Source organism: Cupressus sempervirens, chromosome 2 (genome assembly GCF_028749045.1).
Source record: "Cupressus sempervirens isolate cs-2001-9-10 chromosome 2, ASM2874904v1, whole genome shotgun sequence".
NCBI lineage: Eukaryota > Viridiplantae > Streptophyta > Pinopsida > Cupressales > Cupressaceae > Cupressus > Cupressus sempervirens.
Genome location: NC_143119.1, coordinates 727,920,596 through 727,992,684, shown reverse-complemented (window position 1 = coordinate 727,992,684; position 72,089 = coordinate 727,920,596). Strand labels below are relative to the sequence as shown.

Here is a 72,089-nt window from a genome sequence, read left to right as displayed (position 1 = left end):
TTGATGGAGTGGCAAGCACCCTTTATTGATATATATTCTATGAGTGCATAATGTAGGACTTAACCCTTTCATGTCCCCGTAGTCCCATGAAAAAGCCTTTTCATGTTTTTGAAGAAGCTCTATTAACTATTTCATCTATTTGGGAGGTAGTTTGTTATTGACATGGAGATTATGACCTTTTGACAACTCAACCATAGTTGTGAGATCAACCATAGAAGCTTCAGAGATTGGGCTTGTATCTAGTTTACATGATAAAAGCTGATGGATAATGTCTAGCTCCTTGGGCTGGAAAACAATTCTCTTTAAATTCCTCATATGTAGTTAGTTCTAACATAGAACTGTTAGATACATCCTTTTCTACCACACAAGTATTATTAAGATTACTCTAAAGTACTGAATCCTCCTCCTACATTTTTAGAAAAGATTGTCTATGTAACATCATAAGCTATGCTATAGAGTTTAACTCTTCTTCTCCATCCCAAAAATTTGGCCATACAGGTGTGCCTAAATATGGTTGGGGTTGTGCTAGAGGATATAGGACAAATTTCTTTGTTTCCTATCGATCTGATATGGTCATACTCCTTAACCTACAACTTACATTTGCATTGGTTGTAGCTAACCATGGTTGTCCTAAAATGATAGGGTAACTAGCTAAGTTGATTGCTAGGGACATAATCATGAAATCTACAGGGTACTTTACAGAGTCTAGGGTTACTACTATGTCTTCTATCATCCCATGAAGAGTGATAATAGAACTATCTACAAGTTACATAATTGTTGGGGTAGCCCTTAATCCTTCTATAATCAACTTATTTATAGTATCGTTGGTCATAATATTTATAGCAGCACTAAGATCAATCAAGGCATTTTTAATAGACTGACCATTTATAATCAAATTCAAAACTTGACTTCTTGGATTAGAATATTTAGGAATAACCAATTTTCCTAATATAGTATTAGCCAATTGTCCTATAACATGGACTATGGTTGGGTTCTTTTTCTTTCTACTAGGATTTTTCAGATAGGCTTCTCTGATGGCTTTTCCATAAATAGGAACATCTTTAATAGCTTGGAACAAAGGATTCTAGAAATGCATGTTCTTTAGCTAATCAATGATGTCAAAGGATTATTCCTCTATTTGTGCAGGTTTACTTTATATGAGATTTTGTAGAAAAGTAGGTTCAACTTCTGTTCAAGTTTGAGCTAAGCTAGTTACATTGGTTGAGTCAACCATTTGTGGTAGAGAAGTTACTAGTACTAATGCTAGAGGAATATCTAGTATTTTAGTTATGTGAGGTAGTTTAGGCATTGGTAGGGTTGTACGAGATCTCAAATGTATATCTGTGACATTTAGAGCATAAGTAGGATATTGCTGAGCATCAAAAAAATACATTGGTTGTTGTGGTTGTTGGTTATTTGGATTTGGCTAAGGTTGTGTAGGCAACTGAGTCTACTTTTGAGGTCCAAAACTTTTAGGTGGTAGCATTAGTATAGGTTTTAGGATTGGAGGCAGTAGTTGTGGGTTACCAAGATTTTTGTTAGGCCATTGCTCAGGTCCTCTCCATTGGTTTATAGACTACCAATTCCCTTGAGGTGGTTGTCATTAGTTCTACTAAAATTTCCAATCGTTATTTTGTTGGCTATGCCATTGGTTGTTTTGCTGGTTTTGCCAAGAAGGTTGCAAGTAGTGAGGCCATTGAGGCTGTAGTGGATTAGTTTTCCAAGCACTATTCCAATTAGGTTGACTATATTATGGAGGACTTTGGACACTATAGTTTTTCCATTGATTACCATATGGATTTAAATTTTGTAAAGGGTCTTGAGGCATACTTTAACATGGGGCCCATGGCTGGCATTGAGCAACAAAGAATACTTGCTCATCCTCTCCTTCTATATTGAGGTACTCAGTTGGAAGATGTTGGTTCTCCACACTAGCGACCAATTTGCATTGACAATCTTTCTCTGCTTTTGACAATGTGGATAGTACTCAACTAACTACACCTCAGCCTCTACATGTTTGTTCTTTGCAATCATTGTGTTGAGATATGTAGTGACATCATTTATGATGTCCTTCTTGAAATATAAGAGTGGATTAGATATCTTGAGCTTTGAAATACCCTGATTGATCCCTTTGGTGACCATAGATCGGTGTCCTCTACCTTTCTTTATAGTTGACTTTGAGTAGTGAAGACATATTTTCTTGAGGTCATCCCTAAAGGATTGATATATCATCACCAATCATTAGGTCTAGTGCTACTAGACAATTATCATTTACCCCTCTCAGGAAGACTAGTTTCTATGGATCCTCCACCAGTACATGTTGGGGATTATTCTGCTGTGTATACAAGAAATGTGAAACATGGTCTTCCAATGTTTCATCCTCCTTTTGTCATATTCCAAAGATATCATTTCCTCTAGGATCATTCCCCTTGCAATACTCTTTGTATTTCTCCAAAAATAGAGTTTGCATTTTATCCTAGGTAGTTGCTACATTGGCTCCTAAGCCCATGAACCATTGTAAGGTTGATTCTTTCAGTATTGTTGGAAACAACTTCAGCTTATGGGTACCAATGTTATAGTCAAAGCTATGATAGAGTATGTCAAATTCAAACAAGAAAGTATAAGGATCCTATGTTACAAGGCCATAAAACATTGGAAGAGTAGCTGTGAGTATATTTTTGAGATTAGCGTTGGTTATGAGGCTTAGGAGAGGAAATGGAAAAGTAGGTTTTGCCATTATTGGAGGTATTTGATTATAGGCTTGTTGCTGAAAAGGAGCATTGGCTATAAGATTGTTAACAACAGGTGAATTTGGACCAAAACTATCAAGAAAGATGGGCAAAATTTCAGCAAAAGGCTGAAGACCACTTATGTCCAAGGTTTTTTCTCTAGAGGAAGATCCTGTAGGAAAATCAGGGCTTGTGTCCTCAAAAGGAAACTCAACTTCTTCTTCAATTTCTTCTTTCAATTTAATAGATTCCCATGGAAGAAATCTTCCATATTCATCTTGTTGTCTTCCTCTTCGATGCATGCGATTGAATTGGTGACTTGCTAATCAAGCACACAACTTTACAATTTTTAGCTTACAAACTAATTTGAAAATAAAGGACTCATGAAGGTTCCTAGTTTGACACCATCCCTGGAAATGACACCAAAAATGTATGGTTACATAATAGATGAAGATAATCACAACATTGTCTTTCTCAAGGATACTATATCTATTTTAAAGACTACCTATTCCATCATGAAATACACTTGAATTGTCAACCTAGAGACATAAAACTTGAAATGGGTTAACATGGTATGTGCACTAAGTTCCTTTTAGAGTCTTAACACCTATGCTATAAGATAGTAAAATTCATGAAAACAATATATACTACTATTAAAAAATAGTAAACACACTTAGACTAACAATAGATAATTGTGGAAAGCTTTGGAGAATGAACCTAAACTAGTTTAACAACTCAAAACATCCACCATGATCATTTTTTGTAAGTGCTACAGGAACTTTCATAGTAACAATGCTGCAGGACTAATATAGTAAATCTATCTTGAAAACAAACAATTGCAAAGAACGAATCTATTCTACCTAAATCTATTCCACCTCCCAAGTGGCCCCCTTGGTTGGTTTCAAATAACTATGAACACAAAAAGTATTCCAAAATCAGTGTTTCATTAAAATCATTCTTGGATTACATCAACTAAATAATTCATGAAGAACAGAAAAAGAGTAACTTTTAAATTTTAAACCAAATTTTTGTATATTCTCATTAGTTTACTAAGATGATCCATATCATTTATATAAGGGATTGGATACTAATTAAAAACATGACATAAAAGTCTTAAACAAAGATCACCAAAAAAGAAGGTGGAAGATCAACCATGACATAGTACCTTTATTACTAAGCAACAAAATAACAACTTGCAAGAAATATAGCAAGTTGTGTCTCCTAGATTTTTTGGAACAATAACTCCTCTGTAGGCACAACTTATCCATAGGTATTGAATTGCACTTTCCTTGCCACAATCGATCTCTATCATTATCTTTCTTTAATGCAATAATCACCACCCTTTGTATCACTCTTCATCTTCCTAAAAGTTAGAAACATCCAGAACATATATGCAAGATAAAATTCCTACTCATAATCAGATATTAGAACATAGCTTAAGATATTTATATGAAATACTACATTCTATGTATAATATTAAGAAAAGTATTTCATACACACTACCCATAGGTTTAGTAAGTTCTAGCTGTCTCTGGCATAAGTTCACGAGATATTTACACAAATGTTTTGGAAATGTTTTTGACAAAGTAGAAAGAGTAAGTCCAAACTAAGAAAACTATATCAAAATTAAGACATTAATATGCTTCATCACCCCCTATCCTTCATCTCCACCACAATGCCCTTTATCTCATTGAATTCCTATTTGGTCATGCCAAATTCCTTGAGTATGGAATCTATCTGCTTCTCTACTTTCATTTTTCTCTCCTTATTGTGGAGCTCAGACTCTATAATCCTTAACCTTTCATCATATATCCCCCATCTAGGACATTATGTATCGTATTCAGAATTGAGTATGATCTATGCATACCCTTCAATAAGTTTAGTGCTCATCTCATAGCCCATAGGCTCAATGAACTTCACTCTAGGTATCATTGCTTCCATGCAAGTATTTTCCATTTCAACCATGAAGCAACAATTATCCTTATACTTCTCTATCATAGAGGGAGGTATCCTATACCTCAATTTCCCCTCAGACTCAAAATTCTTCATCATTTTATCTATATTAATGTCTTTAACATTCTTAGGTTTAGATCTATAGATTTGAGTTACAATATTCATTGTGCACTCACTGATATCCCAATTAATTAATCTAGGAAACTTCTTAGTAACATAAAAGAGTAAATGAGTCAATAAGGACTCAAATCTAAATATTGCGCTCTTTGTTTTCTTTATCTTTGCAATATTCCAAAAGTTGCACTCTAATAATGTCGCAAAAAAAAACTTTTCCCCTATCAACAGCCATCACATATGCTATATGAAGGAATGTAGTTGGTACAGAGTTTACCCTTGATCCATAGTTCAATTTGTACCCTAATATTTTAGTCAACAATTTGACTACTTTATCTTGAATATGATAAGCCCTCATATGTCATCTGTCGAACTTGATTTTCAGGTTTGTATCCACTAATTTCCTGATGCTTTTCTCATTAACAGGATTACAACCTTCATTGCTAAATCCTGTGAGCTTGTGGATTAGGTCATTGTCAATGAAAATTTTCACATCACCTAGCCAAAACATATTGTCATTAACTCTACCCAGTATAAGTCAGGTCCACTCATGATTTTCAAATTATGTGTAGAACATATACTTCACCAAATTCAAATCTTCAAGGTGCACATATTCAAACTTAAAAAATAAGTCATTATTATACATGATTCTTAAGTCCTTGTGAATCTCCTCATCACCTATACTCTCAATTTCACAATGTGTATAATTCCTTATATCCTTTACATGTAACACATTTTCTGGAACTTGTGAAAATCTGCCTACATGATCATCTAGTACAGAAACACATGGGTGCTTCTTGAACTCATACCTTGGTCTATTACTAACATCATGCACTCTTTGAATAGTAATTCCTAAATAACTATAAATACTTCAAGAAACTAGATTCAATATTTCTTAAAATAACTCAAATTCACAATTTAGGGCTTCTGCAAATTTCATCTTCACAAAATTGCTTTGCAGTTCAATTGCTATCAAATCACTCTTCAATTCTCTCAAGAAACTTCACATGAACAAATGGTACATCAAATATTGTTTGTGATCCTTAAATCATTTCAAATCACACTATGCAATAAATGTGTATCTACCACAAACTCAGAATAATATCATTGTTTACCAGTGACCTTGATCTTACAATTCTCACTTATTTCAATCACATCAAGATTTGCACACCAAACCATAGCTTTCTCTCTATCTGTTCTACCTTCTATTTGTAATACCCCAAAATTGGCTCATTGCCATGATACCAATTCTGGTCTATTTTGATCATTGCTAAAGTCCTATTTCATTAGACACATTCTTAATCTAACTCACTACTTGACTTAATTGTTAGATGCAGAAGACCCTAATCTGCATTCATCACATTTCTTATTTAATTCCTATAGTACATACTCATAATAGTTTCATTAAACCTACTTGATTTAATTAGAATTTAATTTAATAATATTTATACTTTATTAAATTAAATTATCTCCTAAGGCTAATGTACTATGGGATTAAATTTATTTAATTTAATAAATGCACCTATCTTGATTAATTAAATGTAATTATTTAATTAAATGAAAGGCTATTCTTTAATTAATTAAACAAAGTTATTTAATTAAATAGGAGTAATTCCTAATTAATTAAATATAGTTATTTAATTAAAAAAGAAAGTGTCTCTAATTAATTAAATGAAATTATTTAATTAAATAGGAAATATATTTATGAGAGCATATCTAATTTTATTAAATTAAATATCTCTCCAAAAATCCTTCTTTAGTTCAAAAAGGGAAATTCCTAGTTCACTGTTGATCAAAAAGGAATTAAATCAGTTAACTCCTTTTTCTACTCAAATTAAATCAGTTAACTCCTTATTCTACTCAAATTAAATCAGTTAACTCCCTTTAATTTGGGAATCTTCCTTTATGACTGAACTTCACCTTTAATCCTGACTGTTGATTGAAATCGATCTCAACTATTGATAGATTTCAGGAAAGTGTATTTAAGAGACCCTCATCTCTTCATTTTGGGGGAGGTTGAATGAGAATTTGCATTGAATTTCTATTGGATTGTGCATTTATTTGAGCTCATTATTTTCATAAGATATTCATTTTCTAGTTTAATCTCATTTAGCATAACATGCATATATTTTAGCATAGCTTTCTTTTACATGTTCTTAGATTAAAGGTGCATATTCCATTCTAGATTAATCTGCATTCTCATATAGATTAGTCACATTTTCTTTTAAATCCTTCATTCTTAGAGGGTCTGGTTGCTTAACACCTCAAATCTGAGGATATCTAACAAGCAATTCCCTTTAGATAGAAGGCAACAGGTCACCTTGCCAGCTGATTTTTGGATGAACAATCCAATGTTCATTTCGGGATGAACAATCCAATGTTCATTCCGGGATGAATCCACAAATAAGGACCGTGTTGAAGTATGTGTGTTAGCATAGGCTGCATATTCACTCATAGATTTTTGGCACCCACCGTGGGGCAGGGAAAATCAAATTTTCTGGCCTCTTTCTACATTTTTTTAATGATTTTTTTTGTTCTCTATCTGTACTGTTCTGTACAAATTTGAGAATCTTCGCGCGAGACTGTTCATTTTTGCATGAGGATCCACATGAAGATTCTTTCCTTATTGCACGAGAAAAAGCCTGAGCATGTGAAACTTCATGCGGGCCATAATATAATTTTGCATGGGTTGAAAAACTTCTTCGCACACTCTATCAAGAATTTCACATGAGACTCTGCTGACAGAAGCTATTTTTTTGCATTAATTTTTGTGTTTTCTAGTTTTTCTGCTAACTGCTCACCGTTTCTAGTTTTTATGTGTTTTCTAATATTTTGGAACAAAATAACAACAATTTTGCGAGACAATTGGAAAAGCATGATAAAGTTGCTAAAAATAGGTAAAACATCTACTAAGCGCATTGCGAGAATTATCAGGTAATTCTCATTGACTAATAACACTTCATTTGGAGCTAAAATGAACATCTCTCGTGTTAAGCTTGTGTGTATTTCCTTCCATGTTCTCATTTTACAACATATGCATAATTTGATACTAGTTTGTGATCTCCATTAGTTTTCATCTAGTAGGCTTAGTTACTAATGATAGATCTAATTAGCTATCTTGGGTTATTGGACTCGCTAATCCGTCGGCCCCTCTTTTCACCTTGTGGTTGCAATATTAGCACCACGTTAAAGGGCAAGGGTCTATAGGAAAGAACCATTAAATGCTCCACTAGGCAACCCTTTTGTGCTTTTTAAAACTCACTTGTTTCTGAGTTGTGGACTCGTGTTGGCTTGTGTGAGGGGTTAAATGTTCCACATCTTTGGACTCACCTCGCATTAGTTAAAGTGTTAAGTGTACCACCTTGTGCTCTTTGATTTCTTTTGGATAGATTTGGTTTTGGGAATCAACATCTATACACACATAGTAATTAGGCCCCATGAACACTATTCGTGGATCTTGAGGGAGTGGGTTCCTAATGAAACTCCTCTCTACGATGGATTCCTTGTAGGTGGGGAGGATACTTTGAGCATATCACAAATAGATGAATCTTCAACTTGTTGATTGAGGCATCCTTTCTCCGGAGAGGTTGATAGATCACTAGGAGTTAATATCATAGATCTTTAAGAGATAATCTTAGTTTAGCGTGTCGAATTAATTTGTCTGCTTTGATTGGGCTAAAAGTGAAAAGGTGTCAAGACCTTGAATCTGGAAGCTAAGTCCCATTGTGGTACACTATTGTGAGTCGGTCACCTTTAGAGAGGGTTAACCGTAACAGACAATCCCTCTATAGGGAAAACTGTGTTGATAGAACCTCGAGCAGTAACAACCATTTTTGACGTGGTAGTGACAACTGCTATATAAATGTCCTTGTGGAAGAAATCTCCATGGGTGTGGTTCACTGTGGGTTATTAGATCCCCCCCAGTAGCTCTTGAAGATTAAGGTCTTGGGCTGTGTTGAAACCTTAGTGTGCCGAGATTGGAGGTCACCTCTGTGAGTCATAAAAGTTGCAGAATCAAAACATTACTAAAAACTTTAGAGAGGCCAAAATTTTCACTTTCTAGGAATGTGTACAATGATTGCAAAACTCTTTGAAAACATACACAAATAGCTCTCCTAGGGATTAGCACAAACTAAGTCAATTGATTTTTCATGTGTAAGGTTTCTTTTGCCCTTGCTCATTATTTTTAGACGTGCTTAAAATCACTTGCTTGCTATTCTATGTGCTTGTTTATCTACCTGGTTACTGAAATGATCAAAATTTGTCAAAATCAATTGTTGTTGTAAAACTCATTTGCCTTCTCATGCAGAATCATTTTGGTCTCGAGCGGAATCATCTAGTCATCGTGTGAAATCATTTTGTTCTCATGCAAAATTAAATTGTTGTTATGAGTCTTTGCACAGTCTAGTGAACTTATTCACGAGAAATTAAAATTACTGTCACTGACCTTTGCGTGAGCTAGAAAACTTCTTCGCACAGTCTTTGAAACTTCTTCATGCAGCCTATAAAGGTTTTTCGCGCGAGATCTTGTGTCAACATTACCAATTTGGGTCTATTTTAGCTATCTAGAGCCTGCACGCTATCTTTTTCTGCATCCATTTATCGCTCTCTATCTGCACACAGTCCTAAAACAATGACACTTCACTTAGCCAAAGACTTGTGTCTTGCACTTTGACTAGTCTCCTCTCATAAGTAATTTTTTGGTCCTTGTCTTAATGCTTGTCATACTTTGTGTCACATTGGTCATAATTTGTGGTTGTTCTAGCCTTTAAATTAGACCATTTGTGCCTTAGTGAACAACATTCTTACTATTATCTTGTCATTTTTGAGACTTAGTCTTAGTGTAGTCCTTGTCCAGGTTCTAGCTTCTTGTCCTTGTCTATGACTGTCACAACCAAAAGCGTAATGTGTTTTATCCCTATAACCTTAAACATGGTCATGCTAGGGGTCGTAATCACGGCAGAGGTCGCTTACCTTTTTTTACGCAATCTGTATCCAGTTTGGCTAGTGAGGCATCTTAATGATCTCACTCACCTGCTAGGCCATCTCGAGTTCAACAAAAATTTTCAAAAAATTTGCAACAAATTAGGAATCCTTTTTACCAAGAGGACTCTGAGATAGGTAGATGTCCTGCATTCCCAAACACGATTTATGATCCTTTCTCCAGAGACCCTTTTGAAACACAAAACACTAAAACTAAACACGTTTCTATAATGACTAATCATGAACCTGAACATGGTAGTCATAGTCGATATCAAGAACCACCTAGGAATGACAAAGAGAAAGAGAAAGACTATGACACTGATGAGGAACAGGAAGAAGTGGAAATACTCCCTGAACACATAGCAAAATGTTGAAGAGACAAAAACTTCCAAAAGGTCATGGGAATCCTAATCAATGAAGAGAAAGAAAAATAATTTCTCAAACTTGCCCAAGAGGGAGAAAAGTTACCTTCTCATTTCAATGTAGAAACCATTGTCAAAACTGAAGAAGAAATTGAGACTTCCAAACTCCAAAAACAATTGAAAATTATGCAAGACCAATTGGCTCAGATGATGCATGAGAAAGAGAAACCCACAAAGACATACACATTGGATGCTCTGTGTTCATTTCCATTTGAAAAAAGCATAAACATGTCGCCTTTCCCACGAGGTGTAGAGCTACCCAAATATGATAAGTACTTTGGTACTACTAATCCCCAAGACCACTTCTGGGAATTTGATGCTTTGTCTATGGAGTTTATACACAATCAAACATACCTCATGTTTTTATTCCCTAGAAGCCTAGGTGGTCAGGCTTTGGAGTGGTTCTCACATTTACCTCTTGGTATCAAGACGTTTGATCAAATTTCCAATTCATTTGTTCAGCAATATTCTCATAACATACAACACCCTGTCAATATTCAAGATCTATGCAACCTTAAATAGAAGGTTGGTGAACCTTTCCTCACTTTCCTCCAACGGTGGAGACAATTGTACACTAAGTATTCTTGCAAAATTTTGTAAATGGAGAAGCTTGACATTTTCACTGACAACCTCCTACTTGATTTCGGATACAGAGTCCAACTTCAAGGTCCACATAAGTTTGAAGACATGATTACATAGGCTATCCATATCGAGGAATTTATGGTTAAGAAAGGTGAGCTCACTCTTCAGAGAGACACAAGACAAGGTTCCACTTCCAACAAGGATAAAACTAAACATGTCAACAAGAACTGAGAAATTGTACATGATGGAGTTGTTGACAATGTCACACCCAAACCAACTAAAGTGACATTTAATCTCACAAACTACCTCAAAAGTGCCAAAAATGCTAAGAAACCTCCCCCTGAAAATAAGACGTCTGGGAATAAACTGAGAAAATCATGGACAACATGCCCCAAGCGAGAGTATACACCTTTGGGAGAACCTTTTGGATGTGGTTTAAAAAACATTGCTACAACACAAGATTATCTCACCAATGGATAACCCTCGTCTCTATGATCCACAACCACGTCCACCATGGTGGAATGCGACTTCATTTTGTGAGTATCACCAAAACAAGGGACACAAAACTAGTAACTATGTAAACTTGCGTCATAAAGTCTAGGACATGATTGATGCTAGTGATCTTGTTGTAGATGGACATAACAAAAACTCGGACCACAAGGTGTTCAAAGAACCTTTCCCAGCTTATGAAAAAGGAGAGACTTCAAAACCAGAACCCTACAATAATGTCAACTATACATATTCCAATGATGACAATGTCATTCACATGGTTGAACCTATAGATTATGAATACTGTGATGTTATTACCATAAAGGGCAAGCAAGATAATGACAAAATCGAGACACCATTTTTCTTGAGGGGCCCTACTTCCAATGAGATAGATAATATGTCTTCGCAACACTATGCTAATGTTGTTATTCACTGTCATGCAAAGTTGGTGCTCAAAGGCCATGTGCCTCCTATTTCAAATCTTGAACAACACAAAGACAAAGCCCCTGCTAGTCCATCCAGTAAAGGTGCAAAACCCACAACAAACTTGACAACAACCAATTATAGTGTTCTCGATCAGTTGAAATGAACTATTGCTCAAATTTCCATCTTTGAGCTGCTTAAAATCTCACCTACTCATAGGCAAATTCTGGACAAAGCCCTTGCTGAGGCAAATGTTCCTAAAGATCTTGATCTTGAGCGATTTCAATCCATGGTAGGTCACCTGACCTCACCATATCTTATGAATTTTTTTGAAGAAGATGATAACTCGCTAAACCACCAACACAATCAGCCTCTACACATTGAGGTTATGATTCACCAGACACATGTTCATCGGGTACTCATTGACAATGGCGCTGGCCTATATATTATCTCTGCTGCTCTTCTAAGACAATTAGATTATTTTGAGGACTCTGTTGACTCTTAAAGCATACAATGAAGTGGAATGAAAGTCACTAGGTCTTGTGGTTTTACCAATTCATGTCGGTCCTTTCAAAAGGGATGTCACCTGTTAGGTGCTTGACATTCCCTTGGCCTACAACTTTCTGTTGGGACGGCCATGGATACATGAGATGCGCGCTGTGCCATCCACATACCACCAATGCATCAAATTCCCATTTCATGGCTCCGAAGTTACTATTCCTGCCACTACTAGCTAGACCTACAATATGCTCAAAGCTACTGAAACTTTCATCCTTGCTAATCGTGAGTCTACTGATTGTCACGACAATAAGCTGAAACAAATTGAGTAGTCATTCAAATTGAAGGAAACTAGTATGGGAGAGTACCACATTGAACTAGTGCTATCATTAACGTCTCTCCCAGAGTCCCCTCGACATTATGGGAGGCCCTTAGAAGCAAAGAAGCCATTCGTGCTGACACCTCAGACCAATTTTAATGGCTCTTTTGTCAAGGCTAAGGTTCCCCTAGAAGATGAAAGTGAAAATAGAGCCATTACTACACGACTTTACAAAGAAGACACTCCAGTGGACCTAACAAAACAAGCTCAAGAAATTACTCCTAAGAAATATGGACCCAGTCTTAGGCTTATGAAGCATTTTGGTTACAAGGGAACCAACCCTATTGGCTACAATAACAATGGCCTAATTGATCCTATCAAAGCAACAACTCAAAGCAACAGTGATACAACTGGCCTATGCTTTAAGAAGGTCCCTTTCCATTTGGGATCAAATCAATTCATCCCCAAACTTGAGAGTTCATCTAAAAATGAGTCAAAAGCTAAGTCAGATACTCTAGAGGAAGAATCTGATGATGAGGATTCCTACCCTCATCCTATTCCTTATGATCTCGCTAAATTCTTTGTTGAGCCAGATGACTTTTTACCATGTGTTAGCACTATGGATGATACTAGTGATTCTTCTGAGGACAATACTGAGCAACTCAAATATCATTCGCAAAAGGGAGAATCTAGTTAGTCATGCACTATTGAGTATTTGTGTAAGAATCTAGAGGCTGAAGGAGAGTATGTCCCTATCACTGTTGGGGAGTTCTATAGTCTCTCACCATGTAGCACTGACTCTCATGAATATGAGTTTGACAATCTTTCAAAAGCTACTACTGATAAAGACATTGATGAAGTGCATGTCTATGAAAATTGAATCGAAGTGGGTGAAATGTCTAGGGTTAGGTCACAGGGGTCTGATCCAACTAGTGTCCTAGAGTCATCAATTCCTGACGTTAGTATTATGAGGCATTTGAACACACCTATGGATGAGGTCACCATAGGTCTCAAATTGTTGGTCCATGCACTTAATGACTATACTATGAATGCAATTGAACCAGCCACTCCTCTCTTACTCACACATCTCGAGCTTATATACTGGAACCCCAATGCATCTAACAAAGTTCCCACATTCCAAAATGACTATGCTCTTGCCTGTTACCTAAATTCTATCAAACCTCTAACGTCTTCCACCAATGAGCAGATTATTAACATGACTTAGGCCGACATCAAATATCTTTGTCATACAATTAAAAAGAAAAAATGCAAGAGGTCCGATAGTGAAAACCACATTGTGGCAGTGTCAGATCCCCAAAAAGTAAAAACAAAAGATGTATCCAAGGGTGAAAACCTCTCTGAGGCACCCGTGAATGAGATATTTGATGTCCTTCCCAGTCACTTTTAGGAGAGATCATCAGTGTTAATAGAGTCGACACAACCAATTAACCTGGGCACAAAAGAACATCCTCATATGATACATTTGGCGCAATCACTGTCACCTAAAGAGAAAGAACAATTCATTGCCTTTTTCAAGGAAAAGAAAATAAATTTTGCCAGGACATATTTTGACATGCCAAGATTAGATCCTGATCTTATCATGCATCATTTTCCCATAGCACCAGACATCAAACCAGCTAAATAGAAGCTTCAGAAAATGCACCCTCACATTGTATTACTCGTACCTTACAATAGATTTCACATCACATAACACTCACACATGATTCTTATAATATTTCACAGGTCACATCTAATCATGCAACTTCCAGAATATCTGTGCGTTACAGAAATTCACTGCACAACATACTTACTATTTATGTGACATAAGATCTTTACTGATATCTTGCGCATTTACAAATTGTTTCTCAGTTAGCTTCCATGTCCTCAAACACTTGACATAATATAAAATAATATCCACATAGTCATCTTAACATGACTTAGTAATTATTTTGAAATTAAAACAATTCCTAAAGTCATATAGCTTTGTTTTCTATTATGCTCTATTTTTCAATGTTGAATACTAGCATAGTTAAACTTACCTTAACTTGCATCATACTGACTATACACACATGTACACTAGTGTACATTTCATCTTTATAATGTTACAAACCTTTCCTCAACTATGCATAAGATAATTCTCTATGCATCATCTGTACTAATAAGATCTATTTACTTTACTCATGAAAACTGTCTAATATGTAGACAATTTTCTGCATTTTTATGCATAAATGAAATGTTGACTATATGTTGCCATAAATGGAAACAATCAAGACATCTAACTAACCATATTTCCAACATAATATTTCCTATCTCACTATCTCTAACATGCACTAAATCCTATGTAAACTCAAATGTCTTCACTATCCCACTATGTGTAACCTGATAAATATAGAGAATGTTAGAGGAAAAGGATGGAACACAAGTACATCATGAAATGTACCATCATCAATGCTAATATAAACTTTCCTACATACATTCATAATAGTTTTGTTCCCCATAAAAATATGTGAATTAGGAGAAGCCTCAAAAGAAGAGGACAAATTTTTAGAAGGTGCCATATGGTGTGAAGCACTTGAATCTTGTAACCATCTCTAAGAGCATGGAGTAGAAGTTGCACATAGTGCATGACCCTTTCCTATATCTTTACCATTTGATTGAAATGATGATGATAAAGAAGATCTATGAGAGGTAGAAGGAATAGAAATGTTTCTCTTCTAAAGCAGAGCTATCAAATGTTAAACCTGTTTGGCATAGCCATCTAACTTCTTCTCATAGCAATGTGACTTATCATGATTAGGCTTATTATAATAATCACACTTCAATATTTCTAGTTTTGGTTTACCCCCATTAGGAGGAGGTGGCCCTGATGAGTCTTGAGTGCTAGAATCAATTTAAGACTCTGTAGAATGAGATTTTGGTGTCTTCTCCTTCATCCCTAATGATGGCCAACCTACCAATGCATAAGTTTGTGAGCTTGTGAGAGAATCTAATGAGGGAGATTAGCCTCCTCTTGAGTCAAATGATCACAAAAATTCTCAAAGGATGGAATGGTAAATCTATTACCCAAAGCATCTTTGGTGGAATAGAATGTATAAGCAAAAATTTGAAAGTTTCCACAAAGCTTAGAAAGAACCAAATAGATGCACTTAGTGTCAATCTTGGTTTTTCCCACAAGCCTACAATAAAGATCTCTATTGATTGAACTTCATCAAGAAATCCTCAATGGAAGGAAAAGAATATGGTAAAAGAGAGGTAAGCTTTTCCTTAGTCTAAAGTGCCCTGAACTTATTCAATGTACCAAACAAGCCTTCAAGCTCGGTCCACATAGCTAGTGGGGTATTGCACCCATCAAAATGAAACTATAGGCTATCAGGTACTTGTAAAGAAATTAACCCCATTGGCTCATCCATCTTGTTCATGTGCTACAAAGTCTGATATTGACTCTAAAATATTGGTTGCAATGTATCTAACAAGACCACAACCCTTTTGACTAGAGAGGCTATGTTATCAAGGTCTTCCATGCGTGATAGTTATGAGGGGTCATATGTTCTAGACAAGAAGAAGTCTCAACCATTATTTTAGAAGGTGTTGGATATTTTTTGAATTTTTTTTTGGTTGATTGATGTAAATAATAGAAAGAATAATAAAAAACACCCCCCACAATACAAAAAATGAACCCAAATTGCTAGTAGGAATTTTTAAACAAGAAGAGAGAAAAAAATTTTAAATTTGAGAAACACATGTACCTTTGAGAAAAAATGATACAAATAATAGAGAATATGGATAGAGCTTGAGAATATCTTTTTGATGTTTCTTTTGGATTGAAAAATGGAGTTCAAATGAGCAAGTTACACCCCTTAGAAGATAGAAACCATTATCTGACTTCAAGCAAAAAAATATGGCCAAATGCCTCAGGGTCCATGCCAAAATAATTTTTTTTTTTTGTAAAAGTACCTCAATTTGCATGCCCAAAGATCTCGTTTTGCATGCAAACGTTATAATATTTGGGCTCCAATTGTGACAATCACCCATCGAATGAACAATAATAATTGGAATTGGGCTCCATCATATGGGTGTCAGACTTTTTTTGTCACAAATTGTGATGGCGTGGGCTTCCATCATAATTTCAATAGACTTGAAGTAGGGTTGATTTAGAAAAATGAAATGTGAATAGTTCTTCTTAACATTGTTGAAGGTTCAATGATATACCATCCAAACTATGAAAGTCTACAATTTCAGTTGGCCATTGTAGGTCCAAAAAAATTATTATAGGCCCGATGGGCATCCAGCCAAAGTGACAAAGGGGATGATAGTGTTGTTGTAGTGACACCCAACTATTGGTGGTTGTCATCATAGTGGTAATAGAAATTCTGTTAGGGTGATGGCTACCCATCAGAAAAGCTATTGCAATTATGACTAATTGTTGTATATTAAAAAAAACTATTATTTATAAAGGTCTACATAGATTAGTTGTCATACAATCATAGGTTAATATTGATCTTCACTTGGTTTTGAGAATAGTTTAATATTCTTTACTAATTAGGACCAACCACATGAAGGTGGAAGCTCATTTGGTCCCGCGCCATCTCCCCCAACATCTAAATTCCCCATTAACATTTAAAATATTTAAGAAATGATGAATATTAAAGTACAAAAAAGGTTCTAGACCTGCAAAAGTTACATCACTTTCTCAGCTTCTAGTGCATGCCATTTTTTTGTTGCATTCAAAATAAGTTTCTACCACTCTCAATCAAGAATGCACATGCAACTGCATTCTATATGTGTAGATAATAGAAGGAGCTGAAAAAACTTGGCACATTTACTTTTATTTAATAGGTCTATGCAAACCTCTAACAAAAATACAAACTTGCTAGGTTTTCTAAGCTCCACTTAATGTCGTATGCATATGAATTGAGATTTCATATTGAACTATGGTGTCCTTCTACATTATCTAAACCCAATAGATTTACATAGATAGTTATCATACTATCATAGGTTAATGTTGAGCTTCACTTGGTTTTGAGAATAGTTTAATATTCTCTACTAAGCATGGCCAACCATGTGAAGGGGGATGCTCATTTGGACCCACCTCCCCAACATCTAAATTCCCCATTAACATCTAAAATCTTTAAGAAATGATCAATCTTTAAAGTAAAAAAAAAGGTTCTAGACTTGCAAAAGTGATATCATTTTCCCATATTCTGGTGTAGGTCATTTTTCTGTCACATCCAAAATAAGAAATTACCACTCTAAATTGAGAATGCACACATGCACTTGCATTCTATATGCATGGACAATAGGCATAGGTGAAAAAATACAACATGATTACATTTATTTAATAGTTTTATTAGCTTTTTAAAATTATAGACCATCATGAACATTAGAACTCTAGTTTCTATGGCCAAGAGAATGTTCATGATGGTCTATAACTTAAAATACCTAATTAAAGACCTCAAAGAAAAATGCAAACAAGTTGCATTTTTTAGCTGCACTTGACATTGTATGCATATGAATTGAGATTCCATATTGAAATATAGCCTCCTTTTGTATTTCCTGAAACCAAGAGATTCATACAGTTAGTTGTCATGCAATCATATAAGGTTAATGTTGAGCACTTGGTTTCGAGAATAGTTTAATATTCTCTACTAAGTAGGGCCAACCACGTGAAGGTGGAAGCTCATTTGGTCCCATTCCCTCGACTCCAAAATCTAAATTCCCCATTGATATCTAAAATCTTTAAGAAAAGACCAATCTTTAAAGTAGCTAGAATGTTCTCATTACCTCCTACTACTCTCAAGGGAAGTCCACCTTCATTTCTCACAAGAAATTCATCACAATTCTTTATTGATTCTCATACATCTAAAATGGGTACATCTAAGAACATCCTCATCATGTCCAACATAAAATGACTTCAATATTACAAAATGCCCCCTAAGAAATAAAAGTTCAAGTGAAAAATCCACATGAAAAATGAGAGAGAAAAGGAGGAATATTCTTACCAATAGGCGTTGCCACAACATCTGTGGCCATGCTATGTGTTGAGTGAGTTTAATTATTTTTCTATTGTACCAAGATCTCTTTGTTTATATACATACATACATACATACGTATATAGAGATCACAAGGGCATGACAATGAGATGCAGAGTTCACAAGGACATATAAAAAAAATGTAGTGATCACAAGGGCACATACATACATACATACATATATGTATCTATGTATGAATCTATGTATTTTTTTTAAGATGCTAAGTGACTTACCTGAAGATCATCCACAAAAATAATGCACAGTAGAAAAAATGGGTAGATTTGGCAAGAAATTTTGCAAAAACATATCATAGCAGATATTTTTAGAAAGAAACAAGCCATAACCCAGTTAAATGGGTCTAGTTGTTGATAAGATAGTTTGATATATACTTATATTTATCTAGGTTATGGCTTCTAAAAGGGAATAAGTCTCATTATTATGACATTTACATAGAAGCAAAACTTGCTTCTTCAACTCCTTACACTTAATTCTTCACTAAAATTAGTCTTCTAGTAGTGAGATAGCTAGCACAAATTATTTTGAGCCAAGGGGCCCTAAACCTATGCCAAATATTCTAGAGACATGGGAGAAGTTACTACCAACTTCAATACTTCATAGCATTTTTGATCATATAGTGATACCCAAATTAACATCAGTAGTAGATAATTGGGATCCTCGCATGAAGAGCATGCCAATACATGCATGGTTACATCCTTGGATTCCATTGGTTGGCTAGTGTAGGGAGCCTTTATATCCAACCATTTGTTATAATTTTGGGAATATTCTTCATGTGTGGCATTCAAGTGATGCATCTACATATGCAATTTTATCACCTCGAAAAATTGTATTTGGTCCTACTAGCTAGGAATAGCTAATTGTTAATTTTATTGTACCTAATAAGATGAGACTTCTACAATAATTTGTAATCAACCCATTTAATAAAAAAGTAGAGAAATTTAACTAGGTTATGGCTTGGGCATCTATTATTCCCATTTATCATATTCTTTCAATATTGGAGGTAGATTTTTTTCTAAAGCGGCAACAGATTCTGTAAAATAGTAAGTGCTTGCAAAATCTAAAGATAGATGGGTGATTGCATCATTGGAGCAGCTAGTTGAGATGCACCGTAATCAAATTGGAGGAAATTGATGATAAACCAAACATATAATGAAGAGAAAACTTGAAAACTTGAATGCTAAAATGGTAAAATTAAAGCTTGAAATAATGAACTTATTTCATGTGTCATTAGTGGATATATATAATCCTCTCATTGAATAGTCCTATTTCATAGAGTGCGTGAAAAAATCCTCTCATCAATTTTATTGCATTTTTATCCACTTGTTGGTCGGTTGAAGAAGAGAGAATCTCATGGAAGAACACAAGCATTATTCTCTTGTAGGATGAAAAATATGGGTGATGAATAGTAATAATTAAGGTTATTACTAGAGGAAATCAACGAAAAAAATACCAAAAGATCTATATTTAAGTTTACAGATGATTTCTAGTAGCAATCAAATATATATGAATGTCAGACCTATAATGAGACCACAAAAAAAAATTGTAAAAGATAATTTACAGCATACACATCAAATCATAAAATAAAATCTCTATCTACTTCACCATACCAAAATATTTATAATTTACATATATATGAACTATTTGCACTTGTATGAAACTCATCTCCATTCTTAGATCATCAGGAACTTCTAATCCTTTCATAACCCACACACATATGTACCAATTAAAGTTGCTATTAAGAAACTCATGTTCATTAGCAGATCATAAACATGAAATCTCTTTACAACCCACACTACCAAAATCTCTATTGAATCTACAAATGAAATACAATGTACCCATCAATTCAAAATTAGTTCCATAGTTAGACAATAAAGAGAGTTTTGTTTATAACCCACAACACCAAATGATAATCCTTTTGAGTCCACATGAAACTTATAGAAAAACCTAATTGAGTTAAATGTGGGATGTGTTTTAGTGGAAGCATACTTCTGTTTTCTAAACATATAACCATAGCCATAGGTTTCATCACCTTATACGAAATGTGATGTATTCTTATAATAAAATTAATAAAGAAATGAATGATAACAAGCAAAATGTACATGAATATTTAATAATGGAAGTCACCTTGAGAAACTTGGTTGGAAATAATCAAGACTAGCTAGGTTACTAAGAGGGGAGGGGTGAATTAGTAACCTCAAAAGTTTTGAATCAATTCAGCACTTAACCATATTAATCATTCACCATTCATTCATCTAATCTAATAGATGCATGAGAAAACATTAATAACACATGAACATAGGATTTTGGTGATCTAGAGACTTTCCAAACAAAAAGTTAAATTGGGGTGGGGATGATATCCACAAAACTTCACTACTACAGTATAAAGTTGGCTTGTTAGGGGTTACATTGACCACTTCTGATGATCTGCCATGTCAAGAGCAATTTGGACTGCTATGTCCACCTTGTTAGAGGTTTTACAAACATATAATGAAGTATGCACTCTGTTAGGAGATTTATACAAAGACTCTTAAGTCTACCTTGTTAAAGGATTTATAAAACTAATTCACCTATTAGGATGAAATAGTATATTTGACTTACAACTTGATTTTTGAATAGATTTGGAATTATAGATCACCTCTTGTGATTGATATGACTTTACTACTCCTTGTAGACCTTGCTGAATACTCTGCTCTGCTGCTGATTCACATTCACTCTTCTCAAAACATTACATGTCCATTCCTTAACATTCCATAATAATATAATATTCCAAATGATACAATAAATTACATATATACCATTCCAATAATTACAATTGCAAGGTCCGCTAAAACACAAGTAAACAAAATATTATGGAGTCTTCCAAATCGTAGAAAACTTGGGCTCTTCAAGTTGACTTGGTGACCTTCTGATACTCACCATCCATAGCATTACTTGACATTGTCATGCACTTGATAGAAGTAGAAACTCGATCCATACTAACCACACAACGTAGCTTGGAACTTGATAACCATTGGAGACTTGGTAAATATAGTCACTTCGTAGACACTATGAAGCTTGGTGACCATTAGCGATTCAGTAAACACTGTTGAACTGCACATTCACTTGATAGTTTCTACAATACTCAGTGTGAATTGCTTAACTATTGAACTCACAAGGTAACCACTAAATTCTCAGTATAAACCATGGACTGAGTGATGAGCTTGGTAAGCATTCAAAATCAAATAAGTGTTGTCACTAATGACAAAATACAACATAATGCCAACAATCTCCCCCTTTGACATTAGTGACAAAAACAGTTTTTTAGCCAAAACTTATGCACATTGACATTCTAATTTTTGATTTTTTAAAATTGATCTTTATAAAGCTACTGTATATACATATCTTACATATCTCCCTCATACATATAGTATGATATATACATAGCTTTTAGCTATACATATATCAGTCTATTTTCTCCCTTATTTCTCCACAAGTCTCTTCCCCTGTTCCTATAATCTCATACTCCCCCCTTTTGACAATAATGCCAAAGGATATATTCAAATAGAGGCATAAAAATGTGAGAGAAATTTGGAGTGTACCTTGATAATAAGAGCTAACTTCTTATCCCAATTATCTTATAAAATTGTGCAAGTGGAGAGGGCCACTTGAACTTCTATAGAAAGTTTGATCATATGTTCTACTACTAAAAAATTGTTATCTTGGACCAATGTTTTTGAATATGCAATATGTTTCTGCATTGGGTCCATAACTGGAAGAATGAAATTCTGGATTCAATCAATGTAGACCTAATCTTTTCTTTTTCTCTAAGTAACTTTGCCTACATTTCTGACAAAAAATTCACTTTCATGCAATGTGCTAAGCTTGAACTAGGGTCAAGCTGTAACCTTTGAGCACTAACCTTCATATCTATATAGATCTTATTCAATTTCTCCTTTATATCCTTGGTATACTTGGTAACATCACAAAGCTTGCCAAAAAGTGATGTTACATTAGTGAAGAATTATTCAAGGTTGCTCAAAATTGAGGATAACTCTACTTGATTTATTGCAATGTGCTGATCAATGTGCTCATGCAACTTATGGTCAAATTTCTTCTGTGCCTTCTTAATGAGCTTCACTTGACTAGAAGTTTCCTCAATGAACTTATTTATAGCCTCTTCTAATTGTAACAAAATGTGTTGAGATGGATCAACATCAACACTTGTAGCCTCAGTAATTATGTTTTTGGCATTCTCAATTATTGTAAATTCTCTATCTCTCTCTTCTCTAAGCTGCTTCTGCCTTGCCTTTTGCTCTAAAAGCTGATTGACTAATCTCATTTCATTAGTTGTGGTAGTGTCCAAATCTATCTTAGGGATAACAATTTCTTTGTCCAAGTTTATGTGTTCATCAATTGCCTTGCCAGTAAGTAGAAGTTTTTAAAGAAGTCTTTGGTTTTACTTCAGTGCTTACTTCCTTGGACTTAGAAATAGAAATAATAGTTGAAGTAGCTGGACTAGCATAAAAGACTTGAATTTTCCAACTAGAGGAAAACTGAGAGAAGTACTAGCTATATCCAAAATTGATGTGTTTCCCATAAATGAGGTACTAATAGGTCATGTGCAAATAGGAATATTTACAACTGAAGAGCTAACTAGAAAAAAAATTGGTGTAGTTAAAGTTGTAGTAGACAAAATTGTAGAACAAATTGGAAAACTTACTAAACAAGCTATAGTAGAAGTTGATACAATTGTAATATTGGCAGCTGTGCACACTACTGAGGTGAATTTCTCGGGTGCTGATGAATAGGGCTATAGCTTGGTAGATGAAGTGACTAACACTTCCATTGAAGATACTTGGAGCTATGAGGTACCAGGTGCTGATGATATTTTTGATGTAGTTGCAATCAATCCTACTAAAGCTAAATCCAACCTTGATGATGTTGCTAGCTTAAGTGGAGAGTGAGGAAGGGAAGCAATGACTTCTGCTACAATCTTCATTAGGTCATCTTCTTCATCTTCCTCCTTGTCTTCCTCTTTAACTTCTTCCTCTTTCTCTTTATCATCAACCCTTAGTGCTTGATAGTCTTCAACATCAATAGTAGCACATAGAGTGTTATCATCTTCTTCATCACTATCACCATCATCATCCTTGATCTCAACTAGATCATCACTAGGCTTGTGCAGATGATAGATATTATTCCACATGTTTGTTGCATCTATTGCAACATGTTGAATATCCTTAATTAAGATCAAACATGTGTCAAATCTGATGATCATTTTACTTTCATTGCTCTTCATGGCTGCCTTTTCTTTTGCATTAGTAAGATTTGGCAATAATTTCCTCAAAGATTATTCATAAATATCCTTAGCTATCTACACAATAGATTATGAACTTGGTTGCAATCTCACTAACAATTCTTTTGAAATTTGAGGAGCAATCTAGTCTGGGGAATACTTCCACTTTCCCATTTTGGTAACTACTAGCTCCTCAATCTGCATCTTCTCAGCATTAGTTCTTGTTTCAAACTTTAAAGCTTTGAAGTTTGTGATGCCAGCTCCTTCTTCCATCTATTTTAGTCTTTCCTAGAAAGTGAGTGGGGGCTTGCTAAGCATGAATTCACCTTTGCCTTTTCCTTTGCCTCTTCTGGTGAAAAAAACTGTGGATGCCTTTGAGGTTTTGTAATGATTACCCTCCCTTTCTTCTTAGCTAGATTTTCCTCCTTCTTTGATTCTTGCTCTCCTTCTTCTTCTTCTTCTTCTTCTTCTTCTTCTTCTTCTTCTTCATCCTCTCCTTTTCCCTCGGTAAGCATTAGAGGACTAGTGGCAATTTTTATCTTGGCTATCTTGCTCTTGCCTTTGCTAATTGCTTGAGGTAGCTTGATTTCCAATTCAATTTTGGATTTTGCCTCATCATAAGTGCCAGATACTAGTTGGTTAGGGTCTACAGGCTCATTCACTAGTGCTTCAATGATGTCCCTAGTTTCATCAATATTACCCTCATAAGGGAGAGGTTTCACGCATGCAACTCGAGGCCTGACTGCTTGAATGTATACTCTATCACAGTCTACCATGAAACACACATCATATTTTTAATCTTTAACAAGTTTAGGAGGAATCTTGAACTTGTTGTTCATCCTTTCCTTGAAATCTTCAAAATAATTGTCCATTATGCTATCAAAGTTTACACCCATTTCTGCAATAAACTCATTTATTTGATATAAAATGGGAACATCCTTTCTCCATATAATAAAACCTTTGGATGGAAAGAATTTTTTTACATAAAAGAAAAGGAACATCAAAAAAGAACCAAATTTACAAGGATTGTTCTTTGATGTTTGGATGTTATCAATATTCTTTTTTAATTGTTTGAGTAGTAACTCTGACAGGTCAAATTACATGTTTTTCTTCACAACTTTAAATGCTAAGTCCACTACCTCACATGGCACATTGTTCAATCAACTAGAGCTCTAAATCTCGTGGGAAATTACATGAATACCAAACTTTAACTCCAAATTAGAAATAGTGCTAATTTTCAAACCTCTACTGTCCCACTTGGCTAGGGTTTTCTTCTAGAGTTCATCTTGACCTAGGGTTTTGGTAGATTTTTATTTTCTCAACATCGTGTTGGTGTTTGAAAACGTTACCCATTTCCAATTACCCTGATGAGAACAAGATGCATCTAGGGGCAGCTAACTCCCATTATCAACACATCCATTCAGACACCAGGCGAACTATAAGGCATGACCCTTCTTCTACTTCAGGCTCTGCAAAACCTAGGCGGGTAGACCTGTAGATTCTTTATATGGTACCAACTGTCAAAGCATACATTGAATCTATTATGAAGCAGATAAAAAACCCCTAAATCTTCTACACTCAACCAGGAATCACAAACATGAAATAGCTAAGAACATAACTCATGAAACTGGCAAGCTAAGTGCGGGTTAACATTGAATAGCTTTCAACATAAAAGGGAAAATTGATTTAATATGTTGACAACAGCAAGACCCAAGTATGAACAACAGAACTTAATGATCCTATCTCTGACCAGTGCCTTATCTATTGGGCAATTAAATGAATCATAACCATACATCTCCTGGAAACCTCAAACGTATCTCTACATTAAGATCCCTGATCTATCTTTCACCTTGTGAATAGACATCTGCTATAGAATGAATCTCATACTCAGAAAATCCTATCATGAAATCTGCAAACCCTGTGACAAATATCAAGCAATTACATGGTTCTTTGTTCCATAAGCAAGACATTTTAACCACATACATTTCAAAATGTAATGCAACCTAATTCATGCTCTTTGATCACAAATTAGAAGAAATAGCAGAGCCATAATCAGGAGACAAGATTCAAACTGAACTTCAAACTTTTGCTGCACTTTATTTGTTTTCCTTGAAATCAAATACATGAAATGTACGGAAAATAACTCGTAGATCACCTAACAGAAAAGAACTATCTGCCTAAAACTTAAAACGCTGTTCAATACAAGAAGAAATGCTGAAGAATGGTTTCTCAGTGCAAAAACTGGAACCCTTACAAAGTATCAGAGAAAGAAAGATATAGACAAGAAAGAAATCCCGGATCTAATTTTTACTTGACAAGTGTCCACTTGAAAATCAATCTTCTAGCAACTGAAAACTTCTTCCTTCCTTCTCCCATCTTGATCTGATTTTGTTTCATCATTTTTTGCAACTGATTTGCAAATGTCTGTTTCTGAATGATGAAATTTGCTGAGTCACCAAAATATCTGATTTACCCACTGAAATGCTGGTGAAATTTTGTTTTTTACTAAATGAATTCGCTCAAATTCCAAGCCAAACTACATTTCAACTATCTTTTTACTGATATTCAGGTCATTACCTTGACAAAAAATCAAACTGAACTTCCTGGTCTGAATATAGTTGCAATTCAAGTACCTGATAGAAAACCTCGTATAGCTGAAATTGACTGATACTTGTGCAAAAACTAACTCCAGAATCGGAAAATTCATCTTCTCACGATTTCGGCGATATATGATAAGGCATATTTTGGTTACCGGAAGCGCCTGAAACTGCCATTTGAAAAATAGTCCTCTGGTAGAGACATCAGGTCTGCATATCTCTGAATTTAAAATCCAAAAAATTTATAGTAATCTAATGTCTTAACATTAGAATTAAAAGCCTGCTTGATTTTAAAAACTAACGTCAATTTTCAACAAAAATAATAATAAAATATTATTATTTTTAACTCTGCATATTTTCCTGACCCTTTGAATCCGTGGTCAACCTTGGTTTGACCGGTGCCACATGTCACTTGCTGATTGGTCTGCCTGATTTGCCCCATCCGCCACGTGTCGTCTTCTCGCTAACTCGCTATGTTAATTCTCACGCATCTTTTGCTTGGCGAGTTAGCGACGACCCTCCGATTTGGACACGTGTCGTCATCTCCTTGCATCCAAGTTTTGGGCGCCAACTCATCATTATTGCATGCTCGTTCAAAATATCGCCATTTGCGCACCAACTGGCAGTCCACGGCAGGCCCCTCCCCTCGAGCTCGTGCCTTCAAAAGGCTCCTGCCTCAATTCACATCTTATTACGTGTGTTTCGGTATTTAAATACATAAAACATACCCACGTTTTATCAATGTGGGATAATTGTTTTTATTGCTCATCACCATTTGTTTGACTGTGGTTGGAAACGGCTCGCTATTCTTTTAAAATTTATTGGAACCTACAGCTCCTTTGTCAAGTTTTCCTCTGTATTGTATGTCATTAATAATAAGAGCGGGTAATATTGTGACATCACCACGAGATCCATGTCCAACCTGTTTATCTTGCTCAACTTTCAAAATAGAGTTTTCAGTATCGGCAATGGGATCCCCCATGCACTTTTCTACCTTCTTCCTGTCCAGACCAAGAGATTCGATGACACTATCTGCACATTCTTTGTTATATTTTTTGTCCTTCATTGGACACATGATGCGGAAATCAGTAACGTAATCCCACCAAACCCATGGTCTGCTATCCTCTTTAGCAACAGTAAAAACACACAATTGTCTCAAATTTTCAGTCACCACATCTTTCCCATCATACCCCCGATTGAAGTCTTGTTCTGGATCAGGTGAACAGGATCTTCCGTTATTAATGCATTGAGCTTTGCATTGCTTGCTCACTACAAAGGCTTGAGGGCAATACCACGTGATATAGTGAGGAGTAAATTGTGTGTACCCATTTTTCTTAAGAATTTGAGCAGCTCCTTTGAAATTCTTTAAAAACTCCATCTGCATATCACACTTCAATCCACATTCATCATTGCTATTTGTCCACAACTCATACTTCACACGTTCATCTGTGTGTGGAACAGACTCTCTCCAGTCCAAATTAATATTGACCATATTCCTCTTACTAATAGCATCTTTCAGTTTGTCACCTAAATTCTAGAGGGAATAGTGATATTCTGTTCATAAGCTGAACCACCTTCACCAGGCAAATCCATAGTTATCAAAGATTCATCCTTGTCATCAGCCACAAGGACAGCCGCTGCCCCAGCATTCTGAGCATTCCAGACTTTCAAAGCAAAATAGCAATTTTACCATGCTGCAAATTTTTAGCCCATGACGAATCTCCAGTCAAAAGATTTTAATTGTCGAACATCCATACTTTAAAAATCCTGCAAGCAAACAATGTTAAAAAACATAAACTGGGCTCGGATTCGGCATCATAAACTAGGATATTGATCACTTGGGCTTCTAAAAACTGGGATGTAGGTTCTTTGCCATGAGGAGAATGGAATTCTATAGTTTGGGCTCTTGACGAATCACAGGGCACATTTGGCGAATTTTCGAAAACAGGCACTTGGAAATTTTGACTAAGAAATGTGTCAAAAAGTAATTTTTTGGCAAATGTGCGGACATATGAAACTATGCAAATGGATTTATCATGACTTGGGAACTGGCATACTTGAAGGATTTTTAGGAGACAACACAATGATATAATCCATTTAGGCTCACCAATCACGGGATGAGAGTTATAACGTGCCGAACAAGGATGTGAATCAATCTAGATGCCTTAGCCGTAACCAAACAATGCACACTGGGTTTTTGATCATGTTAGCAAACTGATCAAATGGATTCAACATGATCTCAAAATTTGAACATATGAAGTATCTGACCCCTAGAACATAGTGCAAAAATAATTTCCTCATTTGGATCAACTGGGTCAAAGATATCATTGGTCGAACAGGGCTTCCCAGAACTGTGAACAACTACACAAATGTACAAAACAGTAACCGACCAACTTTGAGGGGTTCGAAACCTAGTCAAACGAATTTGAAAAGACTTGAAAGCTGAAACATAGGTTCTTTGTTATGGAAACTAAACACTCCCAAAGTGGCGGGTCATGACACATTCCTGGGTAAAAGATATTCAAATGCAAATTGGGCCTCTGGTCGCTATTTGACACTTGGGCAGAATTGCAAATTTTGACACTAGTTTAAAATGGCACTTCACAGAATGATTCGAGATGGAAAAATAACATTGTGGATCACAGGCATATGTCAAATGAAAGGTGTTAAGCCACTCAAACACCATCTAGGCCTCAAACTAACAATTGGCTACATATGCATAAAAGGCACTTTAGGGCATGATTTTCTCAAAATTCACTAAATGTGACTGAAAATAGACCATGCAATTTTCAGTCCCAACACATCGAAAGGCCAGTAATCATGTGAATCATCTTTTTGGTTATCAACATGGGCTGCTCTAACCATAAATGACCATTGTGTACATGACTAAGAATATACCTAATCCATTTTATCTAGAAACTCCTTGGCAGGTGTGTGATATGTGTCAACCCTTTTGTTTCAAGATGCTTATGTCCGAGTTTCAATGAGCCATCAACATGAATTTCCTCTAAAGCACTATCCATTTCTAGGGTTCCTATCTCTTGAATTGAAAACTTAAAATGAGTGCAGATATCGTTAATTAATAGTACCTTTGGTGGAATTTTGGATTGCACACCATTAGAGTCAAGTGCCTCTGCCACTGGTGGAACAAGTTTTAAATTTAGTGCTTTCCACTCTACACCCTTTACCAACATCTCTGAACCCCTCTTTGCCTTGCTACTACTGGTGCTTTTGGATGTCATTTCTTCTTGGTAAGTGATGGAAATTTTTGAATAAATTCTTTGCTAAAAATTCACTCAAAATTGCTTGGTATTGCTTGTGTGCACCTGGAAATTTCTTTGCTCTATGAATACTGAAGATGTAGTGAAAAATGGAGTCAAATTCTACCCTTTTTGATGAAAATTTTCCATTAATTCTAGGTACCATACTGAAATATTGCGTGATATATTGTCATCCACTCACTAGCTCGATAAAAGCTTATAACTCGGCAATCAAACAAACTTACACTGCTCTCGACGTAGCTCAGTTGAGTCTGTGACTAACCTTGCTCGGTATGAACTGAACTCATGTGATCCTTTTATATCTAAAATACTATTTTGGATCTTCTTCTTTCTTCCATTTGGAACTGTTTGAGATTTAGCTTGAAGATGTTCTAGTCCCTCCTTAGAAGAATCTAATTGGAAATGGTGGAGTCACCTACTTCTTGAGTGACAATGCCATAATTTGAACTATTCTGCTTGGTAGATTTAGGAATCTTCTATTGTCTCATTTTCTTCCTGATGTTATTAGCTTTACCTTTCTTCTCATCTTCAAATCTTTCTGTGTTCATGTAGTTTTTAGCTATATGACCAATTTGAGTGCATGTATTACATCTTACTATTGAATCTCTTTTTCTTAAGTGATGCCTTGTGCAGTCTATTCCAACGTGTCCATATTATCCACAATAGTGACATCTACACCAAGTATTGTAATCCCAACCAAATTTTTCTTTGAAAATTTGTTTAGCGGGATTGAATGGTTTGGATCTACATTCAGATGCCTTGTGACCTTATTTCTTGCATTTGTGACATTTACCTTCAAATTTTGGTTTCTCCTTGCACTTATTAGCTTTATGACCATGTTTACTAAAATTGTAGCATTTTCCATTGAATTTTTCTTTTCCATTGCTCCAACATTTGTTTGATGTATGACCTAACTTACCATAGTGATTGCAAGTAGGTCTTTCATTCCTTTGGGCACCTTGTTTGGAAGATTCACCTTCTTCTTTGTAACCAAGACCAGATTTACCTTTGTGCCTTGGAAGGTTTTGCTCACTTTGTTGATTCAATTGATCCATATCTACTTATGATTTCATCATCCTTTCATTGAGTTACTTTTCAAAAATTAGATTAGCTTTCAATCTTTCATTGATTTTTCTTTTAGTGATTAGATCATTCCTTAAGTTTTCACTTTCATATCTCAGATTCATGATTTCCTCATTGGCATTGGAGAGCTGATTGATAAGACTTTCTTGTTGAAGGGATTGATTTTGATTTACATTGTTCCTTGCCTCCAAGTATTCACTTGCCTTATTCCTTTGTTCCAAGATTTCACACATTATTATTGACTGAACTTCTTGTTCTCTTTTCAATTTGCTTACCTCTTATTGCATAGAGCCATTCTTTGCTAGAAATTCTTTGATTGCCTCATTAGCTTCATCTGAACTTCTTGATGGGAAAAAGTCTTCAATCTTTTCTTCAACATACTAATGGTCATTCATTTTCTTTGCAAGTTCCTTCCTTCTTTTTAGCAATTGGGAAAGATTCTCTTTTGCTTCCTTGAGTTGAGCTATGGCCATTTTTAGATCTAGCTTTTCATTCTCAATAGCTTTTTCAAGTCTAAATATCTCCATTGCCCTTGATCTTTGCTCAAATTGTCAAACTTTATCCTAAGAACCACAAAGCTCTAATACCAATTTTTGGAAATAATCAAGACTAGCTCGGTTACTGAGAGGGGAGGGGTGAATTAGTAACCTCAAAATTTTTAAATCAATTCAACACTTAACCATATTAATCATTCACCATTCATTCATCTAATCTAATGGATGCATGAGAAAACATTCATAACTAATGAAAATAGGATTTTGGTGACCTAGAAACCTTCCAAACAAAAAGTAAAATTGGGGTGGGGATGATATCCACAAAACTTCACTACTACAGTATAGAGTTGGCCTGTTAGGGGTTACATTGACCACTTCTGATGATCTGCCTTGTTAAGAGCAATTTGGACTACTATGTCCACCTTGTTAGAGGTTTTATAAACATACAATGAAGTATGCACTTTGTTAGGAGATTTATACAAAGACTGTTAAGTCCACCCTATTAAAGGATTTATAAAACTAATTCACCTGTTAGGATGATATAGTAGATTTGACTTACAACTTGATTTTTGAATAGATTTGGAAGTATAGATCACCTCTTGTGATTGATATGACTTTTCTACTCCTTGTAGACCTTGCTGAATACTTTGCTCTACTACTAATTCACATTCACTCTTCTCAAAACATTACATGTCCATTTCTTAACATTCCATAATAATATAATATTCCAAATGATACAACACATTACATATATACCATTCCAATAATTACAATTGCAAGGTCTGCTAAAACACAAGTAAACAAAATATTATGGAGTTGGCCAAATAGTAGAAAACTTGGGCTCTTCAAGATGACTTGGTGATGTTATGATACTCACCATCCATAGTATTACTTGACATCATCATGCACTCGATAGAAGTAGAAACTCGATCCATACTAACCACACAACATAGCTTGGAACTCGGTAACCATTGGAGACTCGGTAAATATAGTGTCACTCAGTAGACACTATGAGGCTTGGTGACCATTATCTGGTTAGTTAACTTTGTTGAACTGCACATTCACTCAGTAGCTTCAGGAATACTCAGTGTGAATTACTTAACTATTGAACTTACAAGGTAACCACTAAATGCTCGCTATAAACTGTGAACTGAGTGATGAGCTTGGTAAGCATTCAAAATCAAATAAGTGTTTTGACTACTGACAAAATACAACATAATGCCAACAGTGTATGCTCTTAGAAAACATGTTACTAAAAATGTTCATGACCTTTTTGGCTTCTACATGTTTTTGCATGGAGCCTTCACACACCTCGTGCTCGCAAATGTCTAAGAATGTTTTATTATTTGGATTTTAGAATATGTATGCAATTGGATCACTTTTTTTGTTTGTGCCAAGATCTTTTTGTGTATATACACATACACACACACATATACACATACATATACTTAAATAATTATTTATATATATATATATACATATATACTTATATATATGTATATGTATATATATGTATATATATATGTCTATATATATATGTATATATATATATATATATATATATGTATATATATATATATTTTATCTATATTTTCTTTGTCATTGCTTATAAGAGTGTTTCAAAGTTGGGAACCACTTCAACATCCTTTGCACGTTTTAGAGGTAATGTCATTGTGACAAACGCTTCTGCAAGGGAATGATTCTCATAAGTTAACATATAATTTCTTAAAATATTTAAGTGCCACCTAACTATGTCCATGGCGTCTGCATATTGGAGGTATATTCCACGTACCAAGTTGCCTACATACCCAATTCCATGGGATCAAGACCCTTGAACTACTCACTCTAACAAATATGTAGTTCTAGTTTCTAATTATTTTGATGTAGTTGTTTTCGTATAACCACTGGTGAGCTTTACTCACCTAATACAACTCTTTTCCAATATATAATCACTTGGGCAAATCAATTAGTTTTCTATAATTACAATACTATAATACCTTGGGGCACCATTTGTGTTTTGTTTACAATTAATGTAAGTTTAACCTATATACGTCCTAACTCACTCCTTATATAGTTATGTTTAAAAGTTGGTTTTGAAGAACATATTCCTTTTATTAAATGTAAGGTTGATTACCTGAACATCAATATGTGTATAAGCATGGTAAGTTACCTAGAATGTCATGAGATCAATCTTTAAAGTACCTAGAATGTCTTCATCGCCTCCTGCTACTCTTAGGAGAAGTCTATCTTCATTTCTCACAATAAATTAATCACACACGTACATCCAAGAATTTCATCATTGCCTCTTGCATAAAATGAATTCAATGTTAGAAAATGCCCCCTAAGAAATAATAGTTCAAGTGAAATTAACACATGAAAAACTAGAGAGAAATAGAGGAATCTACTTATCAATAGGTGTTGCCATTGCATCTGTGGCCATGCTTCCTATTGAGTGAGTTTTATTATTTTTTTGTCATGCCAAGATCTCTCTATTTATATACATATGTACATACATACATGCACACATATACATAAGTATATATGTATATAAATACATATATATATATATATATGTATGTATATATATACATATGTACATATGTATATACATACATACATACATATACAAAGATCACAAGAGCACAACAATAAGATGCAAAGATCACAAGGGCACAAAAATGAAATGCAGTGATCACAAGGGCATGACAACAAAATCCTAGATCTCCACTGATCTCCACAATCCATAAGATCCCTCTCTATATATACATATAAAAACATTTGTGTGTATATATATGTATGTACATACACACACACACACACACACACACACACATATATACATATACATATGTGTGTATATATATGTATATACATACATACGTACCTAGATACATACATATACATACATAAATATATAGACATACATACATAGATTTGCATATTCAATTTTATCACCTTGCAAAATTTTATTTGATCCTTCTAGCTAGGAACATTCGATTGTTCATTTTATTGTATCTAATTTGATGACAATTCTACAAGAATTTTTAATCAACCTAGCTAATAAAAAACTAGACCAATTTAACTAGGTTATGGCTTGTTTCTTTCTAAAAATATCTTCTATTATATGTGTTTCTAAACTTTCTTGCTAACTCTACCCATTTTTCTTGGTTTGCATTATTTTTGTGTAGGATTTTGAGCTAAGTCACTTAGAAAGAGTTGGTGAGTTTTATTGTTTAATTATTTAGATTTTGGAATATGTATGTAGCTGGATCAAATTTTCTATTGTGGCTAATATGTAATAAGTACCTTTAAAAAGAACTCTCTATATATAAAAAGACTACAAGTTGTGCAATTTGTCATGTATTACATCTACATTTTCTTTTCCATTGCTTATAAGAGTGTTTCAAGGTTGGGAATGTGCTTCATGTGTGGCATTCAAGTGTTGCATTTGCATATGTGATTTTATCACGTTGAAAAACTGTATTTAATCTTGTTGGTTGGGAACAAGTGATTGTTTGTTTTATCATACCAAATCTGATGATAGATCTATAGGAATTTGTAATCAACCCAGCTAATCATCAACTAGACCAATTTAACTGTGTTATGGCTTAGGCATGTGTTATTCCCATTTATCATATGGTTGCAATGTTGAAGGAAGTATTCTTTTCAAAGTGGCAACAAGTTTTGTATCATTGGCTTTGTTTAACTCCTAATTTTAATGAAATAAAAAAGTGGTTTTTAGGGTGGAAAGGACTATATAATGAGGAAACTTGAAAAATTGAATTTTGAAATGCTAAAATGAAAGATATTGAGGATCAATCACCTATGCCAAAGTTATAACACAATGTGAAGTTGATTTTTATAAACAAAAATAAAGAAAACATGACATAAATTATTCCCCATTTGTTTTGATTATGGAGAGGTACATGTAAAAGAGGGTGAAGATCTCTGAATGTTTTCATGTCCTTGTCATTAGTGCATTTCATTGCTATGATCTTTTTATTTCATTGTCATTCCCTTGGTGGAGATTAGTAGAGATCTTCGATTTCATTTTCATGCCTTTCTGATCACTGCATTTCATTGTTGTGCCCTTGTGATCTCTACATTTTGTTGTCATGTCCTTGCAATCTTTGTGCCCTTTCTCTATTATTTTTTTTCCATGTTGTGTCCTTTTGATCTCTATGGCCTTTTCCACTACAACATTTGGGGTCAAATTGCGATAGCAATTTGTTGCGGTGGTGTAATTTGTGGTATATTTGGGCCCAAATGTAGTAGTTCTCTATGATTTTATTCAAGGGGAGAAGAGGTACCTATTTAAATGTTCTTTTCTTTTCCTTCTAAAAATTTATCTCTTTATATTTCCCCTATCAAGTGAATAGAGAAGCTTCTCTTTATTAATATGCATCTATATATACACACACACATGTGTGTGTGTGTGTGTGTCTATGTATTTATATATATACAGAGATCTCTATGTTTATATACATACATACATAGACACACATATCTGTATGTGTATGTATATATACACATATATACATAGACAGAGATTACAAGGGTATAACAAAAAGATGCAAAGTTACATACATACATACATCTACATATGCTATTTTATCAGCTTGGAAAATTGTATTTAATCTTTACTCAATCACCAAGAGATAATATAATCTGTAAGTACAGATTTATGCATACATAGCGTTGGCTCTTGAATTAACAATTTTTTAATAACCCAATGATAGGAACAAATACATCTATGGGCAACTAATTTCCATATTCAACATACCCATTTAGACATTAAGACTGACTATAAGGCTATATTCCTTCTTCTTCAAGCTCTACAAAACCTAGGCAGGTGAACATCATACTTGTTTATATGATACTAGTTCTAAAAGCATAGAATTGAATCTTATAAAGAAGATAATACCCTTAATATTCTATTGCTTATGTAAACAATCATGGACAAGAAATAGATAATACCATGACTCATGAACTTGATAAAATAAGTGAGGGTATCTCTTTTTAGCTTTTCAACAAAAAGGGAAAAGGATAATTTATTAAAGATTTGAATGAGGATAACCCTCATATGGAACAACAATAACCATGCAATCTCAAAGCTGATCAATGCCTTATCCATTGCATATTAAATAAGTCAGAACATACACAAGGATACCAGAGATATTAGATCTATATGTTCACCTTGCAAATAGACATCTATCTTCAAAATGAAACTCATACTTATGAAATCCTCTCATGATCCCTATAATTATATGAATGCATATCAAGCAATTTACTCAAGTCCTTGACCTAGTAGAAAAATATACAATGGCATATAGCTTTAAAGCCAAGCTGCAACTAGACAATATGCACCTTGTACATATATCACAGAAAATTGCAAACCCATAAAGAGGAGACAAAGTTCATATTGAAACTTTCAACAGAGCTTTGTATTCATTTCCTTGAAACCAATACATAAAGTGTATGCAAAAACTTAGAAAATACACAACAGAAAACTCTATTATCTAAATGCTCAAAATAAATTATAATGTTGTTCAGAAAAAAGAAAAATGTTGAAGAATGGTAGAAACCTGGCGGAGAGCTTGCTTAGGAAACTTGGGAACCAACCCTAAAAAAAGCGAAGAGAAGATATTATATAGAATGGAAGAAATCCTAGATCTCCTATGATGCTTCCATTTGTCCACAGTGAAAAACTTCCACCTGTTGATGAAGAAGTTCTCTCTACCCTCTTTCTATAACTAAAAATTAGATCTTATGCTTGCTATTGAAGAATGCATGAAATATCTTCAGAATGATGGAGAACACAACTGATTGCAAAAGGTACCAAATCTAATGTTAAAATAAGGGCCAAAACACTTTCCAAAGGAATTTAGAGGAAGAATGAAACTCTTAAAACATTTTCCCTTAAATCTAGAGCCAACAAACTCCCATGTCTTCCTTCTAGCTAATTCTGAAGCTTAATCATGAAAATCACTCATTCTGCTGAGAATTCCGCAAATTTTACAAAACTACCTATAATATTTACCACTAAATACCTTGCATTTTTAGACTATACATTTAGCAATCTTATCTTCTCCCTTTTCAATGGTATATTACACACTATTTTTTTGATAAAAATATCTCCTTTGGTATATATTTAAAAAATTTAGGTCCCAGCCCATGAACACGCTACTTAAAAGTTTGAAAAATCAAAATTTGATATAGTTTGAACTATAAAGTATTTCAAATATGTTTAAATTTTTCATATCTAAATGCACATGAAATTTTGAAGGTAAAATAATAATAAAAATTAATTTTTTTCTTAATTTTGAATTTTCCCCTCATCTCCAAATTTGGGTCAAACCTAGTTGACCATCTATGACATGTGGTAACACCTAATTTGTTAACCTCTATAGTAATTTCCACCTAAGCACCATGTGGCATCTTCTTACTGGCCAGATCTATCACCTCACTCACTATGTCATCAGGCTCTGCCACATGTCATCTCCTCACATCATTGGAGCCTTAAACCTTAACTATGCCTTAATCATGGTGACCAAGTGACTAACCATAGTTCACATTGTCACACCTCAATTTCCTAAAAATGGATTAAGTTATATGGTGATGTAATTCATGAATTTTTACGTAGTTGGGACCATCCTCTCGAACTTGGCATTAAATGGCTTGAAATCATGATGTGGTTTAAGTATTTCTTTTTTGCACCTTCAGAACCTCAAACTTCTACCTATGGATATACCTTGTAGCGATGTGATTTTCTCCATTTCATACAATTAGAGCCAATTTTCTTAACAACACATTTGATACCATCAAACTATGACTGGCCAATAAATAATCACATCATTCCATCGTCACAATTAGGCCTAACCACAGGGTTATCCTTACAAATGAATGCTTAATTTCCATGTCTCCAATAATGATGTCATCATCTTTATCTACATATGGTTTGGTTCAAAAAAAATTGATGTCAACACAAGCTAGTTTTCCATCCATAGTGGGCCCTCACGTGAACCTTGCCTCAAAAGAGGCATGTCTTTTTAGACACAAAACTATTGAGTGGTGGGGTATTGAGATATGAATAAAACCTTTCACCACATGAATGTGGGATTAAACTCACACATTTATCTCAATCCTAACCAAGCCTTGGTGCATTCATTGTGATCTTAATAAAAGGTCCTCCTGAATACTTATTATGTTGATTCATTCTCATAGCATTGACAACATGGAATGGAGCAGAGTATTCCTTTCACAACTGCCATGTCGTAAGTAGTGGAGGTCAATTTCATGGATGGAAGGGGTAATCTATATAGGACTAACTCAAATAACACTTTTATACATATGGGTTAGGGAAATCTGCAATTTAGTTCATTAGCATGGAGAAGGGAATTGATCCAAGGTATACAAATAGTGCAAGCATAAATAGGTGCTCCATATAGAATAGCACAGTTACAAATTTGTATTTGATCTGCAACTTATATTATTATCTTTTTTATTTCCTCTACAAGCCAAATAGTTTCTCTTCATATTCTCTTTGCAAGCACAATGATGACACCTCTGTTGTCTAAAATGATCAACGATGTTAATAAAGGCCTCACAAGAAATATGTAATGAATACTTAGTCCCAATGCCTCTCTAATCCCAGCCGCTCCCTTGTATTAGCTGGTTTGGATTGGTATGGCACTCAACATCACTTTGCAAGAACATTTCTAGAAATAGGGGAGTCTGTAACATGATAGGCTCTTCAATTAGCTCCTATCCTAGGGGAAAGGGTGGTAGGGAGTAATATGAAAAGGAGAGATACTCTACCTACATCTAGTTCTATCTACAATATGGATGCATGCATCTAGATTATATGTAGTTAATAATAGCATAATATATGTGATAACTAGACTGGCCATATAGTAGTGTAACATAGATGCAATTGGTCCAAGCTTGTGAGGCATACAGGGGGTGATGTCTTTGTCTTTGGTATGAATGTGGGGTCTTCCCTAGTTATTTATTTCTAATATATGTTGGAGCCTACATACATACATACATACATACATACATACATACATACATACATACATACATACATACATACATATATACATACATATATACATACATATATATATATATACATACATACACACACACACACACACACATGCTATAACCATTTGCGATCAGGTACTGGTCCACCCATAGGAACCTCTATGTTGGTTAACTCCTTTATAGACTATAGATAAACTCACAACATTCCTTTGTCTATGCATTCCTCTTTTGTCTTTGATGTACAAGCCTAGAACTCTATAGCTCCACCTTTGTTCTATGGAACAAAAACCATTTTGAGCTTATTAGATCCCTTAATGACTTCATCGGTTACTCTATATTGGTCACCAAATGCAATTGGATCAAGATAATACATAATTTAACTTTCATCGCTTCCAAATAAATTTCTTCCATCATTTTCCAATCCCTAACCATCTTTCATGGGATGCGGAAAACTTTTAACCTATTATAGTAAAAGGCAATTATGCTGAAAACCAAATCTTTATCTTGCTTTAGTATTTTTATTTCTATGCAAAACTATGATTGTTAAAATTAGCAAGGTCTTCACTATTAGATAACTAATGGAAAACCTCAGAAGCTCTTACTCCATACTGTGAACCACCATTTTCCCCATAGAGTGTCATAGCATTCTCAACCATTGATCTAAACACCTTTGCGGTGGACTAACACTCTTCATTTCATAGTATTGACATTTCAACTCCATTTGAACTCACAAATTAGTACATAAGGGAGTAAAATAAAATCTATTTGGTGTAATCTAAAAACTTCATGAGCAAACAAAACCATTGATAAAATGTGAGGCATAGGATGCCCATTGACTATAACCATTTCAAACATTAATATTTTTCATTGGATATGTAATGCTTCATGCCATCTGATTTTGGATAATGATACATGCATTTTAGTGACCATTATCATCATAGTTATTTTGAACCTTTTCATATTTCAGATGATTTATTGTCATTTTGATAACATCAATTGAGCCCCAAAGTAGGTTCGGCTTAAAAAAATTTCAAACTGAAGCACTTGACCCTTTGAAATTGATCAAATTAACTCATCATAATGTTTGATTCCAAACCCATCACTTCATGAAAGATTCAAAACTCATTTTAACACTTTCTACAAACTATGATTTTCTACTCGGAAGGCTCTAAAATTGGCTTTAAAAACTAACAAAAACACCTAACTGAGCCCTGACGGCAAGCATACTAATTCTTTGTTCCACATTCTTGTTTCCTATCAAATTTTTCCTCATGACACATCTTAGTCAAAAAATATTGACTATCAAATTTTCCTTCTTCAAACTTCCTAGAAATAAACATGTCAAAAAACCACAACAAAATAGGTCGTAGAAACACTTGGGGGCACAAAAACTAGGACATTAATTTATTTTCATAAGGAGAGTATAAATATATGATTTGGGCTCATGATGAATAACTAGGTGCAATTGGTAAGTATTCAAAGTGGGGTACTCAAAATTGTTGAATTAGGAACATCAGTAGAATAACAATTTTCACAAATGAAATGGACCTGGGAAAATATGCAGACGGATCCATCAAAATTTAAAAATTGGCACACTTAAAGTATTTTCAAAGTAGAACAAAGTGCTACAATCCATTTGTCTCATATATCACAGATTCAAAGTTATGACATCTCAAACATGGTTACTAATCAATCTGCCCTTTTAGACACCAGTAAAACTTTAGAAATTACATTTGGAATTGCATTTGAAAACTAGTCAAACAGATTCATCATAGGCTCATATATGATGTAGCAGCATCCAATGGTGTAAGGGCAATCCTACATCACCCAAAGATATGCTTAGAGATAGTTTTTATTAGTTTTTAAGAACCTTGGGATATGTGTAAATGTAGAAAATGAGTTATTTTGTAATTGAGCCAAAATTACGATGAGTTAGAGGGTTTAATTTGGAGGGATGACTTGTAATTTAAAACACTGTAGAAAAATAATCAGGTCAAAAGGCTTTATGGTTAGAAAATTATTGCAGTTTTAATTTTCCTAGGAACCTCCTAAGAGTGCTTCAAAGTTAGATATGGTGCACTAAATGGCCTTGTATGGGGGAAAAAAATGGGGGCCGAGTGAAGGTAGTCCATAGGACTATAGAGCACTTCAAGAGCTTTCTGAAAATGTAAACAGTTTGTCTATTGGAGTTACGATTCAAAAGTTATGCCTCCCAGAAGTTGGACTACCATTTTAATTTTACACCGACTTCTAATGTGATTTTTGGAACCTTTTATTTTGGTGGTGGATGCCAACTGGCATATTCTAGAATATACTCCTAACCCTAAACCATTTGGGGCTTATTTAAGAACATTTCTGACATTATAAAGGTAGCTCTTAGTGGAGTTAGAGAGGAGGTACTGTGTGGAGGATTTCTTTCTCTAGAATCATACTATTGTAAGCCCATAGGGCATTTTACATTGATAATAATATTTTCCTTTTCCTCTATGTTCTTTCCAATCTTTGGTTGTGTCTCCATCAAGTGGTATCAGAGCAAGGTTATCCTAAGTGTGTAGACAGAGCACCAACTGTGAGGTAGTTTTCACCAAGACTGTGTGGTTGTGGGATTGAGACAAGAAGATGCCTCCATGAAGGGAATGTGGTCTAAGGGCCAGAGTTGTTACTCTTGGGGTTAGAGCCCTCCATAGACAAGTTCAAGCATTACAGGAGGAGATCCGTAGAGGACTAAATGTTGCCGCAAGCAATGAAAGTGAGGAAGAAAATGAAGAAGAAGAAAATATTGGAGAGGAAGGGGAAGATGAAGGGGAAGTCCTAAATCAGGTAGAGGAGAGGCTTTTTAGGGCCATTTCTAAGCTTGGAAAAAGACCTAAAATTGATGTAGGTATGTTTTTGGGAACCCTAAATCTGGATGTGTTGTCAAATTGGATCAATGAACTAGAGGAGTATGTTGAGTATGAGGATATCAGAGAGCTAGAGAGGGATAAATTTTCAAAGACCAAAATGAAAGACCATGAAAAAATCTAGTGGCAAGAGGTTCAGTTGGAAAGGAATAGAAGAGGAAAAGAGAAAATCATAAGGTGGGATCACATGGTGGACAAACTAAAGAAGCAGTTCATTCTTGTCGATTACGAGCTTGATTTGTTAAGGAAAATGCAAGGGTTAAAGCAAGCGGGAAAATATATCCAAGAATATACAAAGGAATTTTATGGACTTCTTATTGGGGTAGGGCATTCAAAAGCTAATAAAGAGAAGCTTGCATGTTACCTCAGTGGGTTATGACCTAGCATTCAGGAGGAGTTAAGTTTGGTTAGAATGAGTAGCATTGAAGAGGCATTCCAATTTGACCTACAAGTTGAAGAGAAGCTAAACAAAAAGTTTGACAAAAGGAAAAGAGGACATGGTCAAGGAGGAAAGGGTAGTGGTAGGTCATTTGGAGGTAAAAATGAGACCTAGAAGAAAAATGAAGATGTGGGTACTAGCAGGAACCAGAGGAAAGAGGGTTTATACCACTCCCATGATAAAAATTTTGGAGATCAAAGAGGAAGAGGTAGAGGATGTGGACAAGGTTTATGAAGAAGAGGCTTCCATGGTACCTATTTTCATTGTAACGAATAAGGTCATCATGCATTTGAATGCCCTCAATGACAACGAAGGATAGATAGGAGAGCTAATGGTCAAGCAAGAGTTTCTCATGTGGATGAGGATGCATAGTCATCACATTCTAAGGATGTATAAAGAGGAGAGGTTCTCATAAATGAGAGGGTCTTACTAAGCAGTGAGACTAAACCTAGAAAAAGGAGGGGTTTTTTTTGTACCAGGTGCAAGTGCGAGGATAAGTGTTGTGATGTGATTATTGATGGTGGGACCACTGACAACTCAGTGTTTGAGGAGATGGTCTCTAAGCTAAAGCTCAAAAGGGAGAGACACCCCCAACCCTATTAGATTGCTTGGGTGAAGGATGAAAATAAGGTCCTAGTCAGTGAATAGTGTTTGGTGAAGTTCAAGATTGGGAGTTACCATGATGAAGTTCTTTGTGACATTATTCCAATGGATGTCTGCCATTTATTATTGGGAAGACCGTGGAAATTTGATAAACATGCTGTACATGATGGTCATGCAAATACATACTCTCTGAAAAAGGATGGAGTTTGCCACAAACTAAAGCCCATGGTAAAGGAAGGTGAAAAGGTATGCAGTAGTGCTAGGATATTTCTTGTTGATGGAAGAAATTTTTTGGATGGTATGAAACATCGACATATGTGTTATGCTTTGATTCCTAGGAGAGATAAGGAAGGTAGTAGTGAAATTCCACCTGAAGTTTCAGGCCTATTGAGTATGGAGATGTCATCTTTGATAATGTTCCATAAGGGTTTTTAGCAATAAGGTAAATCAGTCATCAAATAGATTTAATCCCTGGAGCTAGTTTTTCTAACAAGGCTACTCATAGGATGACTCCTGAAACTGAGGAGCTAAATAGATAAGTTTAGGAGCTATTGAGGAAGGGTTTATTCAAGAGAGCCTATGTCCATGTGTAGTACCTACAATATTGGCACCAAAGAAGGATGGAGAGTGGAGAATGTGCAATGACTCTCGTGCTATAAATAGAATAACCATCAAGTATTTGTTTCCTTTGCCAAGAATGGATGATATTATGGACTGTTTGAGTGGAGCTTAGTACTTCACAAAGATAGATCTCAAGAGTGGCTATCACCAGATATAGATACGAGAGGGAGATGAATGGAAGACTACATTCAAGACCAAGGAGGGTCTATATGAGTGGCTAGTCATGCCTTTTGGATTGACCAATGCGCTAAGCACCTTCATGTGGCTTATGAATGAGGTACTAAAGTAATTGTTGGAAAAATTTGTTATTGTCTGTTTGGATGATATTTTAATTTTCAGCAAGACTTTGGATGAACATTTATTGCACATTCGTAGAGTCCTTAAAAGGTTGAGGGAAGAGAAAATGTTGATTAATTTGAAGAAGTGTAGCTTTGTAAAAAAGGAGTTAGTCTACTTGGGTTTTGTGGTATCATCTGAAGGTCTCAAAATGGATCTAGAGAAGGTAAAAGCCATCTTGGAATGGCCTACTCCAAGGTCTGCTATGAAGGTGAGATAATTTCATGATTTGGTTAATTTTATAGAAATTTTATTAAGAATTTTAGTGGCATATGTGCACCCCTAACTGAAACAATAAGGGGAGATAGGAAAGAGTTCAAGCGCAATACAGTAGCTGCAAGGAGTTTTGAACTGTTGAAGAAGAAGGTGATTGAAAAACCTATGTTTGCACTTCTAGATTTTAATAAAATTTTCCAGGTAGATTGTGATGCTAGTAGAAATGCTATTAGGGCTGTATTGAGCCATGAAGCTAAAGCTATTGCATATTTTAGTGAAATATTGAATGATGCAAAGAAGAAGTATTCTATTTATGACTAGGAGTTCTGTGCAATCATTCATGCCTTAAAGAAATGGAGGCATTATTTATTGCCAAAATAATTTGTCTTGTATACTAATCACCAGCCATTGCAGTACCTAAATAGCTAAGGTAAATTGAACTAGAGACATATGAAGTGGGTAGAGTCCTTGCAGAGCTATATATTTGTATTGAAACATAGAAGTGGAAGCTCTAATAGGGTTGTAGATGCATTAAGTAGGAGATAGTTGTTTCTTACAATAATCCAGGTTGAAGTGGTTGGGTTTGATGAACTCAAGAATCTGTACTTGGAGAATCCTAATCTTTCTAAAGCATGGAAGGCTTATAAAGAACTTTTTGTTGTGGACAGAACCAGGTGGCTAGATTGTTTGATTCAAGATGATATGTTGTTCAAGGGCAGTCAATTATGCATTCCAAGGAGCTCCGTGAGGGAAAACTTGATCAAAGAGAAACATAGCAGGGGAATGGAAGGACACATTGGTCAAGATAAGATCATTGCCATTCTTAGAGAACATTATTTTTGGCCTCAAATGTCACAAGATGTGAAGAAATTTGTGCTGAGTTGTCAAGTATGTCACGTAGCCAAAGGATTTAGTCACAATATTGGACTTTATCAGCCATTGCCTATTCCATCAAAGCCTCGAGAGGACATAAGTATGGATTTTTTTCTTGGATTGCTAAGGACACAAAGGGGTAATGACTCAGTATTTATGGTGGTTGATAGGTTCTCCAAGATGGCACATTTCATCCCATGTCACAAGACTCATGATGCTGTACATATTGTAGATTTGTTTTTCAGAGAGGTGGTGAGACTACATGGTCTCCCAAAGAGTATTGTTTCCAACAGAGATACTAAATTTGTGGTGTATTTCTAGAGGACTTTATCGAAGAAGTTGAGGACAGAATTGAGATTTAGTTCTACACATCATCCACAATTTGATGGATAGACTGAAGTATTAAATAGAAATTTGGGCAATTTGTTGAGGTGTTTAGTGGGAGATAAGCCCAAGGGATGGGATTTAATTTTGCCAACGGAAAAATTTTCTTACAACAAATTTTTGAATAGGATTACTGGTAGATCACCATTCCAAATTGTGTATGGGAGTAGCCTAAGGATTGCACCATAATTAAGAAAGATGGAGCAAGGGGAGAGGAAAAATGTCAAGGCAGAAGAATTTTTTGAACATATCAAGAGCCTACATGAGGAGGTTTATGCACACTTCACCAAGATGAATCAACAATATAAAGCTAGGGTAGATCAAAGGAGGAGACATAAGGAGTTCCAAGGAGGGGATATGGTTATGGTACACTTACAAAAGGAATAGTTTCTAGTGGGTACTTACAACAAGCTAAATATGAAGAAATTTGGCCCCTATAAATTTTTGAAGAAACATGAATCGAGAAATGCATAGGAGGTGGGGTTGCCAGATGGGATTCACATTTCTCCTATCTTCAACATTGTAGACTTAACAAAATATCATGATGATGGTATAGATGAGGGGTTGATGCTGGAAACATGTCCAACTCCTACTTCTAAGCAAGAGGAGATAAAAGAGATCCTGGATAGTTGTGTGGGTAGGAGTACTAGAAATAGGCAGCATGAAGAGTACCTCGTGAAGTGGAAGGGATGACCAATAGAGGGCTCAACTTGGATATAAATAGTGGAGGTTGCCCATTTGAGTTTTCCTCTACCATAATGTGACAGGGTCACTTTTAAATCTACGTTGGGTGTCTAATGTAGGAGCATCCATTGGTGTAAGGGCAATCCTATATCACCCAAAAATATTCTTAGAGATAGTTTCTATTTAAACTTTTTTCATTTTTGGATACCCATTTGGGTCAAATAAAGGTTCCAACTCTCACAGTTCTACTATTAGCTTTCTGGGTTAGAGTTTTATTAGTTTTTAAGCACATTGGGATACATGTAAATGTCGAAAATAAGCTATTTTGTAATTGAACTAAAATTATAATGATTTGGAGGGTGTAATTTGGAGGGATGATTTTACTTGTAATTTAAAACACTCCAGAAAAAGAATCAGGTCAAAAGGCTTTACGGTTAGAAAATTATTGCGGTTTTAATTTTCTTGGAGACCTCCTAAGAGTGCTTCAAAGTTAGATATGGGGCACTAAATGGCCTCATACATGATCGAAAAATGGGGGATGAGTGAAGTCCATAGGGCCATAGAGTGCTTTGAGAGCTTTTTGAAAATGTTAACAGTTCGTCAATTAGAGTTACGATTCAAAAGTTATGCCTCTTGGAAGTTGGACTACCATTTCTAGATTCTTCTAATCTTACACCGACTTCTAATGTGATTTTTGGAACCTTCTATTTTGGTGGTGGATGCCAACTAGCATATTCTAGAATGCATTCCTAACCCTAAACCATTTGGGTCTTATTTAAGAACATTTCTAGCATTGTAAAGGTAGCTCTTAGTGGAGTTAGAGAGAAGGTACTATGTGGAGGATTTCTTTCTCCAGAATCATACTATTGTAAGCTCATAGATTATTTTACATTGATAATAATATTTTCCTTTTCTTGTGTCTTCATTTCGGTCTTTGGTTGTGTCTACATCAATATATAAAAACTAGAAAGTGTTTGACCTCTAGAATAAAATGCATAAGAAATTTTCTCATTTTGGTTAATTGGGTCAAAGAAATAATTGGTCAAATAGGGTCTCCAAGAATTATGAGAAATATGCACTAGCATAACAATAGTAAACAACCAAATTTGAGGGATTCAAAATCTAGTTATAACATATCAAAATGACTTGAAAACTATAAAATAGCTTCTTTGATATGCATAATAAACACTCCCAAAGTAATGAGTCATGAAACTTTTTTGGGTGCAAGATATTCAAATGCAAACTAGGTCTCCTTTCATTGTTTGACAGTTGTGGAAAATGAAGATCTGAACAATGCTCAAAATAATGCATCACAAAATCATTTAGAATGGAAATTAATCATCATAGGATGCATGGATATACTTAATTCAAGTTGTAGAAACATAAAACACCTCATAGGCCTCAAAATGATAATCGTGTAATCACGTATTAAAAGCTCTTATAGGGGCTCAATTTGAGAATCGTACTCAAAATGAGGGTTTCAATTTAGAGTCCCAACACAGAGTTTTCTATGATTAGTTTCAATTGAATTTGTTTGAGGAGAGTGAATCTACTCATAATGATAATGGCTCCATGTATTGGGTATTCAGAGGAGAGAGACTTACTAGAAGATTAGATGTTGTTTATGGATATGAAATGATTTTTTTTTGGATGCTAATTTATCCTCCTCCATATTGAATTTCTATATCATCAAATTTCTGGATACAAATCTTTGGCCTTGGTCGTTTGGAATGATATGGGCTACTTGAAATTGTCAAAGTTGATCCATTGAGCTGTACAACTAGTATCATGTTTAGAACCTTTAGCCTTTGAAATGTGAACTTTAATTTTGATTTGTGGTACATGGACTATTATGAACCAAAATATAACTAAATTTTCTTGGAGACACCTAAAAGCATCTGAAGAAATTGATATGAACCATTCAATCTAAATTACAAAGTCTTTGAATCTCAGTACTATGATCCAAGCCAAGAGCCTTTTGAACATTGAAACCACTAAATCACCTAGGACATTGAACCTATTGAACATATGAACCTCCTTGAACCAATGGAACCATTTTTAAATTGGTTCAATAAGGTTCAAAAACCAAGATGGACTAAGATATAAACCTCAAAGAAGGGATGTGCACTGTGGTGGGGTAGGAGGAAGATGGTCATGTGAATGGATAATATGGCAAGTTGCTGAAAATCAAGGTGTCACTCGAAATTAGTTTCATTAATTTGTTAAGGGAATTAGCTTTGAAAGAAGGATTATCAAAATTGGTATGTTCCATCCTTATAATAGATGTCTCTTTCTAAGAATACAAAATTACCTCAAATGACAAACGATAAGTGATTAATTATTAAATGTATGGATAATCAAAAGAACATTCACCTATATATATTTTTGAAGGACAAAAATATTTAAAAATATATAATTTGGTGGAAAAATCTATGAGCTATGTGGCTCCACGTTGTGGCTATTCCACTGACCAATAGTGGAAACTCTTCACATTAAATATGAAGACCTTGAAATTAAAAAAGATAATTATCAAATATCTAGATTTGTGTTTTGGTGATAACAAATATATATTCTAATTTTAAGAAAAAATAATATTAAATGTATATGATTAAAAAAATAAACAAGAGTACTAGCTATATAATTCTAGTACCATTGATTATGTTAAAGAAAATGTTAATAAAACAAGTATGAAGTAACATAAATGGATCATCTAGCCGATCGTATTATGATTTAATGTGAATGCATCTGATCATTACCTGGATGATATTATGCATGAGATCTTTACTCAATCACCAAGAGATAATATAATCTATAAGTACACATTTTTGCATACTTAGTTGGTATGAATAATTTTGATTGAATGCAAGGATAATTTCTCATGTGAATTCGAGAGATGAATCATTAATTTAATTTAGCACGAGTACTATGCGAGTGGGTATGCATGCATGCAAAGGTGTTTACATAGTGAATTGATACATGCACATATGCATACAATCATCATAATTAGTTATCCTTGAATTTGACCAAAGCTATTATATATGAATAAGAGATACATGTTTAGAAGGGAAAAAAAATTAAAAAATTACATAGGTACCTCTTCTCCCCTTGAGAAAATTTGTAGAGCAAGGGCACAACATGACAACATAATACATCAATCATAAGGGAATGACAACAAAATCCTATATCTCCACTGATCTATACAAAAAATCAGAGCTCTCTATCCTTGTTCAGATCTCTTCATCCTCTTTTGTGCACAAGTCTCCACAATCAATCAAAACAAATGGGGAATGATTAATGTTGTGTTTTCTTTTCTATTTTACTTATAATCCATAATCCACAAGATCTCTCTATATATATACATCCATACATATATATACATACATATTTATATACATACATACATACATACATATATATACATACATATATAAATACGTCGATGAAAAAAACAATGCACTTTCTAAGAGTTTACAATTGTTCAAAAAAATTAATGTTTTACAAGATAATCGACTTGAAGAACTATTAGCTCAAAAGAAAGAACATGTTGTTGAAACATAACAAAAAGTGCTTGACTTAATGAGAGACATATACTTAGAATTTTGATAGTCAAAATTTAAGGCAGGAGAGTGAAGGAGAAGGAGTGGCTTTAGAAAGAGACTACATAGTAGAAACAATAGCTAGACAACATAGAGAATATAATGGGAGCCGCTAGATAAAATCTAGGAAAGTTTTGTGGTAGGTACTATGACATTAGAAACACCAACTAAATTGGTCTAGTTGCTAATTAGCGAGGTTAATTAATTCATTACTATATGATCCAATGGTAATGTTTGTTATTATTTTGAGATACATGAAAACATTATTATTATTCATTATTATATATACATACATTCATGAAAACAACAATTCACTTTCTAAGAGTTTACTATTGTTCAACAAACTTCATAACTTACAAGAAAATGCACCTGAAGAACTGTTAGCTTAGATGCAAGAACATAGTGTTGAAATAGTATAGAAAGTGTTTGATATGAGAGCTCTCCAAGTGAGGGTGTTCACCTAATCTAATGACAATTGTACAAAAATTTGTAACTAACCCAACGAATCAACAACTAGATCCATTTAACTAGGTTATGGATAGTTTCTTTCTAAAATTATATGCTATGATATTTTTTTGTAAAAATTTCTTGTGAGTTCTTTCTATTTTTCCTTTTCTACATTATTTTTGTAGAGGATCTTGAGGTAAGTCACTCAGCATGGGTTGAGTGAGTTTGATTGGTTTATTATTTGGATTCTAGAATATGTACACAACTGGATGAATTTTGTTGTTGTTCTAAGATGTAATAAGAACCTTAAAAAAGATCTCTAAATATACATGTTTATAAGGAAATATTAAGAGATACCTATTTAGAAGGAAAAGAAACCAACATTTACATGGTTCCCTTGAAGAAAATTGCAGAGCTAGAGCACAACAATAAAATCATAGAGCAAGGGCACAACACAACAATGAAATCATAGTGCAAGGGCACAAAAATCATAAGGGTATGAAATAGAAAAAAAATTCATTGAGCAAGGGCATGATAACGAGATCATAGAGCAAGAGCACAACAATAAAATGTAGAGATCACAAGGGAACAAAAACCAAATGCACTGGTCACAAGGGCATGACAATGTTCACAGACATCTAACCTCATTTCAACATTGGCTAGATTTTCTATAAAAATTCATTAGTATTACAACTTCACCACAATCCCTAAAAATATCTAACAATTATTTTCAACATTGGGTAGAGTTTCTAAAAACATACATTAATGTTACAACTCACTAAAGAAGATCATCATTTCATAGTCCTAGTGAAAGGGGAATTTGTAATCAACCCAACTAGTCAGCAACTAGACCAATTTAACTGGCTTGTGGCTTGTTACATTCTAAAAATATATGCTATGATATGTTTATGTAAAATTTCTTGTGAACTCTACCCATTTTTTGTGGTTTCAACTCTACCAAATTGCAGAGAAAGGGCTAAACAACAAAATGTAGAGATACACAACAATAATATCATAGAGAAAGGGCATGACAATGAAATGCAAAGATCACAGAAACAAAATGCACCAAGGATAATGAAACAATTTTTTTTAGAGCTCTCCACCCTCATTCACACATAGCTCTCCAGCCTCTTTTGCATGCAGTTCTCCACTATTAAAACAAATGGGGAATGATTTATGTAATGTTTTCTTTATTTTTTTTATATACTCATGTAGGCATTTGAATTATGATGCTGACATCAGTATTATGATGATGTTGGGGAGAATTGCAAAAAAAATAAAAATCACCACAAATTACATCATTGTCGCCAATTGTCTTTGCAATTTGACTCCAAATGTTTTAGTGCAAAAATATTGACTTGCATGCCAAAAAAGCTTGATTTAGGTACAAAAAGTTAGGCAATCACCACTTTTGGAAATGTGGCAAAAAATCTCAAATTTAGAACCCAAAATAACCAAGATATCTATCAGAATGCAAAAATGTGCAAAATTGAATGGGATGTGCTTGGAGTAGAATTTGGAAAAAATAATGTCACAAGATATGTCACCCAGAGTGCAAAATAGAACCTCTGAATGTGATTGCATAAACTAGTAACCAAATAGCATCAAATGTTCAAATAAAATACATCATCATGATGGGCTTGGAACTAGCTTTTTGACAATATTTTGTTTGCAAAAAAAAAGTTCAGATGAGCAAGTTACAACTAAACAACCATAGATAGGTCAAAAAAAGCATTAGAAGGGAAAAACGAAAAAATTACCACCTTGGGAAATGTGCCAAAAAATCTCAATTTTCATGCCAAAAATTAGAAAATTGACACCACGAGAAATGTGCCAAAATCAAAAAATTGTCACCTTGAGAACTGTGTCTATTTTGGAAGCAATATTATTTTGCCCCAAATTCCAACTATGTACAAATTGAACAAAATTTATATGGAAATAGGGCTTTTTGGGTGCTTTGAGCTCAATGGTGATGTATGTTTTGTCTCAAAGTGACCTTAAAATCAATGAACCCCCAAATTCAATACAAAATAACTCTAAAAAATGAAACCCTTTGAAAGAAAAAGCACAAATATGAAAGCCAAGCTAGACCCTTCATAAAAATAATAGGGGCATGAAGATCTGGAGCTGTAATACCATGTTGATGTTGATGAAAGATCAACTCCATAACTCCCAAGAATCTCTTGTATGCAAACACCTATCATAGAAGAGAGAAGCAAAAGACTATGGAGGCTAAAATTGCAAGATCCATTGATGAGACATTCTTGATGAGCAAAAAGAGAAATTTCTATATAAAAAATGAATGAATAAATTACAAAGAGATCAATCCTTATAAAAGGAGATCAAAACCCTAATAGGCAACGAACCTAGGTTACATGATGATAACTAATAAAAGAATTAATTGTTATATGTCCAAAGTTTAGCTTAAGTAAACTAGAGATAATACGTGACTTAATAATTAAATCAAGATGATTTAATTAAGAAGAAAATATTTTATTACTCTAATAGGAGATTGGTTAGAAGATCACTTAAAATACAATCTAAATCTATAGAAGAGGTATGTGCAAACATAAGAAGTTCACCAAGTTCATCCAATTTTAGGTTTGTAAATTATGATACATTGTATAATGATGATAGAAACAAAATTAAGGAGGTTATGGTAGATATGATTGAAAATTACAAGCTAGCTCCTAGTGAAATGGAGAAGAAGATACCCAAAGATATACATGACATACTGAAGAGAAGATGGCATGAGGTAGAGAAAGAAGAGAAATGATAAGAACTAACACATTAGTCATAGTTATGCTTTATCTATTATAGGATGAACAAGACACATTTTTCTAGTACTATAGGAGCATAGTTGTTCCTTAATACATAATGTTTTTGTTCTTATAGAATAAGTAGGAAGTTGTAGGACAACAAGATGAGTTGCTTTGGGAAAGAATTTTTGGATTATCAACCACGAGAATAGAGACAAATAAAGTCACTATAAACATCAAAGATGATTCCAGCAGTGGAAAAATTTCAAGAGTGTCAAGTCTGTAAGGTAGCATGTGACCTATCCATGTCAATACCCTTAACACTCTAGAGGCTAAGAAATCAAGGCTCATAGGTATAGAGGCAAAAGGTAAAGAGAAAGAAACAAGTGTAGATAGTAAGATTGTTTTAGCACCTCATATTGAGGAAAGAAAAGAGTCAAGTAAAGTTGAACTAAGTGTGAATATTGTTTTCTCAAGCATAGATGTACAAGCATGATCGAGTGTTGAAACCCCTTCACCAACTCTCAAAGTAGTGCCAAGTAGCAACACTCCTTCACCAAGAAAAAAGTGAGCAATAACCAATGTTTACCAGATATTAAAGTTAGTTTGGATGAAATAATTGAGATGCCAGAATTAGAGCTCAGAAATGTCTCCTTAGAGAAAACAATATTTCTACAAGAAGTTTGACAAAGAAGCAAAGACAAGAGGAGCTAAAGAGAGAGTTGAAGAAAAAGAAGGCACTCTATGATGTAAAGCATATTTTTGTTGATGCTTTGACATTCAAAATTTTGATGAAGATGCACTAATCATCAACCAACTTGTAGATATTGTTGAACAAGTCAATGTTAGTAATATGGAGTCAAATGATAAACTGATGGATTGGTTTGTGAGAAGATTCAAGAATAAGATTGTGGAAAAAAATTCCATAACCATTATCGAGTAGAAATTGCAATTGCAAGAGAAAATACAAGTTATGATGGAATTAATAAAGAAGGTATAAAATTTGTACAACATTCTGTTAGATGTGACAAAATTCACAAACAACATACAGGCAAAAATTAACAAAATTTAAGCTAAGATAAAGAGATCCAATAGTATTATTTTAGAGTCTAAGGGATCAATTATTGATCATTACAATAATCTACTGAATGCTCAAGGAACGTTGGTTGAGCTTTGAGCAGTTAACAACAATATGAAATCCAAATTGATCTTTATTCAAGAAATGATGATACCTCATTTGGAGGTCATGCAGAGAGAGATAGAAACTACCCAAGCTCTTATCATAGAATATCATAGTCATTTAGTAGCTGATAGCTTAATTGATTTAGCTACAAGACATCAATTGTAGATTCATATTTTTGATGTAGCAAGAACCACATAGGATCATGCATTGTCCATGATCAAAAGAGTTCACAAAACATTCATTAAGAAATATGGATTACTTCCAGCTATTCAACCCCATCAACCATGACATGAGTGTTCAAAAACAAGGGGGAAATAGGTTTGGAATTGAATTGAAGATTTGAATAAGGGGGAAATTAATTTGTTATTCATTTTTACATTGATTATTCATTATTCATTGGCACAAGTCATAAGACTTGGGGGGAGCTCATTATCAAATTGTATTGTAAATATATAAATACAACAAAGTGGTTTTTCCACTAATGTCAAAGAGGGAGATTGTTGGTATCTCTAGCTATTATTGTCTATTGATGTCAAACACTTTGTCATTTACAAGGAAGAGACAAACGGTCATCATTGTGATAGAGCTGCTCTATATAGGTTGAGTCATGTACATAAGAAAGAATGTACCAAGTTCTATAGGAGCCAAGTAAGTGTATGGTCACCAATTATTTTCTATACAAGATGAGCTCAATAGTGACCAAGCAAGTTTCAACCATACAAGTGTCGAGTTACATAGTATGTACCAAGCATAATACATACCAAGCAACAATAATATCAAGCATCAAAAAATAGTAAAGACCAAGCAATGCAGAGTTTACTTAAAAGTTAGAAATGGAATTGATTTTGGGGTAAAACATTTTTCAAGATGACTTGGAAAGAACATTTAATATATGTAGAGGTTGTTTCAGAGCATTATATGCATTATTTATGTGGATAACAAATATCTATGGTATTGATCAATGTCAAATGAAGAGGCAAAATATGGAAGTATTTTGATAACTCTTTAACTAGTGAAGATCTTAATTGCGATCATATATAGATAGGGGGAGATGAGAAGAGAAGTGTGTGTATGCAAACATGGAGTAGTATGAGATTGATATCATATCAGAGGCTAAAGGGTTTTGTTATCACTTAACAAACAAAGTGACCTATTTAAGGAAGTCAAATAAAAGGGGAAGAAAAGTTTATCAGATCAGAGGAGATGATTAGTTAGTAAGGAGGAGACTCAAGATCAACTTATAGAGAAAACTAAGAGTTAGGTACTGAATTATTTCTAGTCAATTTGAATCAAATTAAATATCCTAATAGAGTGGTCTTAATAGATCTTTCTAATTCTCCTAACTGAGTCCTTACTTTATTGTAAGTGTTAAATTCTCTAAAAAAGTGAGACCTAGCAGTCTCTTAAGCTTTTAATAGGGCAGACCCCTTATAGGGTAGATCATTTATTATGATCAAACACTATAACCATAATAGGTTAACTTTATTGTAGTAGTAGTGAAGATTTTTTGGTGTCATCCCCACCCTAGTTTTATCTTCACCCTGGAGGGTTTCTGGGTAAAAAATATTGTGTAATCTGTTTATTTTCATGCATGTGATAGATCAGATTTACATGTTACAACAAATTTACAATACAAGTTTTAAATGCACAAGTTTACTAATACATGTGAATGAGTTGGTGAAAATTTTAAAGTGTTTAAGATTATAATTCACCACCCATCTCAATATCTTGTTTATCATGTTTATAACTTTGAAAATTAACATAAAGTGAGATAATGATATTGGTAAGTTTGATGCAAGAAGTCAAGAAGGTATGTTCTATTATTATTGTGGAGTTTGATCAGTCTCCGAGTGGGAGATTGTTCTGATGTGGAGCCTAATTAGACTTAGATGTTCATTTGATGTGGTTTTCCTCTAGATTATTTCTATGGGGGTTTGCGGGAAGTGCCTGCAAGATGGGGTCAAGGGTTAGCACCCCTGTGGGGTCCTAGGGTAGTGCCCCAAGTGCACTCCCTGCCATAGTATAGGGTGAGGTCGAGGGGCGACACCCTTGTAGGGGTTTTTAGGATTAGCACCCTTAAAACCAAAAATGACCTTATATTGCAAAACATTTTGGCTACTATTTTTATATTATTCTAGCCCTAACTTTGTAAGTGGCAAAAAGCTTGTATAACAAAGCTTACAGTTAGGGATTTTCATAAGGTGTGATGTGAAAATTAGTTCTTGTGGTGGTATTGAGCTATAAGGGATTATGGATTGTAATAATGTTGTAATCACTAGATCATTATAATATTGGACTTGCTATTGGTGGAGGTAGCCCAAGGATTGGGTGAACCACATTAAATCTTGGTGTCTTGTGTTCTCTTATGTTTGATCTATTATTTTCTAATATTGGTTATATTTGCATGTAACTATTATTTTTTTCTATGGTTAAATTCTAACAAGTGGTGTTAGAGCCATATGGTCATAATTTTGTTTTTAGCCAAACTATTGTCATTTTTTTAGTTATCCTCTATATGAAGGCTCACAATTAAGTGGGAGTCTAACAGTTGAGTGGGAGCAATGGCAGACAATGGTAAGTTGAGGGTTGACAAGTTTAATGGGTAGAACTTTTAGTTATGAAAGATGCAAATGGAGGATTATCTCTATTAGAAGGATTTATGGAAGTTGTTGGAAGGAAAAACTAAAAACTAGGGAACTATGACAAATGAGGAACGAGAGATTTTAGATAGAAAAGCACTTGGAAGAATTTGGTTATTCTTGGCATCATTAGTGACATTTAGCATTACAAAAGTGAAGATGATGGAAGAGTTGATAGAAACCCTAGTGAATTCGTATGAAAAGCCTTCCGCTTCAAACAATATATTTCTCATGAAGCATTTATTTAATATGAAAATGGTAGAAGGTGGATCTGTTGCAGATTATTTAAATGAGTTTAATATTGTTACTAGTTAGTTATGTTTTGTGGGTATTAATTTTGATGAAGAAATTAGGGCTTTCTTGATTTTGTGTTCTTTGCCTAAAAGCTAGAATGTCTGTGAGTAATTTTGTTTTTGGATCTAATACCCTAAAATATAATGATGTGATCAGTATTATTTTGAGTGAGGAAACTCGTAGGAAAACCTCAGGTGGATCTTTATTAGGAAGTGCTTTGAACGCACAAAGTAGAGCAGGGTAAACTTTAAGAAATTTACCTCCAAAGAAATATATAAAATATTGGCTAATCTCTCATTATTTTGAAGAAACAAAATTATTTCTATTGGTGAATCTCTCATTTTTTATTCTAAATATGATTAATATTGGCTATTATTTTTGAATCATAATTTTTTTGTATAGAATATTGAATAATCTCAATAATAATTGGAAGTTCATTAATCACCATAGAATATTACAAATCAAAATTGAACATTTTTTTACCTCGTCAAATAATATAAGGATCATTACATATACTTCAAATCAATAGTGAAAACTAAATATTGCTGATATATCCCTGAAGTAACTAATAATTATGATAATTATTGGTTAGTGCAATTTAATTTCTCCAATAATCTATTATATTTAGGTGACTCAAATCTAATCATGTAACGAATATTGTGGCAAATATTTGAGTTTAAATTTTTCAATAAAATAAATTATTGAGTGATTTTAAATATTCTAGAACTAAATTTTATAAAATTATAGTGATTTAGGTTGTATCAAATATTAATTTTTTAGCCAAATTACATGCCAAAAAACACTAAAAAATAACTTGAAGTAGAGGCAAAAAGACTGAGAGAGGAAATAATTCTGGAAATCATGGGAAATCAAGAGGAAAGTCAAAGGGGAAGAGGTCTCAACCCAAAGGACTAAGAGATTGCCAGTACTTTGGTAAAACAAGGCATAAAAAGAAAGATTGTTGGACTCGAAAGAACAATGAATGAGATAAACTAGAAGGAAACAAGGAGTTAAATGTAGTATGTAACAAAGCTGAAGAGGATGCTTTTCTTTTGTCTTTAGAAAGTATTGATGATTCATGGGTTTTAGATTCTTGTGCTTCATTTCATGCTACACCTCATAGAGGTTATTTTATTGATTATGTCCAAGGGGATTTTAGGCTTTACTATTTGGGGGATAATGAATCCTATGAGATTGTTGGAAAGGGAAAAGTTAAGATTAAACTATAGAATGGAAATCATTCACTACTACATGAGATAAGACATGTTCCAAGGCTGAGTAGGAATTTAATTTCAATAGGGAAGCTCGGTGATGAGGGTTGTGTAATTACTTTTAATGATAAAAATTGGAAGGTTTCAAAAGGTTCCCTTGTGGTAGAAAAAGGTGTGAAAGTAGGCACCTTATATCTTTATATAGGTTATATTGTTCCTTCTACTTTGATTATTTTAGAGAAAAATGAATGTTCAGGAATAATTGTTGTAGTTGAGTAGGGAGAACAAATAGCTACTATAGAGTTTGATATAGTGCTATGGAAAAATAGGCTTGGGCACATGAGTGAGAAAGATGTAAAAGTACTTCATTCAAAGAAAGTTTTACTAGATCTGAATGTGTTAATATGGATTTCTGTAAAAGTTGTGTGTATGGAAAACAAAAAGAATAGAAAAGTCAGAGATTAGAGCTTGTGCATACAGATGTATGGGGACCAACTCAGGTATCTTCCCTTGGTGGCTCTCATTATTATGTTACATTTATTCATGATGCAACTAGAAAAGTATGGGTTTATTTCCTTCAATATAAATCTGATGTATTTCAAACTTTTAAGAAATGGAAATGCTTGGTTGAAAATTAGACTAGAAAGAAATTAAATTGTCTTAGATCTGATAATGGTAGTGAGTATTCTAGTTATGAATTTGAAGATTATTGCTCCACTAATGGTATTTGTAGATAGAAAACTATTCCAAGAACTCCACAAGAAAATGGAGTGGCTAAACACATGAATAGGACTATAATGGAGTGTTCAAGAAGAATGAGGTTGCATGCAGGGTTGCCCTTATACATGTGGGTGGAGGCTATCAATATTGTTGTATATTTGATTAATAGAGGTTCATCTACTCCTTTGGGTTGTGGTATTCCAGAGGAAGCATGGACTAGTAAGAAAGTGAGTTATTCCTTTCTCAATACCTTCGGTTGTTAAGCATTTTCTCATATAGATTCTAAAAATAGAACCAAGCTAGAAGTTAAATCAAAGAAATATGTATTTGTTGGATATGGCATTAATGAATTTTCTTGTAGGCTTTGGGACTTTGAAAGTCATAAAATTGTAAGAAGCAAGGATGTCATATTCAATGAGAAAGTTTTGTAAAAAGATCTATTACAACAACATGAGAGGAAAGAAGATGATTATGTTGTGTTGGATGATACTCCAAAAGTTGATGTTCCAGCAATTCCTCTTGATGTGCAAAAACTTGCAACAACAAATACCACACACACCAATGAATGTTATATGGTCAAGAATGCTAAGTAGACCTCCAAAAATATTTTCTCCTTCCTTGTATTCTATTTTACTTAGTAATATTGGTGATCCTAAATGTTATGGTGAAGCTGTGTAGGTGGATACTAAGATTCAGTGGGAGTTTGCAATGAAAGAAGAAATGGACTCCTTTCTGAAAAATAAGACATGGGATTTATGTAAGTTCCCTAAAAATAAAATGGCTTTATAGAATAAATGGGTTTATAGGTTGAAAGAAGAGGATGGAAGTAAGAGAAGATTTAAAGTTAGGTTAGTGGTAAAATGATTTGCATAGAAAAGGGCATTGATTTTGATGAAATATTCTCTCATAATGTTAAAATGACTTCTATTTGCATTGTTTTAAGTATTGTAGCTACTAAAGATTTGCATTTAGAATAACTTGATGTTAAAATAGCCTTCCTTCTTGTGATTTGGTTGAAGAGATATATATGACATAGCCATAGGGATTTGAGATCAAAGAGAACTTAGTGTGCAAATTGAAGAAAAGTTTATATGGCTTGAAGCAAGCACCTCAGTAATGGTGTCTAAAATTGGACAGGTTTATGCATGAGCATGGATAAAATAGGTGTCATTCAAATCATTGCATTTAATTTTAGATGTATTCTATGGTATGCACAAAGTTAAATATTGCACATGTAGTGGGAGTCGTTAGTAGGTATATGAGTCATCTAGGGCTTGAGTATTGGAATGCAGTTAAATGGATTCTAAGATATTTGAGAGGAACAACCAGTAAGTGTCTACATTTTGGGGGCTCTACTACTAATTTACAAGGCTATGTTGACTAAGATTTGATAAGGGATATTGATACCAGATGGAGTACTATAGGATATGTATTTACTATTGGTGGGGTAGTAGTGAGCTGGGTTTCTAGGTTGCAGAAGGTTAATACTTTATCCACTATAGAGGTAGAGTATGTTGCTACTACAGAGGTAGCCAAGGAGATGTTATGGCTTCAGTTCTTCATGGAAGAATTGAGAAACCCTCAGAAGGAGAATTATTTGTTCACAGATAACCAGAGTGCCATTTATCTTGCAAAGAATTCAGCTCCGCATTCAAAGATAAAACACATATAGTTGCGGTACCATTTCATTCGATTAGTTTTGGATGATGGATAGTTAAAGCTAGAGAAGATACATGTAAGTAAAAATCCCATGGATATGTTTACCAAAGTAGTAATAAGGGAGAAGCTAAACTCCTCTTCAGTTTTTGTTGGTCTTCTAGACTGAACAAAATAAAAGAACAATAGAGTCCAGGTGGTTTGATATTCTAGTGAGAGCTACATTTTTAGCAGTTTTATGACCAGTTTCCAAGAGGGAGGTTATTATTATGGAGTTTGATCAATCTCCAAGTGGGAGATTGTTATAATGTGGAGCCTAATTAGAATCAAAGGTTTATTTAGTGTGGTTTCCCTCTAGATTATTTCTATGGGGGTTTGGGGCAGCACCCTTATAGGATCTTGGAGCAATGCCCTAGGTGTGCTCCCTGTCATAGTATAGGGTGGAGTCGAGAGGAAATGCCCCATTGGGTTTGAAGTCAAAAATGACGTTATATTGTAAAAGACATTAGCTACTATTTTTCTATTATTCTAGCTCTAATTTTTTAAGTGATAAAAATCTTATATAAAAGGCTTAGGGTAAGGGATTTTCATAAGATGTAATGCAAGAATTGGTTCTTGAGGTGGTATTGAGCTATAAGGGATTATAGATTGTAATTAGGTTGTAAGCACTAGATCATAATAATATTGGACTCGTTGTTGGTAGATGTAGCCCAAGGATTGGTTGAACCATGTTAAATCTTGGTTTCTTGTGTTCTCTCATATTCAATCTATTATTTTTCAGCATTGCTTATATTTGCATGTAATTGTTATTTCTATTTGTGGTTAAATCCTAACATGTTCCTTGGTTATTCATTGAAAAGAAAAGCTTACAAACATTTTAATCATATAACTAAGACAATTGTTGAGTACACAGATGTAAAAGTGGATGAAAAGTTTAGAGTTAAAGAAAGAATGATGGATTATAAATCCGATGAGGAAGAAGATAATCCTAGATCTTTTAGAAAGAATATTGAAGTTTTCTTTGAGACTAAAAATGATATACAAAATGATGTACAAATTATTGAGATAAAAGAGTTGAACAAGGAGAAGATAAGAGCTGAGATAGCTACTCCTACACCTGACAAGAATTTGGCAAAGAATCACCCAAAAAAGAATATTATTATAAGAAAATATAAAGGAGTGATGAAAATAAATAGAGTAAATGAGGAATTATGTTTGATTTCTTAGGTTGAAGCTAAGAGCATAGATGAGCATGCAAGGATGATCATTGGTTTCTAGTAATGAAGGAAGAACTAGATCAAATTGTGAAGAATGAAACATGGGAATTGATTCCTACACCTAAAGACAAGAATGTTATAGGAACGAAATGGGCATTTAGAAACAAGATGAATGAATAAGGTGAAGTTGTGAGGAAAATAGCTAAATTGGTATATAAAGGATAATCACATCAAGAAGGTATAGACTATGAAGAAATAAATGCCTTTGTATCTAGAACAGAAGCAATAAGAATGTTCTTAGATTATACAAAAAGTAAGAAATTTAAAGTGTATTAGATGGATATTTTAGATCCAGGTGAAAATAGGTTTTTAAGGGACATGAAACCCCTTACCAAAAGAAAAATATTAGCATTAAGTACTATGAGGTTTTACAAGGACCTAAAACCTAGAGTATATTAAAAGACACAAAAAACCAGGTTTTACAAGGACTTGGAACCTAAGTTTAAACAGAAGATGGAAAATAAAAAATAGAACTAGCAACACCATGGAAACCAACAACCAGCATGCCAACAACCACAACCAACACCTACAACAACTCTTTAATGATCTTCTCCACCTCCTTGTCTGCCTCTTCAGTAGTTTGGATAATATCAACTATGGTAGAATCGAGAACCTTAAGAGCTTTAGTAGTCTCTTTCCTCATATTGTGCCTAATTCTCTTACTTGGTCCTCTTGGGCTCCTCACCCCAACTATATCTGCAGACATAATCTCCTCATTGCTTTTCTTACCTAGATTAGCTGCCATTGCACACAAACTCAAAGTAGCCTACTCCATTCTCTTCCCACCTATCCTTTATTAATTGAAGGAGTTCAAGCTCATACTCCTTAAGTTTTTTCAGGGATGTTTCCAACTTGTCTTTCCAAATGGGCTCTCATAGCATGTTCATGGCCCAACTCTGTTTGAATAACCCCAACTTTTTCTTGAGCACCATGATCTCATTATAGAGCCATGAGTCACCTTTAAGGGACACCTCCACTTTTAGCTTGGCAGTATGAAGGAAAGATAACTTTTCTTTGTGGGACTCATCCCTATACCCTTCATCAATCATAATCATAGTGTCCATGGTAGTATCCTTATTTCCTATTTTGACTTGGATGTTGGTGTTTGTATCCTACTTCTCATTAAGCTCATCTTTATTCTCCTTACTTAGGCTGTGCTCTTTCATGACAATGACTTTAACCTTGTTATTCTTTTCTATGTCCATGCCCATTTTCTCCTCACTAGAATTCCTTTTAGGAGGGGAAAGGTGAACATTTTGTTTCCCCTCATCATTCCCTAAAGCTTCAAACCCTGCATTAGATTTAGTTTTCCTCTCTTTACTACACTCCACATGATCTTTACCATTTGACATTCCCTTGCTCCCAGAATAAGCTTCTAGGTTTGAGCTAAGGTCCCCCATTTTCATTTTATTATCATCGTTGACAAAATTCTTAGAATTTTTCACTTCCTCTACATTTTTCTTTTGAATCTCCCATTTGTTACCCTTTTTGGTACTCATACTGTCACTAGTTCCTTCCTCATTTTAAACCTTTTTATTTTAGTGAGGTTCATTGCCAATCACTTTCCACTTCTTCTCCATAATTAGAGAGGGCTTAACAACCTTGCTTTTATAGTACTTTTCAATATGTAAGATTAAGCCCTTTTGGAGCACATAACGTGACTCCTTCTTCCTATGGGCTTGGAGACTTTGAATGAAAGAGTACTTCAAATAGAATGAGAAATATATTTTATCTTTTTATCAAAAATTATTTAGAAATATTAAATAAAACTTGTCGACTCTCTTGGCTCTACCATCAAGGATAAAATACTCATGAATGCAGAATAAAACATCCCTCTTGATTACCTTAATCTAGCTCAGGTCATAGAAATTATCATTCTTCCCTAGATTTTTCTTCTCTTCATTAGTTTGAGGGAATTTCTTGAAGGTTGCATTCAAAATACTAGTCTCCTTATTGAATTTAAGACCCTCTATTGGAAGACTCATAATCTCAGTGATGAATTCATTTGACAGCTTCATAGTGACTCCATGCAACATAACACTATCTTCAATAGAATTTTTGAAGAAAGACTCTATAATGTGGGGCCTATACCCTTAAAATTTCTTGATATAAGCCATGACTTTCCCTTTTTTTAGGATATCCCATACATCTGAATTCAACTTCCATTCTTTGCAATTATTTGGCTCTTTCTTTCTTGGTTCCCCTCCCATCTAGCATTTGACTGTGCACCTACAACTAGTTTGATAAATGGTAACCAAAAAGGAATGTAAAGAGTTATTGATCTCCAAGAAACCTTTAACCTTGCATGTGTACCAAGTACAATCCATAATTATACAAAGGTACCACCTAGGGATACTTAGAAGATCTACCATAAACCCATCACTTCCCTTAAAAAATTCCTCGATCTTGCATGATCTTTCCTTCACTAGCATGTGTCATATCATAATTAACAATTGTTGTCAACTCCACTTCGTTGCTTAGGTCATCTTGCCAACTCAACATTGTTTCCTTAGAGATTGCTTAATTCACAGTCTAGTTAGTAGTTTGTTGCCATCCCAAAAAAATGAGAAATAAAAACATTATCAAATTTATTCATAAGGTCTTTAATTTCCATTATAATTCCATTGCCATCCTCATAGTGAACAAACGAGTTGTTGCCTCTTCTTTATGACTAGTAGACTTTCGTATAGGTATTCCAATAGTATCCACAACCCTATTGTAATGGTCTCTCAAAATACCTCCACATCCAGCTTTTCCTGGATTCTATTTATTTGAACCATCAAAATTACCTTTGATCCATTCCATAGGTGGAGACCTCTAGTTTACATTATGTCTTTGATCCTCTTGTTTTGTTATAGTGCCTTTAGAATTCATAGGATTACTTATTTGAGTCTCATCAAACATTTTTCTCTTAGATTTGAAGTTCTCTTTTATAGTTTTGATAATATTTTGACCCAAATCCTAATCAGGAGTCTCCTTATTTTTGAAAATTCTATTATTCCTCTCCCTCTAGATAACCCACCAAAGATGAGGGTGAGAAATCTTTGAAAGAAAACCAATAACAACATCCTTAGTTGGACATGTCCAGCTCTGAAAATATTAATCAATGTTATTATGTTGAACCCAAACTAAATTCCAATAGTTAAGGAGATGAATCCATACATTCTAGCTAAAACTACAATTTAAAAAAAAGGTTTTTCCTATCTTCAAAGTCCATCTTACAAAGACAACATATGCTGACCAAGTAGACTCATCTATTTTGCAATTTATCTAGAGTTAAAATTTTGTTTTGAAGAAGAGCCCAAAAAAAGATTATGATTTTAGGAGTAAGCCCTTTAATCCATGCTTTACCCCATATAGGAGTATTTCCTTTTTCCTTTGATCTAAAAATAGAAGAGACCTTGAAACATCCTCTTGGTTCAATCCTCCAAACAAAAATATATTATTTTTGAGGATAAAGGCTAATAGCATTCAAGGCCAACTAGATACTGGATCACCATAAACCTATTTACATCTATCAACAATAGTCCTATCCTCAAAATCCTCTATCAAAGGGTGATCGAAAAGCCATTCATCATCCCAAAACCTAATCTTACTCCCATTACCTACTTCCTATTTACATCCTTTATTTAAAATTTGTTTGGCTCCATGCACTGTGTTCCAAATAGAAAAAGAAGATAAAACAATATGGTAGGAAATAAAATTAGAAAAAGAAGGAGCTTCATAAAAGTACTTATGTTTCCAAATAGAGCTCTATACCTTGTTATCATAATAGATTTTCCAACCTTGTTAGCTAATAAAGCTTTATTCATACTTCTAACATATATTATACCCAATCCATCTTCCATCTTATGTTTAGAAGTTTTTTCCCATGCAATTAAAGCCATTCTCTTCTTTTCCTCTATTGCAGACCAAAGGAAATTTATTTGAATTTTATCAATTACATTAGCAAATTTAGCTAGAATCGTAATTAGGCTCAAAGAATGCATAGGAATACTTTGAAGATAGGCTTTGAGGAGAGTAAATTTACTAGCTTGACATAGCATATTACCTTTCCACCCAAACAATTTCTTATTGAATTTCTTGACAAGATCCTCCCAAAAAAATTCTGAAGGACTCAGCCCCAAGCGTAAACGAAGATAAGTACATGAAAAAGATCCTATAGAGCATCCAAAAATATTAGCAATCTTTCCCTATCTAAAAATTGGAGTGTTAATAAAAAATAAAGAGCTCTTGTTCCAATTAATCAATTTTCTAATTATAGAGGAGTAAAGATTAAGTGCCTTTTTTAGATTCCTCCCCTCTCTAATATCATCTTTTCCATGGAAGATGGTATCATCCACAAATTGTTCATGAGAAAAAATAAGAGGATGAGAGGAAGGTCTAAAACCTTGAATTTCCTCTTTTGATCTAGCTTCCCAATATATCTCCCCAAACAGTTTGCCATAATAGTAAAAATAATCAAAGATAAGGGATCACCATGCCTTAGCCCCCTAGAGGGTTAAAAAAATTCAATATAACTCCCATTGACCAACACAAAAATCAAATTAGTAGAAACCATCTACATAATAAGCTTAATCACATTGATACTAAAGCCAAAAGACATTAGGATCTTGTGGAGAAAAGACCATTCAACTCTATCATAAGCATTCACTATATCAACTTTCATAATAAAACCCTGATTGTTAGAAACAGATAAGGAATGGATATTTTCATGCACAAAAATTATAGAGTTAAGAATTTTTCTACCAAGAATAAAACCATTATGTTGTTCAAAAATCAATATAGGAAGAATGTTCAATAATCTCTAAGTAAGGACTTTTGAGATGGTTTTATAAATCAAGTTACAAAGACTAATAGGTCTGAACTAGTCTAGAGAGTCAACTCCAATCTTCTTTTGAATTAGACAAAGGAAGGTACAATTAATTTCCTTTAGTATTTTTTTTGCCCCAAAGAATTCTTTGACAATATCACATACATCTTTACCAACCAATTTCCACTCTCTTTGAAAGAAAAGCATAGGGAAACCATCCGGCCATGGGGATTTGTCTCCTTCAAGAAAGCAAACAACTTTATAGATTTCCTCTCCCTTAGGATGGCACACAATAATTTATTCTTCTCCTCAATTACCAAAGAGGGAATAATATCAAATAGCTCAACTTATTTAGTTTGATCAATATTAAGGTGTAAAGACAGAAAAGTCAAAAAAGGGGAAACCATATCATCAAAGATTTCATTCTCATTAGTGATTCGATGTCTTCCTTTAGTGAGACTAGAAATGTGATTTTATGCTTTGTGTTTCAGAGTAAACAAATGGAAAATTGTGTATTGGCATCTCTTTCAGGCCAAATAGATCTAGATCTCTATCTCCAATAGGCCTCTTCTCTAGAAATTATGTCGTGGTACTCCATCAATTTCTCATTTTCTTCCTTCACTAATTCCATCAAGTATCCCTCCTATTGGATTCTGTCTTGGCTAAGTTTTAGATTATCTTTGATAATTGATTTTCTTCCAAAGATAAACCAAAAATGTGTTTTATTCCATTCTCTAACTTTCTTTATAACATTTCTAAGTTTAGAAGCCGCACAAAATAAAGATGTTCCTTCAATGTTAATGTTCCACCATTCTGCAAGCCAATCCTCAAACTGTGTATGCTACATCCACATTTTCTCAAATCTAAATGGGAAATATTTTCAAGCTTGAATAGCCTCTACCATAACTAAAAGAGGAAAATAGTTAGAAGATATTATAACTCTATCCAAGAGAGCTTGGATGCTATTATTTTGCACTCTTTTAATGCTCCATGTAAACTCAACCCCTTGAAGATCTAAGTCCATTAATCACTCCTTGTTTATAAAGTCCATTAAATCTAGTCTTCTTTCCAGTTGAATAGTATTTCCACAATTTTTTTCATGCTCATAAAGAGGAACATTAAAATTCCCTAGAAATAACCATATGCCATAATAATCAACACTCTTTATCTTAGATAAAGAGTCCCAAAACATTTTTCTAGCTTTCTTGTTATTTGGTGCATACACATTAACTATATACCAATACTTATTCTTGGCATAACTCTTTAACTTGAAAAACAATAATTTTTTATTACCATCCAACAAAGAACCAGAGAGAAAAGACTATTTCCATACAATCATCATTCCTCTAGAAGCACCTTCAGAACTACTTTCCATAATACAATAATTATTCAAAGATTTTAGCATTTCAGCTTTATCTTTTTCCATTTTAGTTTCTTGGAGCACTGAGATATCAAGTTTGTGCTCTCTAACAAAATTTTGGACAATATCAAGTTTATGAATATTGTCCATCCCTCTCAAATTCCAAGTGATCACTTTCATTATAACTTTTTGGGAGTAAAATCTAGAATAGTTTATTGTTTCCCATCACCAATATTCTATAAGCTTTCACTTTCTCTAGAGTTCCAACATTTGGTTTTAATTTGAGAGAAACAATTTCCATTTTACTTCTTCGGGTTTCAACTCTTATAGGTATAGGTATAGGGTTAGATTTTTTCTCTATTTTTTTCCTTTGACACTTTATCTATTTAGATTCTTTCGTATGAGTAATCAGATCCATGTAGTTTGGCTCTAGAATATTTTCAAGAATAAAAAACTCTTGACTTGAGGGTCTTGACAGGGTCTGAAAATATTCATTCTGTGACTCTTCCAAAATTTCAAACTCATTGAGTTGACCGCTTCTTTCCTCAAGGATTTCTCCTTCCTTTTTCTTCTCTAAATCTTCAAAACCTTCCAATTCAAGATATTTATTTTGATAGATTGCCATCTAGTTCATAGGATCTTCACACTCCTCTATTTTCTTGATCCTAGAGTCTTCATTATTCCAAAATTTCTCCTCTTCTTCCAACAACTTCTCCTTGTTTTGATTATCTTGGACTACTTTTATTTCAATAATCTTTTCAGTGATGGCTTTAAGTTTCCATGCCCTTTTTTTTCTTGGGTTCCACCTTTTTTCCACATTCACTATCTTTGCTTTATTTTTTATTTTCATAGGATAATTCTTTGCCCAGTGGCCCTATTTTTTAAACATAAAACATGCATTAGGAAGGTCTTGAAAGACTATCTCTTGCATCCTTTTAGGGAAGGTTCTTCACATGAGCAACATTCACATAGATCTGGGCACAATGAATTTTAGACCTTGCAACCGTCCCATTATCAATAGATATAAGCTCACCAAATGAACCAACTATCCTGTTAAATATGTCTTCATGCCAAAACTCAAGTGGGGGTCTTGGAAATCTATCCCATACCGGAGTATTAAGAAAAAAGACATCAGATAGATCCATATTGGGTTCCCACTTTTTGATCATTAGAGTACTCTTTCCTAATGGCCAAGGACTACGACATAGAACCATATTTGAATCTTCCTTACATGTAAAGACAAAGCAAAAAAAACCCGCTCATCATTAGCACAATATCCACTTGACCACATAGAGCCCATTTTCTTTTAACCATGTTTCTAACAACATCAATTTCTTCCCATTCCCCTAGAATTTTTTCAACTTGGATAAATTCCATAGTTGAAATAGACTAATCAACAATTGAATCCAGGATGAAAATTTGGAACTCACCTTTTTCCCAACAAGATCTATAAGTAACAAGAGGAAATGATGACTTTCCTCTTGGATTTCTTCCAAATAATGAAGACCATTTGCATTGACTCATTTCCAAATCATCCTTCCTCTACTCTTATACACATGATCCCTTTACATCCTTTCCCACATCTACAAAAATATTGACCTCCTACAATGGGTCCCTAATCTGGACAGGACAATTGGTTAAAGAATTAGTATAAATATTATCAGCATCTCCACATCTTCTAGAATAGAAACCAAGCAACACTTTGTCTTCTTCCTACTCTAGACCATTAAAACCCATCCTCGAATACCCAAAAAACCCCTTTGAGTTCCCCACTTTCAAATTCCCTCTAATGCCAGGATCAATTCCTAACATTAAAATTCACATCTACTAGATTCTCACCTATGGGAGCTCTCACCATTTCAAAAATTATTTTATCAATGCATGAATAGTAAGTGCAAGCCAAATTACATGGAAGAGTAAATTATGAGAACAATTTGAAGAGTGTATTAGATGGATGTTAAGTTTTTTAGAAATAGATAATATTGAGAGGGGGGGTGAATCAATATTCTACAAACTTTTTCCCACAACTGAATATTGTTAATTACTTTATAACTTGCATATGAAGTAAGCCAACAATGTTGAACAATAAATATAACCATACGCAAAGAGAACTCATAAGACCATTATTTTTCAAATAGGGAAACCCTGGCCAAGGGAAAACGCTGGTGGGAATGGTACCCACAAAATGATTCACTAAACAAAAAAATCATATTAAGGTTATTGATGCTGTTAGGAGTCTATGAAATACATGTAGTGTCCATAGTCCTTGTTAGATGATTAGGCTCTATTGAAATCCTCAACCCTATTAGGAGTTGGTCGAACAAATACAATGTATACAAGAAGAGCCCACTATGCTAACATGTAATATACAATTAAGTTACTTCACAAGAGTAGTTATACATACAACACTATTGTATCTGACACTTTCTTTGATCATACATCATATTTCACATCACACAAGGCTCACATATCATTTAAGCTTTCTTGTCAATCATTCACATCACATGCACAACTCACAATTTTTCTATACAAGATATGATCTTTACTTATATCTCTCAAACTAATAAATCTCTACTTTGTTGACCTTAATGTTTTCACATGCTTGATGAATTATAAAAATGACTTTGGGTAATTATCTAGGATATCGGCCCATCATGACATGCTAATTATTTTGTCACAAAAATAATTCCTTAAGTCATACAATCCAATTCTTTGATATCTTTTGTCCTATTCTATTAAATACCTAAACTAGTATTTTGAATGTAACTTGTGTCATATTGTTGGTATAGTTCTACGCACTAACATACATCATCACTATGATTTTATCTATCCATCCTTAACTGTGCATGTCCTAACTCAAACATAGTCACCCGTACATGTCGTATTTGTTTATGTATTGTTGTGATTTGTCTAACACTTAGACAATTTTCTAACGATGATTGTATAATTTAAATACTATGTACATGTTGTCATAAATGAAAATACATCAGATGTCTAACTAGCCATATTACCAATAATCTCCCCCTTTAGAATTGATGGCAACATTTGGGAAAATTGGCTAAGTCCCAAAATAATGTCATACAAAAATGAATACAAAAAGGTAACTATGTTGGCATTTTTTTCCTAATCATTCCTAAAAAAATTTTGAGAAAAAAACATTTTCTTCCATCCATAACAGTTATGTTTTTCTTGAAATTTCATAAAACTAGTTTTCCTAAAAAACCCTTGGCCTATAATCTACACCCTTATTTTAAATCAAGTGGTTTTCTCTTGTTTCAAAATATTTTTTGCATTTTAATGTGAACTTTAAAACTCTTAAAAGGTGTGACCATGTGACCAATTTGATCGCATGGTCAAAGCACATCTTCAGACTAGAACATTTTATGGTGTGACCTAGTGAAGTGACCAGGATCCCTTTGATTGTTAAGTCATAGTAGCTAAGTGTTCAGGTTCTTTTCACATTGTGATTGAACAAAGCAGTCAATGAAGCCTTAGTAATGTGGTTTCCTAATGAAAATTTTATATTGAGTTTTAACAACAATTGTGAAAACTATTGTGATCACATGGTCGAAACCTCAAAAGTTAATGATTCTAACATGAAAATGAATGGATGATAGTGGTCAGAGCACATGATAAAATCCTTTATTTACATAGTCACAAGGGTGAGTAGATAACTAAGAAATTTAACTACAAAAAACAACAAGGTTAAAAGCATACAAGTTGATCCTCAATCATGCAGT

General features: G+C 34.1%; 1 pseudogene; it reads right to left on the bottom strand.

The window, feature by feature from the left end:
• Positions 1-26,582: 26,582 nt before the first annotated feature.
• On the bottom strand, positions 26,583-62,921 carry LOC149575443 (vacuolar-sorting receptor 1-like; annotated as a pseudogene).
• Between the last annotated feature and the right edge of the window lie 9,168 nt (positions 62,922-72,089).